Source organism: Gadus morhua, chromosome 23, assembly GCF_902167405.1.
Source record: "Gadus morhua chromosome 23, gadMor3.0, whole genome shotgun sequence".
NCBI classification, from domain to species: Eukaryota; Metazoa; Chordata; class Actinopteri; order Gadiformes; family Gadidae; genus Gadus; species Gadus morhua.
In genome coordinates this window covers 25,142,677-25,214,765 of record NC_044070.1, presented here as the reverse complement: position 1 = coordinate 25,214,765, position 72,089 = coordinate 25,142,677, and positions in this window count along the sequence as shown.

The window sequence follows — 72,089 nt, the reverse complement described above, 5'->3', positions numbered from 1 at the left end:
TCTTAATACCAAACCGAACAAACGAAGGAAAAATCGATCCTGTCTTAAAACCAAAACAAACAACGCATCGACCTGGAAAATCCAAACTGGAAAAACGAAAGCTCTTTCTAAGAACGGGTCAAAGCATATGAGGACATTAAGACCATGAATAACAAGCGCCGGCCAGTGCCTTGCCTTGGATCTCTATCCTAACTGCGAAGTCGTCGGACGACGTGGGGAGATCCATGAGATATTTCAATTTTCCTAACCCTGCCAGAGCCCTCGGACCATCTGGTCTTTTTTGAACCCAAGTTGTCTTTGACCCCACACCAACCTTAAAAAAAGGAACAAACAAATACCAACCTGGAAAACTTGAACGATGAGAATTCTATCCTATCTTAAAAACCAACCGTGGAGCACTAACGAGAAATTTATCTGAAAACTTCCTAACCTCCACCTCATCTCGCTCTCTCTAATCCTATACCCTTTAACGTCCTATCACCCCTCTGCCCTCTGGGTTTGAGGGGTGAATAGGATATCAGAGAAGCCCAGACAGGCAGGGGAGGATGTAGCGACAGACATCGCACGCCTCCTTACCTCTGACTCCCCACCCTTCCCCTTACCCCATTCTTCTATATCTCTCTCTAACCCTATACCCTTCAACGTCCTATCACCCCTCTGCCCTCTGGGTTTGAGGTGTGAATAGGATATCAGAGAAGCCCAGACAGGCAGGGGAGGATGTAGCGACAGACATCGCACGCCTCCTTACCTCTGACTCCCCACCCCCCCTCTCCTCTAACTCTCTCTAGACTAAGCCCCGTGGAGCACTAACGAGAAATCTCTCCTATCTTAAACCAACCGAACAACATTAATGGAAAATCTTTCCCATCTTAACACCAAACCGAAACGATAAGAAATCTACTCTCTCTTAAAAAACCAACCGAGAAGTACCAAGGATAAATCTATCCTATCTTAAAACCAACCGTGGAACACTAACGGGAAATTTACCTGAAAAACGTCCTAAACCTCCAACCTCATCTCGCTCTCTCTAATCCTATACCCTTTAACGTCCTATCACCCCTCTGCCCTCTGGGTTTGAGGTGTGAATAGGATAGCAGAGAAGCCCAGACAGGCAGGGGAGGATGTAGCGACAGACATCGCACGCCTCCTTACCTCTGACTCCCCACCCTCCCCTTACCCCATTCTTCTATCTCTCTCTAACTCTATACCCTTCAACGTCCTATCACCCCTCTGCCCTCTGGGTTTGAGGTGTGAATAGGATATCAGAAGAAGCCCAGACAGGCAGGGGAGGATGTAGCGACAGACATCGCACGCCTCCTTACCTCTGTACTCCCCACTCTCCCTTACCCCACTCTTCTCACTCTCTCTAAACCTAAACCTTTCAACATTCAAAATTTAAAAAGTTCGATTTTAATCCCAAAACCTAATCTTTAGCTTTATTCCCTAAACCCATCCTAAAAACACTTTGTATTTATTTAGAATAATATTATTACGGATTTTAAACACATAAAATGCCCCCACATAGTCACTAGGAAGCAGGATCTAACATACAAATTGAATAAACCCTCACATAGCACTAGGAAGCGGGATTCAAACACCATTAAACGGGCAAGGAGGGAGGAACAATTACGTCACGTTAGCCACGCCCACTTGACCCTATAAAAGTCGACAGAGAGATTGGAGGGCAGAACACATAGCCAGGCACGCAGGAGAGGTTGCATCTCGAAGTAGCTCTACTATATTTCTCTCACACACGGTTAGATACTATTCCCTCCCTTAGATTTTCATAGTTATCATTCCAAAATGACCAACGAAGGCGACGGACAACTCTGAGGTAAGTATTATTTTATTTTTTTTATTACTTTATTAAAACTAAACTATATTTAATTACTTGATGCTAGGCTATGTATGAGGTACAGGTTATTTTGTAATTGTTTTAACATTTCCTGGGTTATGCAATGTATGGAACCAATTCTCTTTAGACTTCATCCCTACCACTTATCTAAATCTAAATCCTAACCTTAACTTTTAGCCTTATTCCCTAACCTTAACCCGAGTAGCTATCCCTACCACTTATCTAAATCCTTCCTGAACTTTAGCCTTATTCCCTAACCTTAACCCGAGTGGCTATCCCACCACTTATCTAAATCCTAACCTTTAACCTTTTAGCCTTATTCCCCTAACCTTAACTGAGTGGCTATTCCTACCACTTATCGAAATCCTAACCTTAACCTTTAGCCTTATTCCCTAACCTTAACCCGAGTGGCTATCCCATCTTAACACCAACCGAACAAACAAAGAAAAATCTATCCTCTCCTAAGACCAACGAGTAACACTAAAAGGAAAAATCGTTCCCTATTTAACACCAACCAACCAAACCTTATAAAAAGGAAAAAGTTCTTGATGGAGTTGTAGGACATTCCCGGGAGTTGATCGACCTCGGGAGGGCCTCCCTCTGCGTGAGAGTGTCTTGTGATAACGGCCGAAACGCTCGATGATCCTGGGGACCACAACTGATGACATGTCCTGCAATTCTTGAAGAGATTTTTCAAAATAATATAACCAAAACTTTAAAATATAAAAAAAAACAAAAAATAAAATCTATCCTTTCTTAAAACCAACCGAATAACACTAAAAAGGAAAAATCTTTCCTGTTTTAACACCAACCGAACAAACAAGAGAAATCTATCCTATCTTAAAACCAACCGAGTAGCACTAACGGAAATTCTATCCCATCTTAATACCAACCGAACAAACGAAGGAAAAATCGATCCTGTCTTAAAAACCAAAACAACAACGCATCGACCTGGAAAAATCCAAACTGGGAAAAACGAAAGCTCTTTCTAAGGAACGGGTCAAAGCATTATGAGGACATTAAGACATGAATAACAAGCGCCGGCCAGTGCCTTGCCTTGGATCTCTATCCTAACTGCGAAGTCGTCGGACGACGTGGGAGATCCATGAGATATTTCAATTTCCCTAACCCTAACCCTAACCCTAACCCTAACCCTAACCCTAACCCTAATTAAGGTTCAAACCCTAACCTTGGTCCGAATTTGGATGTTGATTTTGGAAGTTGGAAGTTGAAGGGACTGATTTTGGAAGGTATTTTTTATTAATTCCCAGGAAGGTCAAGGTTCAAAAGGTTAGGGTTCAAGGTTAGGGTTCATGAACCCGTACCCTAGAAAAATATTTTCAAAACGTTATCTTTTTTTCCTTCTAAGTTATGAATCTTTGAAAAAAAGTTGCAATTCCATCAATGACCATGCATAATTCAGGGGCGTTAGTCCAAAACTCGATTTGGAAGGGCTGAATCTGGAAGTTGGAAGTGGGAAGTTGGAAGCAATTTTTACAAAGAATTATTTGTCCACCAGGGGGCAGAAGGATCATAGGCTGAATTTGGAAGTTGGGGTCTGAATTTGGAAGTCATTTTTACAAAGAATTGTATGTCCACCAGGGGGCAAAAGGATCATAGGCTGAATTTGGAAGTTGGGGGTTGGAATTTGGAAGTCATTTTTACAAGGAACAAATGTAGAGTTGGACCTTACAACTGTCCAATTTGGACTTTTTGTCAGAGTGTCACCATTGAACAAATGTAGAGTTGGACCTTACACCTGCCCAATTTGGACTTTTTGTCAGTGTCACCATTGAACAAATGTAGAGTTGGACCTTACACTGCCCAATTTGGACCTTCAATTTGAACCTTCCATTTGGACCTTCAATTGGACCTTCAATTTGGAACCCCTCAATTTGGACTTTCAATTTGGACCTTAAACTGCCCCAATTTGGACTTTTTGCAGAGTGTCACCATTGAACAAAATGTAGAGTTGGACTTCACACTGCCCAATTTGGACTTTTTGTCAGAGTGTCACCATTGAACAAATGAGGATCACGAAATTTTGTCAGTGTCCACCCAGATCAGCCAGACCTCTACGAGCCTCTACCAATCGCCCCTTCTATTTCTAATAACCTAAACACACGTCAATTAATTTGGATCGGTTTTAAGTTATTTTCTCGGCATAGGAAGGGGCTAGAAACATAATTCCTGCAGATTCAGGATCGGACCGAGCCCTGCTACTCACATATAATCGTTGGGCGAGATTGCGCCAACAAGTTGGGGAAAGAAATTCCAAATAGTGCACCACAGACCACACCAAAAGACTCAAAATGGCCCTAAAACGAGCTCCTAGGACACTTTCTGTGGGAACTTTTTTTGACTCCACACTTGGTCAAATTTTCCAAAAAAGTGCACCACAGACCACCACCGACGACTCAAAATGGCCTAAAACGTGCTCCTAGACACTTTCTGTGGGAACTTTTTTTGACTCCACACTTGGTCAAATCTTCTAAAAAAAAGTGCACCACAGACCACCACAAAAGACTCGAAATGGCATAAAAACGTGCTCCTAGACACTTTCTGTGGGAACTTCTTTTCAGAATTTCAAATTTCAAATTATAAAAAAAAATAAAAATCAAATTTCAAATAATCAAAAGAAAAAAAAAATAATTAATATATTTTTAAATATTAATTTACATTTTTAAGATTTCAAATTCTCAAAAAAAAAAAAAGAAGATTTTTTTCAAATTTCAATTTATCAAAGAAAAAAAATGTGATGATTTTCAAATTTCTAATTATCAAAAAAAATAAAAGAATGAAATAAAATTGGAATGGAATTTTCAAATTCCCAAATTAAAAAAATGGTGAATGGGATCGGGCCCGGATATTTTTTGACTCCACACTTGGTCAAATTTTCCAAAAAAGTGCACCACAGACCAAAAAATAAATAAATAATTAAATGTGAATGATTTGTCAAATTTCAAATTATCAAAAAGAAAAAAAATAAATAAATAATTAATGAATTTTCAATTTTCTAATATCAAAAAAAAAAAATGAATTTTCTCATTCTAATTATCAAAAAAAAAAAAATGAATTTCACATTTCTAATTATAAAAAAAAAAATTCAATTTAATAAAACACCAAACGAGTCAAAATGGCATAAAACGTGCTCCCTAGACACTTTCGTGTGGGAACTTTTTTGACTCCACACTTGGTCAAATCTTCTAAAAAAAAATTCACAAAAAAGTTTACATGCCCAATTTTGACCTTCAATTTGGACCCTAAATTTGCACCCTCAATTTGGACCTTCAATTTGACCCTCAATTTGGACCTTCAATTTGGACCCTAAATTGGACCCTCAATTTGGACCCTCAATTTGGACCTTTTGGGTCCTAAATTTGGACCCTAAATTTGGACCCTCAATTGGACCCTCAATTTGGACCTTTTGGGTCCTAAATTTGGACCTTTTGGGTCCTAAATTTGGACCCTAAATTTGGACCCTCAATTTGGACCCTCAATTTGGACCTTTTGGTCCTAAATTTGGACCTTTTGGGTCCTAAATTTGGACCCTAAATTTGGACCCTCAATTTGGACCCTCATTTGGACCTTTTGGGTCCTAAATTTGGACCCTAAATTTGGACCCTAAATTTGGACCCTCAATTTGGACCCTCAATTTGGACCTTTTGGGTCCTAAATTTGGACCTTATGGGTCCCTAAATTTGGGACCCTAAATTTGGACCCTCAATTTGGACCCTCAATTTGGACCTTTTGGGTCCTAAATTTGGACCTTTTGGGTCCTAAATTTGGACCCTAAATTGGACCCTCAATTTGGACACCTCAATTTGGACCTTTTGGGTCCTAAATTTGGACCCTAAATTTGGACCCTAAATTTGGACCCTAAATTTGGACCTTTTGGGTCCTAAATTTGGACCTTTTGGGTCCTAAATTTGGGACCCTAAATTGGACCCTCAATTTTGGACCCTCAATTTGGCCTTTTGGGTCCTAAATTTGGACCTTTTGGGTCCTAAATTTGGACCCTCAATTTGGACCCCTCAATTTGGACCTTTTGGGTCCTAAATTTTGGACCTTTTGGGTCTAAATTTGGACCCTAAATTTGGACCCTCAATTGGACCCTCAATTTGGACCTTTTGGGTCCTAAATTTGGACCCCCCTCCAATTTGGACTTTCAATTTGGACCTTAAACTGCCCATTTGACTTTTTGTCAGAGTGTCCCATTGAACAAATGTAGAGTTGGACCTTACACTGCCCAATTGGACTTTTTTGTCAGTGTCACCATTTAACAAATGGGAGTTGGACCTTACACTGCCCAATTTGGACTTTTTGTCAGAGTGTCACCATTGAACAAATGTAGAGTTGGACCTTACACTGCCCAATTTGGACTTTTTGTCAGAGTGTCACCATTGAACAAATGTAGAGTTGGACCTTACACTGCCCAATTTGGACTTTTTGTCAGAGTGTCACCATTGAACAAATGAGGATCACGAAATTTTGTCAGTGTCACCCAGATCCAGCCAGACCTCTACGAGCCTCTACCAATCTCCCTTCTATTTCTAATAACCTAAACACACGTCAATTAATTTGGATCGGTTTTAAGTTATTTTCTCGGCATAGGAAGGGGCTAGAAACATAATTCCTGCAGATTCAGGATCGGACCGAGCCCTGCTACTCACATATAATCGTTGGGCGAGATTGCGCCAACAAGTGGTGGAAAGAAATTCCAAAAAAGTGCACCACAGACCACCACCGAACGACTCAAAATGGCCTAAAACGTGCTCCTAGACACTTTCTGTGGGAACTTTTTTTGACTCCACACTTGGTCAAATCTTCTAAAAAAAAGTGCACCACAGACCACCACCAAAAGACTCGAAATGGCATAAAACGTGCTCCTAGACACTTTCTGTGGGAACTTCTTTTCAGAATTTTTCAAATTTCAAATTATAAAAAAAAATAAAAATTCAAATTTCAAATAATCAAAAAGAAAAAAAAAATAATTAATATAATTTTTAAATATTAATTTACAATTTTAAGATTTCAAATTATCAAAAAAAAAAAAAGAAGATTTTTCAAATTTCAATTTATCAAAAGAAAAAAAAATGTGATGAATTTTCAAATTTCTAATTATCAAAAAAAATAAAAGAATGAAAAAAAATGGAATGAATTTTCAAATTCCAAATTAAAAAAATGGTGAATGGGATCGGGCCGGATATTTTTTTTTGACTCCACACTTGGTCAAATTTTCCAAAAAAGTGCACCACAGACCAAAAAATAAATAAATAATTAAATGTGAATGATTTGTCAAATTTCAAATTATCAAAAGAAAAAAAATAAATAAATAATTAATGAATTTTCAATTTTCTAAATATCAAAAAAAAAAAATGAATTTTCTCATTTCAAATTATCAAAAAAAAAAATGAATTTTCACATTTCTAATTATAAAAAAAAAAATCAAATTAATAAAATCACCAAACGAGTCAAAATGGCATAAAACGTGCTCCTAGACACTTTCTGTGGGAACTTTTTTGACTCCACACTTGGTCAAATCTTCTAAAAAAAAATTCCAAAAAAGTTTACACTGCCCAATTTTGACCTTCAATTTGGACCCTAAATTTGCACCCTCAATTTGGACCTTCAATTTGGACCCTCAATTTGGACCTTCAATTTGGACCCTAAATTTGGACCCTCAATTTGGACCCTCAATTTGGACCTTTTGGGTCCAAAATTTGACCCTCAATTTGGACCCTCAATTTGGACCCTCAATTTGGACCTTTTGGGTCCTAAATTTGGACCTTTTGGGGTCCTAAATTTGGACCCTAAATTTGGACCCTCAATTTGGACCCTCAATTTGGACCTTTTGGGTCCTAAATTTGGACCTTTTGGGTCCTAAATTTGGACCCTAAATTTGGACCCTCAATTGGACCCTCAATTTGGACCTTTTGGGTCCTAAATTTGGACCCTCAATTTGGACCCTAAATTTGGACCCTCAATTTGGACCCTCAATTTGGACCTTTTGGGTCCTAATTTGGACCCTCAATTTGGACTTTCAATTTGGACCTTAAACTGCCCAATTTGGACTTTTTGTCAGAGTGTCACCATTGAACAAATGTGGAGTTGGACCTTACACTGCCCAATTTGGACTTTTTGTCAGAGTGTCACCATTGAACAAATGTAGAGTTGGACCTTACACTGCCCAATTTGGACTTTTTGTCAGAGTGTCACCATTGAACAAATGAGGATCACGAAATTTTGTCAGTGTCACCCAGATCCAGCCAGACCTCTACGAGCCTCTACCAATCTCCCTTCTATTTCTAATAACCTAAACACACGTCAATTAATTTGGATCGGTTTTAAGTTATTTTCCTCGGCATAGGAAGGGGCTAGAAACATAATTCCTGCAGATTCAGGATCGGACCGAGCCCTGCTACTCACATATAATCGTTGGGCGAGATTGCGCCAACAAGTGGTGGAAAGAAATTCCAAAAAAGTGCACCACAGACCACCACCGAACGACTCAAAATGGCCTAAAACGTGCTCCTAGACACTTTCTGTGGGAACTTTTTTGACTCCACACTGGATCAAAAAAAGTGCACCACAGACCACCACCAAAAGACTCGAAATGGCATAAACGTGCTCCTAGACACTTTCTGTGGGAACTTCTTTTCAGATTTTCAAATTTCAAATTATAAAAAAAAAATAAAAATTCAAATTCAAATAATCAAAAAGAAAAAAAAATAATTAATATAATTTTTAAATATTAATTTACAATTTTAAGATTTCAAATTATCAAAAAAAAAAAAGAAGATTTTTCAAATTTCAATTTATCAAAAGAAAAAAAAATGTGATGAATTTTCAAATTTCTAATTATCAAAAAAAATAAAAGAATGAAAAAAAAATGGAATGAATTTTCAAATTCCAAATTAAAAAAATGGTGAATGGGATCGGCCGGATATTTTTTTTGACTCCACACTTGGTCAAGTTTTCCAAAAAAGTGCACCACAGACCAAAAAATAAATAAATAATTAAATGTGAATGATTTGTCAAATTTCAAATTATCAAAAAGAAAAAAAATAAATAAATAATTAATGAATTTTCAAAAAAAAAAAAAAAATGAATTTTCAAATTTCTAATTATAAAAAAAAAAATCAAATTAATAAAATCACCAAACGAGTCAAAATGGCATAAAACGTGCTCCTAGACACTTTCTGTGGGAACTTTTTTGACTCCACACTTGGTCAAATCTTCTAAAAAAAAATTCCAAAAAAGTTTACACTGCCCAATTTTGACCTTCAATTTGGACCCTAAATTTGCACCCTCAATTTGGACCTTCAATTTGGACCCTCAATTTGGACCTTCAATTTGGACCCTAATTTGGACCCTCAATTTGGACCTTTTGGGTCCTAAATTTGGACCCTAAATTTGGGACCCTCAATTTGGACCCTCAATTTGGACCTTTTGGGTCCTAAATTTGGACCTTTTGGGTCCTAAATTTTGGACCCTAAATTTGGACCCTCAATTTGGACCCTCAATTTGGACCTTTTGGGTCCTAAATTTGGACCTTTTGGGTCCTAATTTGGACCCTAAATTGGACCCTCAATTTGGACCCTCAATTTGGACCTTTTGGGTCCTAAATTTGGACCCTCAATTTGGACTTTCAATTTGGACCTTAAACTGCCCAATTTGGACTTTTTGTCAGAGTGTCACCATGAACAAATGTAGAGTTGGACCTTACACTGCCCAATTTGGACTTTTTGTCAGTGTCACCATTTAACAAATGTGGAGTTGGACCTTACACTGCCCAATTTGGACTTTTTGTCAGAGTGTCACCATTGAACAAATGTAGAGTTGGACCTTACACTGCCCAATTGGACTTTTTGTCAGAGTGTCACCATTGAACAAATGTAGAGTTGGACCTTACACTGCCCAATTTGGACTTTTTGTCAGAGTGTCACCATTGAACAAATGAGGATCACGAAATTTGTCAGTGTCACCCAGATCCAGCCAGACCTCTACGAGCCTCTACCAATCTCCCTTCTATTTCTAATAACCTAAACACACGTCAATTAATTTGGATCGGTTTTAAGTTATTTTCTCGGCATAGGAAGGGGCTAGAAACATAATTCCTGCAGATTCAGGATCGGACCGAGCCCTGCTACTCACATATAATCGTTGGGCGAGATTGCGCCAACAAGTGGTGGAAAGAAATTCCAAAAAAGTGCACCACAGACCACCACCGAACGACTCAAAATGGCCTAAACGTGCTCCTAGACACTTTCTGTGGGAACTTTTTTTGACTCCACACTTGGTCAAATCTTCTAAAAAAAAGTGCACCACAGACCACCACCAAAGACTCGAAATGGCATAAAACGTGCTCCTAGACACTTTCTGTGGGAACTTCTTTTCAGAATTTTCAAATTTCAAATTATAAAAAAAAAATAAAAATTCAAATTTCAAATAATCAAAAAGAAAAAAAAAAATAATTAATATAATTTTTAAATATTAATTTACAATTTTAAGATTTCAAATTATCAAAAAAAAAAAAGAAGATTTTTCAAATTTCAATTTATCAAAAGAAAAAAAAATGTGATGAATTTTCAAATTTCTAATTATCAAAAAAAATAAAAGAATGAAAAAAAATGGAATGCATTTTCAAATTCCAAATTAAAAAAATGGTGAATGGGATCGGGCCGGATATTTTTTTGACTCCACACTTGGTCAAATTTTCCAAAAAAGTGCACCACAGACCAAAAAATAAATAAATAATTAAATGTGAATGATTTGTCAAATTTCAAATTATCAAAAAGAAAAAAAATAAATAAATAATTAATGAATTTTCAATTTTCTAAATATCAAAAAAAAAAAATGAATTTTCTCATTTCAAATTATCAAAAAAAAAAAAAATGAATTTTCACATTTCTAATTATAAAAAAAAAAATCAAATTAATAAAATCACCAAACGAGTCAAAATGGCATAAAACGTGCTCCTAGACACTTTCTGTGGGAACTTTTTTGACTCCACACTTGGTCAAATCTTCTAAAAAAAAATTCCAAAAAAGTTTACACTGCCCAATTTTGACCTTCAATTTGGACCCTAAATTTGCACCCTCAATTTGGACCTTCAATTTGGACCCTCAATTTGGACCTTCAATTTGGACCCTAAATTTGGACCCTCAATTTGGACCCTCAATTTGGACCTTTTGGGTCCAAAATTTGGACCCTCAATTTGGACCCTCAATTTGGACCCTCAATTTGGACCTTTTGGGTCCTAAATTTGGACCTTTTGGGTCCTAAATTTGGACCCTAAATTTGGACCCTCAATTTGGACCCTCAATTTGGACCTTTTGGGTCCTAAATTTGGACCTTTTGGGTCCTAAATTTGGACCCTAAATTTGGACCCTCAATTTGGACCCTCAATTTGGACCTTTTGGGTCCTAAATGTGGACCCTCAATTTGGACCCTAAATTTGGACCCTCAATTTGGACCCTCAATTTGGACCTTTTGGGTCCTAAATTTGGACCCTCAATTTGGACTTTCAATTTGGACCTTAAACTGCCCAATTTGGACTTTTTGTCAGAGTGTCACCATTGAACAAATGTAGAGTTGGACCTTACACTGCCCAATTTGGACTTTTTGTCAGAGTGTCACCATTGAACAAATGTGGAGTTGGACCTTACACTGCCCAATTTGGACTTTTTGTCAGAGTGTCACCATTGAACAAATGTAGAGTTGGACCTTACACTGCCCAATTTGGACTTTTTGTCAGAGTGTCACCATTGAACAAATGAGGATCACGAAATTTTGTCAGTGTCACCCAGATCCAGCCAGACCTCTACGAGCCTCTACCAATCTCCCTTCTATTTCTAATAACCTAAACACCACGTCAATTAATTTGGATCGGTTTTAAGTTATTTTCTCGGCATAGGAAGGGGCTAGAAACATAATTCCTGCAGATTCAGGATCGGACCGAGCCCTGCTACTCACATATAATCGTTGGGCGAGATTGCGCCAACAAGTGGTGGAAAGAAATTCCAAAAAAGTGCACCACAGACCACCACCGAACGACTCAAATGGCCTAAAACGTGCTCCTAGACACTTTCTGTGGGAACTTTTTTTGACTCCACACTTGGTCAAAAAAGTGCACCACAGACCACCACCAAAAGACTCGAAATGGCATAAAACGTGCTCCTAGACACTTTCTGTGGGAACTTCTTTTCAGAATTTTCAAATTTCAAATTATAAAAAAAAATAAAAATTCAAAATTTCAAATAATCAAAAAGAAAAAAAAAATAATTAATATAATTTTTAAATATTAATTTACAATTTTAAGATTTCAAATTATCAAAAAAAAAAAGAAGATTTTTCAAATTTCAATTTATCAAAAGAAAAAAAAATGTGATGAATTTTCAAATTTCTAATTATCAAAAAAAATAAAGAATGAAAAAAAATGGAATGAATTTTCAAATTCCAAATTAAAAAAATGGTGAATGGGATCGGGCCGGATATTTTTTTTGACTCCACACTTGGTCAAGTTTTCCAAAAAAGTGCACCACAGACCAAAAAATAAATAATAATTAAATGTGAATGATTGTCAAATTTCAAATTATCAAAAAGAAAAAAAAAAAAAAAAATAATTAATGAATTTTCAAAAAAAAAAAAAATGAATTTTCAAATTTCTAATTATAAAAAAAAAATCAAATTAATAAAATCACCAAACGAGTCAAAAATGGCATAAAACGTGCTCCTAGACACTTTCTGTGGGAACTTTTTTGACTCCACACTTGGGTCAAATCTTCTAAAAAAAAATTCCAAAAAAGTTTACACTGCCCAATTTTGACCTTCAAATTTGGACCCTAAATTTGCACCCTCAATTTGGACCTTCAATTTGGACCCTCAATTTGGACCTTCAATTTGGACCCTAAATTTGGACCCTCAATTTGGACCTTTTGGGTCCTAAATTTGGACCCTAAATTTGGACCCTCATTTGGACCCTCAATTTGGACCTTTTGGGTCCTAAATTTGGGACCTTTTGGGTCCTAAATTTGGACCCTAAATTTGGACCCTCAATTTGGACCCTCAATTTGGACCTTTTGGGTCCTAAATTTGGACCTTTTGGGTCCTAAATTTGGACCCTAAATTTGGACCCTCAATTTGGACCCTCAATTTGGACCTTTTGGGTCCTAAATTTGGACCCTCAATTTGGACTTTCAATTTGGACCTTAAACTGCCCCAATTTGGACTTTTTGTCAGAGTGTCACCATTGAACAAATGTAGAGTTGGACCTTACACTGCCCAATTTGGACTTTTTGTCAGTGTCACCATTTAACAAATGTGGAGTTGGACCTTACACTGCCCAATTTGGACTTTTTGTCAGAGTGTCACCATTGAACAAATGTAGAGTTGGACCTTACACTGCCCAATTTGGACTTTTTTGTCAGAGTGTCACCATTGAACAAATGTAGAGTTGGACCTTACACTGCCCAATTTGGACTTTTTGTCAGAGTGTCACCATTGAACAAATGAGGATCACGAAATTTTGTCAGTGTCACCCAGATCCAGCCAGACCTCTACGAGCCTCTACCAATCTCCCTTCTATTTCTAATAACCTAAACACACGTCAATTAATTTGGATCGGTTTTAAGTTATTTTCTCGGCATAGGAAGGGGCTAGAAACATAATTCCTGCAGATTCAGGATCGGACCGAGCCCTGCTACTCACATATAATCGTTGGGCGAGATTGCGCCAACAAGTGGTGGAAAGAAATTCCAAAAAAGTGCACCACAGACCACCACCGAACGACTCAAAATGGCCTAAAACGTGCTCCTAGACACTTTCTGTGGGAACTTGTTTTGACTCCACACTTGGTCAAATCTTCTAAAAAAAAGTGCACCACAGACCACCACCAAAAGACTCGAAATGGCATAAAACGTGCTCCTAGACACTTTCTGTGGGAACTTCTTTTCAGAATTTTCAAATTTCAAATTATAAAAAAAAATAAAAATTCAAATTTCAAATAATCAAAAGAAAAAAAAAATAATTAATATAATTTTTAAATATTAATTTACAATTTTAAGATTTCAAATTATCAAAAAAAAAAAAAGAAGATTTTTCAAATTTCAATTTATCAAAAGAAAAAAAAATGTGATGAATTTTCAAATTTCTAATTATCAAAAAAAATAAAAGAATGAAAAAAAATGGAATGAATTTTCAAATTCCAAATTAAAAAAATGGTGAATGGGATCGGGCCGGATATTTTTTTTGACTCCACACTTGGTCAAATTTTCCAAAAAAGTGCACCACAGACCAAAAAATAAATAAATAATTAAATGTGAATAATTTGTCAAATTTCAAATTATCAAAAAGAAAAAAAAAAAAATAATAATTAATGAATTTTCAATTTTCAAAACATCAAAAAAAAAAAAATGAATTTTCTCATTTCAAATTATCAAAAAAAAAAAAAATGAATTTTCAAATTTCTAATTATAAAAAAAAAAATCTAATTAATAAAATCACCAAACGAGTCAAAATGGCATAAAACGTGCTCCTAGACACTTTCTGTGGGAACTTTTTTGACTCCACACTTGGTCAAATCTTCTAAAAAAAAATTCCAAAAAAGTTTACACTGCCCAATTTTGACCTTCAATTTGGACCCTAAATTTGCACCCTCAATTTGGACCTTCAATTTGGACCCTCAATTTGGACCTTCAATTTGGACCCTAAATTTGGACCCTCAATTTGGACCCTCAATTTGGACCTTTTGGGTCCTAAATTTGGACCCTAAATTTGGACCCTCAATTTGGACCCTCAATTTGGACCTTTTGGGTCCTAAATTTGGACCTTTTGGGTCCTAAATTTGGACCCTAAATTTGGACCCTCAATTTGGACCCTCAATTTGGACCTTTTGGGTCCTAAATTTGGACCTTTTGGGTCCTAAATTTGGACCCTAAATTTGGACCCTCAATTTGGACCCTCAATTTGGACCTTTTGGGTCCTAAATTTGGACCCTAAATTTGGACCCTAAATTTGGACCCTCAATTTGGACCCTCAATTTGGACCTTTTGGGTCCTAAATTTGGACCTTTTGGGTCCTAAATTTGGACCCTAAATTTGGACCCTCAATTTGGACCCTCAATTTGGACCTTTTGGGTCCTAAATTTGGACCCTAAATTTGGACCCTCAATTTGGACCCTCAATTTGGACCTTCAATTTGGACCCTAAATTTGCACCCTCAATTTGGACCCTCAATTTGGACCTTTTGGGTCCTAAAGTTGGACCCTCAATTTGGACTTTCAATTTGGACCTTAAACTGCCCAATTGGACTTTTTGTCAGAGTGTCACCATTGAACAAATGTAGAGTTGGACCTTACACTGCCCAATTTGGACTTTTTGTCAGAGTGTCACCATTGAACAAATGTGGAGTTGGACCTTACACTGCCCAATTTGGACTTTTTTGTCAGAGTGTCACCATTGAACAAATGTAGAGTTGGACCTTACACTGCCCAATTTGGACTTTTTGTCAGAGTGTCACCATTGAACAAATGAGGATCACGAAATTTTGTCAGTGTCACCCAGATCCAGCCAGACCTCTACGAGCCTCTACCAATCTCCCTTCTATTTCTAATAACCTAAACACACGTCAATTAATTTGGATCGGTTTTAAGTTATTTTCTCGGCATAGGAAGGGGCTAGAAACATAATTCCTGCAGATTCAGGATCGGACCGAGCCCTGCTACTCACATATAATCGTTGGGCGAGATTGCGCCAACAAGTGGTGGAAAGAAATTCCAAAAAAGTGCACCACAGACCACCACCGAACGACTCAAAATGGCCTAAAACGTGCTCCTAGACACTTTCTGTGGGAACTTTTTTTGACTCCACACTTGGTCAAAAAAAGTGCACCACAGACCACCACCAAAAGACTCGAAATGGCATAAAACGTGCTCCTAGACACTTTCTGTGGGAACTTCTTTTCAGAATTTTCAAATTTCAAATTATAAAAAAAAATAAAAATTCAAATTTCAAATAATCAAAAAGAAAAAAAAAATAATTAATATAATTTTTTAAATATTAATTTACAATTTTAAGATTTCAAATTATCAAAAAAAAAAAAAGAAGATTTTTCAAATTTCAATTAAAAAAAGAAAAAAAAATGTGATGAATTTTCAAATTTCTAATTATCAAAAAAAATAAAAGAATGAAAAAAAATGGAATGAATTTTCAAATTCCAAATTAAAAAAATGGTGAATGGGATCGGGCCGGATATTTTTTTTGACTCCACACTTGGTCAAGTTTTCCAAAAAAGTGCACCACAGACCAAAAAATAAATAAATAATTAAATGTGAATGATTTGTCAAATTTCAAATTATCAAAAAGAAAAAAAAAAAAATAATAATTAATGAATTTTCAAAAAAAAAAAAAATGAATTTTCAAATTTCTAATTATAAAAAAAAAATCAAATTAATAAAATCACCAAACGAGTCAAAATGGCATAAAACGTGCTCCTAGACACTTTCTGTGGGAACTTTTTTGACTCCACACTTGGTCAAATCTTCTAAAAAAAAATTCCAAAAAAGTTTACACTGCCCAATTTTGACCTTCAATTTGGACCCTAATTTGCACCCTCAATTTGGACCTTCAATTTGGACCCTCAATTTGGACCTTCAATTTGGACCCTAAATTTGGACCCTCAATTTGGACCTTTTGGGTCCTAAATTTGGACCCTAAATTGGACCCTCAATTTGGACCCTCAATTTGGACCTTTTGGGTCCTAAATTTGGACCTTTTGGGTCCTAAATTTGGACCCTAAATTTGGACCCTCAATTTGGACCCTCAATTTGGACCTTTTGGGTCCTAAATTGGACCTTTTGGGTCCTAAATTTGGACCCTAAATTTGGACCCTCAATTTGGACCCTCAATTTGGACCTTTGGGTCCTAAATTTGGACCCTCAATTTGGACTTTCAATTTGGACCTTAAACTGCCCAATTTGGACTTTTTGTCAGAGTGTCACCATTGAACAAATGTAGAGTTGGACCTTACACTGCCCAATTTGGACTTTTTGTCAGTGTCACCATTTAACAAATGTGGAGTTGGACCTTACACTGCCCAATTTGGACTTTTTGTCAGAGTGTCACCATTGAACAAATGTAGAGTTGGACCTTACACTGCCCAATTTGGACTTTTTGTCAGAGTGTCACCATTGAACAAATGTAGAGTTGGACCTTACACTGCCCAATTTGGACTTTTTGTCAGAGTGTCACCATTGAACAAATGAGGATCACGAAATTTTGTCAGTGTCACCCAGATCCAGCCAGACCTCTACGAGCCTCTACCAATCTCCCTTCTATTTCTAATAACCTAAACACACGTCAATTAATTTGGATCGGTTTTAAGTTATTTTCTCGGCATAGGAAGGGGCTAGAAACATAATTCCTGCAGATTCAGGATCGGACCGAGCCTGCTACTCACATATAATCGTTGGGCGAGATTGCGCCAACAAGTGGTGGAAAGAAATTCCAAAAAAGTGCACCACAGACCACCACCGAACGACTCAAAATGGCCTAAAACGTGCTCCTAGACACTTTCTGTGGGAACTTTTTTTGACTCCACACTTGGTCAAATCTTCTAAAAAAAAGTGCACCACAGACCACCACCAAAAGACTCGAAATGGCATAAAACGTGCTCCTAGACACTTTCTGTGGGAACTTCTTTTCAGAATTTTCAAATTTCAAATTATAAAAAAAATAAAAATTCAAATTTCAAATAATCAAAAAGAAAAAAAAAATAATTAATATAATTTTTAAATATTAATTTACAATTTTAAGATTTCAAATTATCAAAAAAAAAAAAAGAAGATTTTTCAAATTTCAATTTATCAAAAGAAAAAAAAATGTGATGAATTTTCAAATTTCTAATTATCAAAAAAATAAAAGAATGAAAAAAATGGAATGAATTTTCAAATTCCAAATTAAAAAAATGGTGAATGGGATCGGGCCGGATATTTTTTTTGACTCCACACTTGGTCAAATTTTCCAAAAAAGTGCACCACAGACCAAAAAATAAATAAATAATTAAATGTGAATGATTTGTCAAATTTCAAATTATCAAAAAGAAAAAAAAAAAATAATAATTAATGAATTTTCAATTTTCAAAACATCAAAAAAAAAAAATGAATTTTCTCATTTCAAATTATCAAAAAAAAAAAAAATGAATTTTCAAATTTCTAATTATAAAAAAAAAAAAATCTAATTAATAAAATCACCAAACGAGTCAAAATGGCATAAAACGTGCTCCTAGACACTTTCTGTGGGAACTTTTTTGACTCCACACTTGGTCAAATCTTCTAAAAAAAAATTCCAAAAAAGTTTACACTGCCCAATTTTGACCTTCAATTTGGACCCTAAATTTGCACCCTCAATTTGGACCTTCAATTTGGACCCTCAATTTGGACCTTCAATTTGGACCCTAAATTTGGACCCTCAATTTGGACCCTCAATTTGGACCTTTTGGGTCCTAAATTTGGACCCTAAATTTGGACCCTCAATTTGGACCCTCAATTTGGACCTTTTGGGTCCTAAATTTGGACCTTTTGTGTCCTAAATTTGGACCCTAAATTTGGACCCTCAATTTGGACCCTCAATTTGGACCTTTTGGGTCCTAATTTGGACCTTTTGGGTCCTAAATTTGGACCCTAAATTTGGACCCTCAATTTGGACCCTCAATTTGGACCTTTTGGGTCCTAAATTTGGACCCTAAATTTGGACCCTAAATTTGGACCCTCAATTTGGACCCTCAATTTGGACCTTTTGGGTCCTAAATTTGGACCTTTTGGGTCCTAAATTTGGACCCTAAATTTGGACCCTCAATTTGGACCCTCAATTTGGACCTTTTGGGTCCTAAATTTGGACCTTTTGGGTCCTAAATTTGGACCCTAAATTTGGACCCTCAATTTGGACCCTCAATTTGGACCTTTTGGGTCCTCAATTTGGACCCTAAATTTGGACCCTCAATTTGGACCCTCAATTTGGACCTTTTGGGTCCTAAAGTTGGACCCTCAATTTGGACTTTCAATTTGGACCTTAAACTGCCCAATTTGGACTTTTTGTCAGAGTGTCACCATTGAACAAATGTAGAGTTGGACCTTACACTGCCCAATTTGGACTTTTTGTCAGAGTGTCACCATTGAACAAATGTGGAGTTGGACCTTACACTGCCCAATTTGGACTTTTTGTCAGAGTGTCACCATTGAACAAATGTAGAGTTGGACCTTACACTGCCCAATTTGGACTTTTTGTCAGAGTGTCACCATTGAACAAATGTAGAGTTGGACCTTACACTGCCCAATTTGGACTTTTTGTCAGAGTGTCACCATTGAACAAATGAGGATCACGAAATTTTGTCAGTGTCACCCAGATCCAGCCAGACCTCTACGAGCCTCTACCAATCTCCCTTCTATTTCTAATAACCTAAACACACGTCAATTAATTTGGATCGGTTTTAAGTTATTTTCTCGGCATAGGAAGGGGCTAGAAACATAATTCCTGCAGATTCAGGATCGGACCGAGCCCTGCTACTCACATATAATCGTTGGGCGAGATTGCGCCAACAAGTGGGGGAAAGAAATTCCAAAATAGTGCACCACAGACCACCACCAAAAGACTCAAAATGGCCTAAAACGAGCTCCTAGACACTTTCTGTGGGAACTTTTTTTGACTCCACACTTGGTCAAATTTTCCAAAAAAGTGCACCACAGACCACCACCGAACGACTCAAAATGGCCTAAACGTGCTCCTAGACACTTTCTGTGGGAACTTTTTTTGACTCCACACTTGGTCAAATCTTCTAAAAAAAAAGTGCACCACAGACCACCACCAAAAGACTCGAAATGGCATAAAACGTGCTCCTAGACACTTTCTGTGGGAACTTCTTTTCAGAATTTTCAAATTTCAAATTATAAAAAAAAATAAAAATTCAAATTTCAAATAATCAAAAAGAAAAAAAAATAATTAATATAATTTTTAAATATTAATTTACAATTTTAAGATTTCAAATTATCAAAAAAAAAAAAATGAATTTTCACATTTCTAATTATAAAAAAAAAAATCAAATTAATAAAATCACCAAACGAGTCAAATGGCATAAAACGTGCTCCTAGACACTTTCTGTGGGAACTTTTTTGACTCCACACTTGGTCAAATCTTCTAAAAAAAATTCCAAAAAAGTTTACACTGCCCAATTTTGACCTTCAATTTGGACCCTAAATTTGCACCCTCAATTTGGACCTTCAATTTGGACCCTCAATTTGGACCTTCAAATTTGGACCCTAAATTTGGACCCTCAATTTGGACCCTCAATTTGGACCTTTTGGGTCCAAAATTTGGACCCTCAATTTGGACCCTCAATTTGGACCCTCAATTTGGACCTTTGGGTCCTAAATTTGGACCTTTTGGGTCCTAAATTTGGACCCTAAATTTGGACCCTCAATTTGGACCCTCAATTTGGACCTTTTGGGTCCTAAATTTGGACCCTCAATTTGGACCCTAAATTTGGACCCTCAATTTGGACCCTCAATTTGGACCTTTTGGGTCCTAAATTTGGACCCTCAATTTGGACTTTCAATTTGGACCTTAAACTGCCCAATTTGGACTTTTTGTCAGAGTGTCACCATTGAACAAATGTAGAGTTGGACCTTACACTGCCCAATTTGGACTTTTTGTCAGAGTGTCACCATTGAACAAATGTAGAGTTGGACCTTACACTGCCCAATTTGGACTTTTTGTCAGAGTGTCACCATTGAACAAATGTAGAGTTGGACCTTACACTGCCCAATTTGGACTTTTTGTCAGAGTGTCACCATTGAACAAATGTGGAGTTGGACCTTACACTGCCCAATTTGGACTTTTTGTCAGAGTGTCACCATTGAACAAATGTAGAGTTGGACCTTACACTGCCCAATTTGGACTTTTTGTCAGAGTGTCACCATTGAACAAATGTAGAGTTGGAAGTTGGAAGTTGGAATTTGTCAGTGTCACCATTGAACATATGTAGATTTGGAAGTTGGAAGTGTGACCATTGAACATGTCACACTTATATTTTACATTTATACCTGCCGATATCCATTTGTGTGTGCATTGAAATGTATTTGTGAGAAGAGAGTAATTAATATAAAAATTACAAAATACATTTGTTAATCCTTCTCTTTGCATTCATTATTGATGAGACTGTTCTGACCCCATAAAAATTGACAAACAACGACCAGTTTCCAAATGTTTTTTTTATTGAAACGTTTCTAACACGGAACATGAATAAATATATATAACTAAAACACAACATGAATAAATATATATAACTAAAACACAGAACATGAATAAATATTAAGAACTTGAACATAACATGAATAAATATATAGAACTGAAACACAACACGAATAATAAATATATAGAACTGAACTGAACCACTCAACGGTTAGTTTTTTCAGGATAATGACTGCCCTCCTCCTGCTCTTTCGGGGAGAAATCCCCACTCTCTCCTTCACCTTTCTGGCCAAAAATTGGGCCACAGAGGGCCTTAGCCTCGTCCTCATGGAGCCAGCACGACTGGAGGAGGAGCCAGCAGGAGCGGGGGAGGAGGAGCCAGCAGCAGCAGGAGCGGGGGAGGAGGAGCCAGCAGCAGCAGGAGCGGGTGAGGAGGAGGAATCAGATGAAGGCTCCTGCTGTGCCAAGCAGACGAAGAGGTCCCTCATCTGCTTGGCCCGTGGTAATGTGTTTTGGAGCGCATAAAAGCGCTCCTGCGTGTGGACGTCGTGGCACATGAATTCACTCAGACTCCTGCGGACCTCTGAGTGGTTGGTCTCGAAGTTCTACAAACAAAGAAAAAGAGGGGCAATTACAAACAAGAATGTCTTTGCATCGAATGTGCGTAACGGAAGCAAAATGCACTAAATTGACCAATTCCTTATCACGTGTTTTTGATACTCACGTATGTGGCCACGGCTGAACGGATGTCCGTCAAGCTTGGGGACCCGGGGAGGCCCATCTCCCCCCAAGCTTGGAGGAGGGACGACAACACCTATGAGGCCGACTGTGCGAAAAAACAAACATAATTAACAACTCTCAGAGTGACGCAAGATATACTCATCCTGCTTCTGGAAACATTGGACCCGAAGCTTGTGTTTTAATTATGTGTTTTAATTATGTTTGTATTATAATTGATAATGCCTCATTTGCATTCCTTCTTAAATGTTTTATATATATGCGTGTGTGTATGTGTGTGTGTCTGTGTGTGTGTGGGTGTGTGTGTGTGTGTGCGCGTATGTGGACAAATACGTGTGCGTGTGTGCGTGTGTGCTACATGTTCGGTGTGTGTGGGTGTAGAAGTTGGAATCTGTCAGTGTCACCCAGATCCAGCCAGACCTTACACTGCCCAATTTGGAATTTTTGTCAGAGTGTCACCATTGAACATATGTAGATTTGGAAGTTGGAAGTGTGACCATTGAACATGCGTGGATTTGGAAGTTGGAAGTTGGAATCTGTCAGTGGCACCATTGAACATATGTAGATTTGGAAGTTGGAAGTTGGAAGTGTGACCATTGAATATGTGTGGATTTGGAAGTTGGAAGTTGGAATCTGTCAGTGTCACCATTGAATATATGTAGATTTGGAAGTTGGAAGTTGGAAGTGTGACCATTGAACATGCGTGGATTTGGAAGTTGGAAGTTGGAATCTGTCAGTGGCACCATTGAACATATGTAGATTTGGAAGTTGGAAGTTGGAAGTGTGACCATTGAATATGTGTGGATTTGGAAGTTGGAAGTTGGAATCTGTCAGTGTCACCATTGAATATATGTAGATTTGGAAGTTGGAAGTGTGACCATTGAACATGTGTGGATTTGGAAGTTGGAACCGTCCCAATTCCGACTTCCAAATCTACACATGTTGAATGGTGACACTAAGTATTTAACAAACAAATAAACTAAACTATAAACAAATTATAAATAAACTAATAGTATTTATAATTTGTCAAAATCAAAACATGGTGACAAACACACCAACATCTACAGGGTTTTAAGTATATTCTATGTATAATATGTGTTGAGATTTATTTGACCATTACTTTTCCTAACTAAAAATGTCACTTAATCAGTAAACAAGACGATAAGACGGGCAACAATCAAACATTTATTTATTAATACCGTGACAATGGAACATTTAAACATATCAATAATAGAACATAAAAACAATGGAACCAATCAACATAACAACAATTTAACGCAAGTTAGCTAATATCTTTCAGAACAACCACCATCTTCCTTTGTCTTTGAAAATTTGTGGCGGGCGGCTTTGGGCCTGTAATAACCCCGCTTTTTTCCACCACCGCCCCAGAAAACGATAGCTTCCTCTTCATCCCTCGACGTTTCAGTGGGCGCCCCACTTCAGGTTCCTCTGAGTCGGATTCCTCCAGCTCCATGGAGGCCATGTCCTCATCACTGGGAGGGTCTCGCTGTGAAGCGGGTGACGTGGGTGTGGGCGGGGTCCCAGTGTTGAGGTCCTCATCACAGGGAGGGTCTCGCTGTGCAGCAGGTGGCAAATCAACAGACATAGGCTTATGTTAAAGAGGTGTTTACACTTATTTCATTTACGAAAATTATTGTGAATCAGTATCCCTACATATAGTATCTCATATCGTATATATATCAATCAATATGGTTGTATGGAAGAGGGCATTCAACAAATTGAGTAAACTCACATCTGGAGGAAGTTGGTGGAGGTCCGCCAGGTGTTTGTCCAGGCGGGACAAGACCACCTTGTCGCAAACTCGGCAGTTTAATCGACCTGTAACACTAAAATGAACATGAACAGCTTCCATCAAGAACTTGGCTGGGGATAGTGTTATGAATAATTACATCTGAAACTAGAGAATGCATTTCTTGCAGACAATGCAGTGAGTGCTGTAGTGGAAAGTAAGGTTAGATAAAGAAAAAGAAAGATAGAAAGAAAGAAAAACAATTAGTTGAGCACTGCTTGCAACACCCAGGTATGACTTTGACTCACCGCCCACTGGACCAGCGGGCGGAGGAGCGGAGGAGCAGGGTTTTTTGTAGGTGTTGACTCAAGTGGGAAATGAAGTTCCCGCAAATTGGGCACTCTCTGCAGTCACTTTTTTTTTCCCGATGACTGAGGAGATGGACAGATGATGGACAACAATAAATAGAAGCAAACATATTACAAATGCTTCTCAATATGTGGTGAAGATGGTATTCCTATTGGAAGCCAAGAAGAGCACTTACCATCATGAAGGTCCGCTTGGGTTAATAACATTGTTGTGCAGCTCCCACTTTTATAGCAGCGAGGGTCTGCCCAAATCAACACCAACTTCCAACTTCCAAATCTACATATGTTCAATAGTGGACTCTGAAAAAAAATATCCAACTTCCAACTTCCAAATCGACATATGTTCAATGGTGAGAAAAAATACAACTTGCAACTTCCAAATCTATGTATGTTCAATGGTGGACTCTGACAAAAAAAATCCAACTTCCAACTTCCAAATCGACATATGTTCAATGGCGACAGTGATAAAAATCCAACTTCCAAATCTACATATGTTCAAAGGTGACACTGACAACAAAATCCAACTTCCAACTTCCAACTTCCAAATCGACATACGTTCAATGGTGAGAAAAAACTACAACTTGCAACTTCCAAATCCACATATGTTGAATGGTGAGACTCAGTCTTTAGTAAACGAATAAACTAAACGTATTTATAATTTGTGAAAATCAATACATTGTGACAAACACACCAACATCTACAGGGTTTCATGTGCATTCTATGTATAATATGTGTTGAGATTAATGAGAACATAATTGTTACTGATTAAAAATGTCACAAATGTCTCTTAGTCTCATCGTCTTTTTTCCTTTGATGGGTGATAAATGAAAAGCAAATCAACGGACATAGGCTTATTTGATAGAGGTGTTTACACTTATTTCATTTAAGAACGTTATTTTGAATCAGTAGCCCTACATATAGTATCTCCTATCGTGTGTGTGTTTATGCATATATATATATATATATCATTCAATATGGTTGTATGGAAAAGGGCGTTCAACTATAAACGCCACTTCCAGATTTGGTAGCCCTCTCCTTTTGGAAGTGGGGATAAACCAAGACTGAGTCCCAAAAAGGAGCCATTTCCTCTGCAGACGCGTTCACTCACCCTAACCCCTCCCCCGAAAGGTCTCCTTTGAACCTTGTAACTTTGTGAAAGAAAGGCCTACAGGAATGAGGCCAAGTGTTTTGGAAAGGTCTGAATGAGCTCTTTCCAGCACATGTCATCATCAATAGAAAGCACTATTTATTGATATAGAAATCAAATTTGGAACACTTTGTGAAATGAAATGTTAAATTGGACTCTGCAGGATTTGTTCGCCATCCCTTAAATAGCCCAGTGTCTTATTTTGGGGAATTTCTGTTGTTTTATTGTGGAATGGTAGTCACTTCCAGATTCGGTACCCCTCCATTTTGGAAGCGGGGATAAACCATGACTGAGTCCTGAAAAGGAGCCTTTTCCCTCTTTCCCCTCCCCCGAAAGGTCAACTTTCAACCCTTATAACTTTGTGAAATAAAGGCCTACAGGAATGAGGCCAAGTGTTTTGGAAAGGTCTGAATGTGCTCTTTCCAGCACATGTCATCGTCGATAGAAAGCACTATTTCTTGATATAGAAATCAAATTTGGAATACTTTGTGAAACAAAATGTTAAATTTGACTCTGTAGGCGTGTTCGCCATCCATTAAATAGCCCAGTGTCTTATTTTGGGGCATTTCTGTTGTTTTATTGTGGAATGGTAGTCACTTCCAGATTCGGTACCCCTCCACTTTGGAAGCGGGGATAAACCATGACTGAGTTCTGAAAAGGAGCCTTTTCCCTCTTTCCCCTCCCCCGAAAGGTCAACTTTGAACCCTTATAACTTTGTGAAATAAAGGCCTACAGGAATGAGGCCAAATGTTTTGGAAAGGTCTGAATGAGCTCTTTCCAGCACATGTCATCATCAATAGAAAGCACTATTTCTTGATATAGAAATCAAATTTGGAACACTTTGTGAAACGAAATGTTAAATTTGACTATTCAGGCGTGTTCCCCATCCCTTAAATAGCCCAGTGTCTTATTTTGGGGCATTTCTGTTGTTTCATTGTGGAATGGTAGTCACTTCCAGATTCGGTACCTCTCCATCCCTTTGAGAAGCGTTCAATGGTGCCACTCTGCCATCTTAAGACGCTGAAGCTCCAAACGTATAGCCCAAAGAGAAGCTTGTTGGTGCTACAACATACCTCAAGCTCGGACTGAAAAACCTTTTCCTTGGCTTTTTACAGAGGGTGAAAGGTGCTTCCAAAAGGCAATATAAGTGAATGGGGGAAACAATAACCCACTAATTTTGTGACCTTTCGAGATAGCGGATGGTTTCAAAACGCATTCACGCGTCCCCATTGTTCCCATGAACAACATATCTGAGAGTCTGCCTGTTTGACCCAACAGAAGAAAAAAAAATCCCTGTTTGGTTTGACTTCCAGAATGGGTACTGTACTCTTTTGGAAGCGAGGATAAACCATGACTGAGTTCTGAAAAGGAGCCTTTTTTTCCTTTTTCCCCTCCCCCGAAAGGTCAACTTTGAACCCTTATAACTTTGTGAAATAAAGGCCTACAGGAATGAGGCCAAATGTTTTGGAAAGGTCTGAATGAACTCTTTCCAGCACATGTCATCATCAATAGAAAGCACTATTTCTTGATATAGAAATCAAATTTGGAACACTTTGTGAAACGAAATGTTAAATTTGACTATTCAGGCGTGTTCCCCAGCCCTTAAATAGCCCAGTGTCTTATTTTGGGGCATTTCTGTTGTTTCATTGTGGAATGGTAGTCACTTCCAGATTCGGTACAACTCCATTTTGGAAGCGGGGATAAACCATGACTGAGTTCTGAAAAGGAGCCATTTCCTCTGCACACGCGTTCACCATCCCTAAAATAGCCTAGAGTATTGTTTTGGGGCATTTCTGTCTTTTCATTGTGGAACGGTAGACACTTCCAGATTGGGTACTGTACTCTTTTTGGAAGACCTTCCTTGACCTATTGACCTTTGGGAAGCGTTCAACGGTGTCGCTCTGCCATCTTAAGAGGCTGAAGCTCCAAACTTTTAGCTCAAAGAGAAGGTTGTTGGTGCTACAACATACCTCAAGCTCGGACAGAAAAACCTTTTCCTTGGCTTTTTACAGAGGGTGAAAGGTGCTTCCATAAGGCAATAAAAGCGGTTGGGGAAAACCCTAACCTCTTTGCGAAGCGTTCAATGGAGCCGCTCTGCCATCTTAAGAGGCTGAAGCTCCAAACTTATAGCCCAAAGAGAAGCTTGTTGGTGCTACAACATAGCTCAAGCTCGGGCAGAAAAACCTTTTCCTTGGCTTTTTACAGAGGGTGAAAGGTGCTTCCATAAGGCAATATAAGTAAATGGGGGAGGTTGGGGAAACCCTAACCTACAAAGTTTGTGACCTTTCGAGATAGCGGATGGATTCAAAACGCATTCACGCGTCCCCATTGTTCCCATGAACGACATATCCGACAGACGGCCCATTTGACACAACAGAAAAAAAAATCCTTGCTAAGGTCTCTTTTTCGACTCAGATCTACTCAGAAGTGTAACCCCCAAGGGCTTCTCAATCAGCATTGGGCGAAAAAACAAATATGAGACAGGAAGGTGTCACCGCCCCGAGATTCGACGGGCTATTCACAGGGTCTGACTGGGACCTCCACTCCGAATCTCAGCCCCCTAGGACCTCGGGGTCGCCAATGGTCACCCTAACCCCTCCCCCGAAAGGTCAACTTTGAACCCTTATAACTTTGTGAAATAAAGGCCTACAGGAATGAGGCCAAGTGTTTTGGAAAGGTCCGAATGAGCTCTTTCCAGCACATGTCTTCATTAATAGAAAGCACTATTTCTTGATATAGAAATCAAATTTGGAACACTTTATGAAACAAAATGTTAAATTTGACAATTGAGGCCTGTTCGCCATCCCTTAAATAGCCCAGTGTCTTATTTTGGGGCATTTCTGTCGTTTCATTGTGTAATGGTAGTCACATCCAGATTGGGTACTGGTCTCTTTTTGGAAGCCCATCGGCCTTTTGGAAGCCTTAAGCTTTGCCACGCGGCCATCTTTATAGACTGAAGCACCAAACCTATACCCAAAATAGATGGCTGTTGACGCAACAACATATATCAAGCTCAGAAAGAAACAGCTTTTCGTTGGTCTTTTAGAGAGGCTGAAATGTGCTTCCAAAAGCAGACAGTTTGGTTTGACTTCCAGATTGGGTATTGGTCTCTTTTTGGAAGCCCATAGGCCTTTTGGAAGCCTTAAGCTTTGCCACGCGGCCATCTTAATAGACTGAAGCACCAAACCTATACCCAAAATAGATGGCTGTTGATGCAACAACATATATCAAGCTCAGAAAGAAACAGCTTTTCGTTGGTCTTTTAGAGAGGCTGAAAGGTGCTTCCAAAAGCAGACTGTTTGGTTTGACTTCCAGATTGGGTACTGGTCTCTTTTTGGAAGGCCTTCCTTGACCTATTGCCCTTTGGGAAGCGTTCAATGGTGTCGCCCTGCCATCTTAAGAGGCTGAAGCTCCAAACGTATAGCCCAAAGAGAAGCTTGTTGGTGCTACAACATACCTCAAGCTCGGACTGAAAAACCTTTTCCTTGGCTTTTTACAGAGGGTGAAAGGTGCTTCCAAAAGGCAATATAAGTGAATGGGGGAAACAATAACCCACTAATTTTGTGACCTTTCGAGATAGCGGATGGTTTCAAAACGCATTCACGCGTCCCCATTGTTCCCATGAACAACATATCTGAGAGTCTGCCTGTTTGACCCAACAGAAGAAAAAAAATCCCTGTTTGGTTTGACTTCCAGAATGGGTACTGTACTCTTTTTGGAAGCGAGGATAAACCATGACTGAGTTCTGAAAAGGAGCCTTTTTTTCCTTTTTCCCCTCCCCCGAAAGGTCAACTTTGAACCCTTATAACTTTGTGAAATAAAGGCCTACAGGAATGAGGCCAAATGTTTTGGAAAGTTCTGAATGAACTCTTTCCAGCACATGTCATCCTCAATAGAAAGCACTATTTCTTGATATAGAAATCAAATTTGGAACACTTTGTGAAACGAAATGTTAAATTTGACTATTCAGGCGTGTTCCCCAGCCCTGAAATAGCCCAGTGTCTTATTTTGGGGCATTTCTGTTGTTTCATTGTGGAATGGTAGTCACTTCCAGATTCGGTACAACTCCATTTTGGAAGCGGGGATAAACCATGACTGAGTTCTGAAAAGGAGCCATTTCCTCTGCACACGCGTTCACCATCCCTAAAATAGCCTAGATTATTGTTTTGGGGCATTTCAGTCTTTTCATTGTGGAACGGTAGACACTTCCAGATTGGGTACTGTACTCTTTTTGGAAGGCCTTCCTTGACCTATTGACCTTTGGGAAGCGTTCAACGGTGTCGCTCTGCCATCTTAAGAGGCTGAAGCTCCAAACTTTTAGCTCAAAGAGAAGGTTGTTGGTGCTACAACATACCTCAAGCTCGGACAGAAAAACCTTTTCCTTGGCTTTTTACAGAGGGTGAAAGGTGCTTCCAGAAGCACTCAAACCTTAACCCAATATAAGTGAATGGGGAAAACCCTAACCCCTTTGGGAATTGTCAATGGTGCCGCTCTGCCATCTTAATAGGCTGAAGCTCCAAACTTATAGCCCAAAGAGAAGGTCGTTGGTGCTACAACATACCTCAAGCTCGGACCGAAAAACCTTTTCCTTGGCTTTTTACAGAGGGTGAAAGGTGCTTCCATAAGGCAATATAAGCGGTTGGGGAAAACCCTAACCTCTTTGCGAAGCGTTCAATGGAGCCGCTCTGCCATCTTAAGAGGCTGAAGCTCCAAACTTATAGCCCAAAGAGAAGCTTGTTGGTGCTACAACATACCTCAAGCTCGGGCAGAAAAACCTTTTCCTTGGCTTTTTACAGAGGGTGAAAGGTGCTTCCATAAGGCAATATAAGTGAATGGGGGAGGTTGGGGAAACCCTAACCTACAAAGTTTGTGACCTTTCGAGATAGCGGATGGTTTCAAAACGCATTCACGCGTCCCCATTGTTCCCATGAACGACATATCCGACAGACGGCCCATTTGACACAACAGAAAAAAAATTCCTTGCTAAGGTCACTTTTTCGACTCAGATCTACTCAGAAGTGTAACCCCCAAGGGCTTCTCAATCAGCATTGGGCGAAAAAACAAATATGAGACAGGAAGGTGTCACCGCCCCGAGACTCGACGGGCTATTCACAGGGTCTGACTGGGACCTCCACTCCGAATCTCAGCCCTCTAGGACCTCGGGGTCGCCAATGGTCACCCTAACTCCTCCCCCGAAAGGTCAACTTTGAACCCTTATAACTTTGTGAAATAAAGGCCTACAGGAATGAGGCCAAGTGTTTTGGAAAGGTCCGAATGAGCTCTTTCCAGCACATGTCTTCATTAATAGAAAGCACTATTTCTTGATATAGAAATAAAATTTGGAACACTTTATGAAACGAAAAGTTAAATTTGACAATTGAGGCCTGTTCGCCATCCATTAAATAGCCCAGTGTCTTATTTTGGGGCATTTCTGTCGTTTCATTGTGGAATGGTAGTCACTTCCAGATTGGGTACTGGTCTCTTTTTGGAAGCCCATAGGCCTTTTGGAAGCCTTAAGCTTTCCCACGCGGCCATCTTAATAGACTGAAGCACCAAACCTATACCCAAAATAGATGGCGGTTGATGCAACAACATATATCAAGCTCAGAAAGAAACAGCTTTTCGTTGGTCTTTTAGAGAGGCTGAAAGGTGCTTCCAAAAGCAAACTGTTTGGTTTGACTTCCAGATTGGGTACTGGTCTCTTTTTGGAAGCCCATAGGCCTTTTGGAAGCCTTAAGCTTTGCCACGCGGCCAACTTAATAGACTGAAGCACCAAACCTGTACCCAAAATAGATGGCTGTTGATGCAACAACATATATCAAGCTCAGAAAGAAACAGCTTTTCGTTGGTCTTTTAGAGAGGCTGAAAGGTGCTTCCAAAAGCAGACTGTTTGGTTTGACTTCCAGATTGGGTACTGGTCTCTTTTTGGAAGGCCTTCCTTGACCTATTGACCTTTGGGAAGCGTTCAATGGTGTCGCCCTTCCATCTTAAGAGGCTGAAGCTCCAAACTTATAGCCCAAAGAGAAGGTCGTTGGTGCTACAACATACCTCAAGCTCGGACCGAAAAACCTATTCCTTGGCTTTTTACAGAGGGTGAAAGGTGCTTCCATAAGACAATATAAGTGGTTGGGGAAAACCCTAACCTCTTTGCGAAGCGTTCAATGGAGCCGCTCTGCCATCTTAAGAGGCTGAAGCTCCAAACTTATAGCCCAAAGAGAAGCTTGTTGGTGCTACAACATACCTCAAGCTCGGGCAGAAAAACCTTTTCCTTGGCTTTTTACAGAGGGTGAAAGGTGCTTCCATAAGGCAATATAAGTGAATGGGGGAGGTTGGGGAAACCCTAACCTGCAAAGTTTGTGACCTTTCGAGATAGCGGATGGTTTCAAAACGCATTCACGCGTCCCCATTGTTCCCATGAACGACATATCCGACAGACGGCCCATTTGACACAACAGAAAAAAAATTCCTTGCTAAGGTCTCTTTTTCGACTCAGATCTACTCAGAAGTGTAACCCCCAAGGGCTTCTCAATCAGCATTGGGCGAAAAAACAAATATGAGACAGGAAGGTGTCACCGCCCCGAGACTCAACGGGCTATTCACAGGGTCTGACTGGGACCTCCACTCCGAATCTCAGCCCTCTAGGACCTCGGGGTCGCCAATGGTCACCCTAACCCCTCCCCCGAGAGGTCAACTTTGAACCCTTATAACTCTGTGAAATAAAGGCCTACAGGAATGAGGCCAAGTGTTTTGGAAAGGTCTTAATGAGCTCTGTCCAGCACATGTCTTCATTAATAGAAAGCACTATTTCTTGATATAGAAATCAAATTTGGAACACTTTATGAAACAAAATGTTAAATTTGACAATTGAGGCCTGTTCGCCATCCCTTATATAGCCCAGTGTCTTCTTTTGGGGCATTTCTGTCGTTTCATTTTGTAATGGTAGTCACTTCCAGATTGGGTACTGGTCTCTTTTTGGAAGCCCATAGGCCTTTTGGAAGCCTTAAGCTTTGCCACGCGGCCATCTTAATAGACTGAAGCACCAAACCTATACCCAAAATAGATGGCTGTTGATGCAACAACATATATCAAGCTCAGAAAGAAACAGCTTTTCGTTGGTCTTTTAGAGAGGTTGAAAGGTACTTCCAAAAGCAGATTGTTTGGTTTGACTTCCAGATTGGGTACTGGTCTCTTTTTGGAAGCCCATAGGCCTTTTGGAAGCCTTAAGCTTTGCCACGCGGCCATCTTAATAGACTGAAGCACCAAACCTATACCCAAAATAGATGGCTGTTGATGCAACAACATATATCAAGCTCAGAAAGAAACAGCTTTTCGTTGGTCTTTTAGAGAGGTTGAAAGGTGCTTCCAAAAGCAGACTGTTTGGTTTGACTTCCAGATTGGGTACTGGTCTCTTTTTGGAAGCCCATAGGCCTTTTGGAAGCCTTAAGCTTTGCCACGCGGCCATCTTAATAGACTGAAGCACCAAACCTATACCCAAAATAGATGGCTGTTGATGCAACACCATATCTCAAGCTCAGAAAGAAACAGCTTTTCGTTGGTCTTTTAGAGAGGCTGAAAGGTGCTTCCAAAAGCAGACTGTTTGGTTTGACTTCCAGATTGGGTACTGGTCTCTTTTTGGAAGGCCTTCCTTGACCTATTGACCTTTGGGAAGCGTTCAATGGTGTCGCTCTGCCATCTTAAGAGGCTGAAGCTCCAAACTTATAGCCCAAAGAGAAGGTCGTTGGTGCTACAACATACCTCAAGCTCGGACCGAAAAACCTTTTCCTTGGCTTTTTACAGAGGGTGAAAGGTGCTTCCATAAGGCAATATAAGTGGTTGGGGAAAACCCTAACCTCTTTGCGAAGCGTTCAATGGAGCCGCTCTGCCATCTTAAGAGGCTGAAGCTCCAAACTTATAGCCCAAAGAGAAGCTTGTTGGTGCTACAACAAACCTCAAGCTCGGGCAGAAAAACCTTTTCCTTGGCTTTTTACAGAGGGTGAAAGGTGCTTCCATAAGGCAATATAAGTGAATGGGGGAGGTTGGGGAAACCCTAACCTACAAAGTTTGTGACCTTTCGAGATAGCGGATGGTTTCAAAACGCATTCACGCGTCCCCATTGTTCCCATGAACGACATATCCGACAGACGGCCCATTTGACACAACAGAAAAAAAATTCCTTGCTAAGGTCACTTTTTCGACTCAGATCTACTCAGAAGTGTAACCCCCAAGTGCTTCTCAATCAGCATTGGGCGAAAAAACAAATATGAGACAGGAAGGTGTCACCGCCCCGAGACTCGACGGGCTATTCACAGGGTCTGACTGGGACCTCCACTCCGAATCTCAGCCCTCTAGGACCTCGGGGTCGCCAATGGTCACCCTAACCCCTCCCCCGAAAGGTCAACTTTGAACCCTTATAACTTTGTGAAATAAAGGCCTACAGGAATGAGGCCAAGTGTTTTGGAAAGGTCTTAATGAGCTCTTTCCAGCACATGTCTTCATTAATAGAAAGCACTATTTCTTGATATAGAAATCAAATTTGGAACACTTTATGAAACAAAATTTTAAATTTGACAATTGAGGCCTGTTCACCATCCCTTAAATAGCCCAGTGTCTTATTTTGGGGCATTTCTGTCGTTTCATTGTGTAATGGTAGTCACTTCCAGATTGGGTACTGGTCTCTTTTTGGAAGCCCATAGGCCTTTTGGAAGCCTTAAGCTTTGCCACGCGGCCATCTTAATAGACTGAAGCACCAAACCTATACCCAAAATAGATGGCTGTTGATGCAACAACATATATCAAGCTCAGAAAGAAACAGCTTTTCGTTGGTCTTTTAGAGAGGCTGAAAGGTGCTTCCAAAAGCAGACTGTTTGGTTTGACTTCCAGATTGGGTATTTGTCTCTTTTTGGAAGCCCATAGGCCTTTTGGAAGCCTTAAGCTTTGCCGCGCGGCCATCTTAATAGACTGAAGCACCAAACCTATACCCAAAATAGATGGCTGTTGATGCAACAACATATATCAAGCTCAGAAAGAAACAGCTTTTCGTTGGTCGTTTAGAGAGGCTGAAAGGTGCTTCCAAAAGCAGACTGTTTGGTTTGACTTCCAGATTGGGTACTGGTCTCGTTTTGGAAGGCCTTCCTTGACCTATTGACCTTTGGGAAGCGTTCAACGGTGTCGCTCTGCCATCTTAAGAGGCTGAAGCTCCAAACTTATAGCCCAAAGAGAAGGTCGTTGGTGCTACAACATACCTCAAGCTCGGACCGAAAAACCCTTTCCTTGGCTTTTGACAGAGGGTGAAAGGTGCTTCCATAAGGCAATATAAATGGTTGGGGAAAACCCTAACCTCTTTGCGAAGTGTTCAATGGAGCCGCTCTGCCATCTTAAGGGGCTGAAGCTCCAAACTTATAGCCCAAAGAGAAGCTTGTTGGTGCTACAACATAGCTCAAGCTCGGGCAGAAAAACCTTTTCCTTGGCTTTTTACAGAGGTTGACAGGTGCTTCCATAAGGCAATATAAGTGAATGGGGGAGGTTGGGGAAACCCTAACCTACAAAGTTTGTGACCTTTCGAGATAGCGGATGGTTTCAAAACGCATTCACGCGTCCCCATTGTTCCCATGAACGACATATCCGACAGACGGCCCATTTGACACAACAGAAAAAAAATTCCTTGCTAAGGTCACTTTTTCGACTCAGATCTACTCAGAAGTGTAACCCCCAAGTGCTTCTCAATCAGCATTGGGCGAAAAAACAAATATAAGACAGGAAGGTGTCACCGCCCCGAGACTCGACGGGCTATTCACAGGGTCTGACTGGGACCTCCACTCAAAATCTCAGCCCTCTAGGACCTCGGGGTCGCCAATGGTCACCCTAACCCCTCCCCCGAAAGGTCAACTTTGAGCCCTTATAACTTTGTGAAATAAAGGCCTACAGGAATGAGGCCAAGTGTTTTGGAAAGGTCTTAATGAGCTCTTTCCAGCACATGTCTTCATTAATAGAAAGCACTATTTCTTGATATAGAAATCAAATTTGGAACACTTTATGAAACAAAATTTTAAATTTGACAATTGAGGCCTGTTCGCCATCCCTTAAATAGCCCAGTGTCTTATTTTGGGGCATTTCTGTCGTTTCATTGTGTAATGGTAGTCACTTCCAGATTGGGTACTGGTCTCTTTTTGGAAGCCCATAGGCCTTTTGGAAGCCTTAAGCTTTGCCACGCGGCCATCTTAATAGACTGAAGCACCAAACCTATACCCAAAATAGATGGCTGTTGATGCAACACCATATCTCAAGCTCAGAAAGAAACAGCTTTTCGTTGGTCTTTTAGAGAGTCTGAAAGGTGCTTCCAAAAGCAGACTGTTTGGTTTGACTTCCAGATTGGGTACTGGTCTCTTTTTGGAAGCCCATAGGCCTTTTGGAAGCCTTAAGCTTTGCCACGCGGCCATCTTAATAGACTGAAGCACCAAACCTATACCCAAAATAGATGGCTGTTGATGCAACACCATATCTCAAGCTCAGAAAGAAACAGCTTTTCGTTGGTCTTTTACAGAGGCTGAAAGGTGCTTCCAAAAGCAGACTGTTTGGTTTGACTTCCAGATTGGGTACTGGTCTCTTTTTGGAAGCCCATAGGCCTTTTGGAAGCCTTAAGCTTTGCCACACGGCCATCTTAATAGACTGAAGCACCAAACCTATACCCAAAATAGATGGCTGTTGATGCAACAACATATATCAATCTCAGAAAGAAACAGCTTTTCGTTGGTCTTTTAGAGAGGCTGAAAGGTGCTTCCAAAAGCAGACTGTTTGGTTTGACTTCCAGATTGGGTACTGGTCTCTTTTTGGATGCCAATAGGCCTTTTGGAAGCCTTAAGCTTTGCCACGCGGCCATCTTGATAGACAGAAACACCAAACCTATACCCAAAATAGATGGCTGTTGATGCAACAACATATATCAAGCTCAGAAAGAAACAGCTTTTCGTTGGTCTTTTAGAGAGGCTGAAAGGTGCTTCCAAAAGCAGACTGTTTGGTTTGACTTCCAGATTGGGTACTGGTCTCTTTTTGGAAGGCCTTCCTTGACCTATTGACCTTTGGGAAGCGTTCAATGGTGTCGCTCTGCCATCTTAAGAGGCTGAAGCTCCAAACTTATAGCCCAAAGAGAAGGTCGTTGGTGCTACAACATACCTCAAGCTCGGACCGAAAAACCTTTTCCTTGGCTTTTTACAGAGGGTGAAAGGTGCTTCCATAAGGCAATATAAGTGGTTGGGGAAAACCCTAACCTCTTTGCGAAGCGTTCAATGGAGCCGCTCTGCCATCTTAAGAGGCTGAAGCTCCAAACTTATAGCCCAAAGAGAAGCTTGTTGGTGCTACAACATACCTCAAGCTCGGGCAGAAAAACCTTTTCCTTGGCTTTTTACAGAGGGTGAAAGGTGCTTCCATAAGGCAATATAAGTGAATGGGGGAGGTTGGGGAAACCCTAACCTACAAAGTTTGTGACCTTTCAAGATAGCGGATGGTTTCAAAACGCATTCACGCGTCCCCATTGTTCCCATGAACGACATATCCGACAGACGGCCCATTTGACACAACAGAAAAAAAATTCCTTGCTAAGGTCACTTTTTCGACTCAGATCTACTCAGAAGTGTAACCCCCAAGTGCTTCTCAATCAGCATTGGGCGAAAAAAACAAATATGAGACAGGAAGGTGTCACCGCCCCGAGACTCGACGGGCTATTCACAGGGTCTGACTGGGACCTCCACTCCGAATCTCAGCCCTCTAGGACCTCGGGGTCGCCAATGGTCACCCTAACTCCTCCCCCGAAAGGTCAACTTTGAACCCTTATAACTTTGTGAAATAAAGGCCTACAGGAATGAGGCCAAGTGTTTTGGAAAGGTCCGAATGAGCTCTTTCCAGCACATGTCTTCATTAATAGAAAGCACTATTTCTTGATATAGAAATCAAATTTGGAACACTTTATGAAACGAAAAGTTAAATTTGACAATTGAGGCCTGTTCGCCATCCCTTAAATAGCCCAGTGTCTTCTTTTGGGGCATTTCTGTCGTTTCATTTTGTAATGGTAGTCACTTCCAGATTGGGCACTGGTCTCTTTTTGGAAGCCCATAGGCCTTTTGGAAGCCTTAAGCTTTGCCACGCGGCCATCTTAATAGACTGAAGCACCAAACCTATACCCAAAATAGATGGCTGTTGATGCAACAACATATATCAAGCTCAGAAAGAAACAGCTTTTCGTTGGTCTTTTAGAGAGGCTGAAAGGTGCTTCCAAAAGCAGACTGTTTGGTTTGACTTCCAGATTGGGTACTGGTCTCTTTTTGGAAGGCCTTCCTTGACCTATTGACCTTTGGGAAGCGTTCAATGGTGTCGCCCTGCCATCTTAAGAGGCTGAAGCTCCAAACTTATAGCCCAAAGAGAAGGATGTTGGTGCTACAACATACCTCAAGCTCGGACCGAAAAACCTTTTCCTTGGCTTTTTACAGAGGGTGAAAGGTGCTTCCATAAGGCAATATAAGTGGTTGGGGAAAACCCTAACCTCTTTGCGAAGCGTTCAATGGAGCCGCTCTGCCATCTTGAGAGGCTGAAGCTCCAAACTTATAGCCCAAAGAGAAGCTTGTTGGTGCTACAACATACCTCAAGCTCGGGCAGAAAAACCTTTTCCTTGGCTTTTTACAGAGGGTGAAAGGTGCTTCCATAAGGCAATATAAGTGAATGGGGGAGGTTGGGGAAACCCTAACCTACAAAGTTTGTGACCTTTCGAGATAGCGGATGGTTTCAAAACGCATTCACGCGTCCCCATTGTTCCCATGAACGACATATCCGACAGACGGCCCATTTGACACAACAGAAAAAAAATTCCTTGCTAAGGTCACTTTTTCGACTCAGATCTACTCAGAAGTGTAAACCCCAAGGGCTTCTCAATCAGTATTGGGCGAAAAAACAAATATGAGACAGGAAGGTGTCACCGCCCCGAGACTCGACGGGCTATTCACAGGGTCTGACTGGGACCTCCACTCCGAATCTCAGCCCTCTAGGACCTCGGGGTCGCCAATGGTCACCCTAACTCCTCCCCCGAAAGGTCAACTTTGAACCCTTATAACTTTGTGAAATAAAGGCCTACAGGAATGAGGCCAAGTGTTTTGGAAAGGTCCGAATGAGCTCTTTCCAGCACATGTCTTCATTAATAGAAAGCACTATTTCTTGATATAGAAATCAAATTTGGAACACTTTATGAAACGAAAAGTTAAATTTGACAATTGAGGCCTGTTCGCCATCCATTAAATAGCCCAGTGTCTTATTTTGGGGCATTTCTGTCGTTTCATTGTGGAATGGTAGTCACTTCCAGATTGGGTACTGGTCTCTTTTTGGAAGCCCATAGGCCTTTTGGAAGCCTTAAGCTTTGCCACGCGGCCAACTTAATAGACTGAAGCACCAAACCTATACCCAAAATAGATGGCTGTTGATGCAACAACATATCTCAAGCTCAGAAAGAAACAGCTTTTCGTTGGTCTTTTAGAGAGGCTGAAAGGTGCTTCCAAAAGCAGACTGTTTGGTTTGACTTCCAGATTGGGTACTGGTCTCTTTTTGGAAGGCCTTCCTTGACCTATTGACCTTTGGGAAGCGTTCAATGGTGTCGCTCTGCCATCTTAAGAGGCTGAAGCTCCAAACTTATAGCCCAAAGAGAAGGTCGTTGGTGCTACAACATACCTCAAGCTCGGACCGAAAAACCTTTTCCTTGGCTTTTTACAGAGGGTGAAAGGTGCTTCCATAAGGCAATATAAGTGAATGGGGGAGGTTGGGGAAACCCTAACCTACAAAGTTTGTGACCTTTCGAGATAGCGGATGGATTCAAAACGCATTCACGCGTCCCCATTGTTCCCATGAACGACATATCCGACAGACGGCCCATTTGACACAACAGAAAAAAAAATCCTTGCTAAGGTCTCTTTTTCGACTCAGATCTACTCAGAAGTGTAACCCCCAAGGGCTTCTCAATCAGCATTGGGCGAAAAAACAAATATGAGACAGGAAGGTGTCACCGCCCCGAGACTCGACGGGCTATTCACAGGGTCTGACTGGGACCTCCACTCCGAATCTCAGCCCCCTAGGACCTCGGGGTCGCCAATGGTCACCCTAACCCCTCCCCGAAAGGTCAACTTTGAACCCTTATAGCTTTGTGAAATAAAGGCCTACAGGAATGAGGCCAAGTGTTTTGGAAAGGTCTTAATGAGCTCTTTCCAGCATATGTCTTCATTAACAGAAAGCACTATTTCTTGATATAGAAATCAAATTTGGAAAACTTTACGAAACGAAATGTTGAATTTGACAATTGAGGCCTGTTCGCCATCCCTTAAATAGCCCAGTGTCTTATTTTGGGGCATTTCTGTCGTTTCATTGTGGAATGGTATTCACTTCCAGATTGGGTACTGGTCTCTTTTTGGAAGCCCATAGGCCTTTTGGAAGCCTTAAGCTTTGCCACGCAGCCATCTTAATAGACTGAAGCACCAAACCTATACCCAAAATAGATGGCTGTTGATGCAACAACATATATCAAGCTCAGAAAGAAACATCTTTTCGTTGGTCTTTTAGAGAGGCTGAAAGGTGCTTCCAAAAGCAGACTGTTTGGTTTGACTTCCAGATTGGGTACTGGTCTCTTTTTGGAAGCCCATAGGCCTTTTGGAAGCCTTAAGCTTTGCCACGCGGCCATCTTAATAGACTGAAGCACCAAACCTATACCCAAATTAGATGGCTGTTGATGCAACAACATATATCAAGCTCAGAAAGAAACAGCTTTTCGTTGGTCTTTTAGAGAGGCTGAAAGGTGCTTCCAAAAGCAGACTGTTTGGTTTGACTTCCAGATTGGGTACTGATCTCGTTTTGGAAGGCCTTCCTTGACCTATTGACCTTTGGGAAGCGTTCAACGGTGTCGCTCTGCCATCTTAAGAGGCTGAAGCTCCAAACGTATAGCCCAAAGAGAAGGTCGTTGGTGCTACAACATACCTCAAGCTCGGACCGAAAAACCTTTTCCTTGGCTTTTTACAGAGGGTGAAAGGTGCTTCCATAAGGCAATATAAGTGGTTGGGGAAAACCCTAACCTCTTTGCGAAGCGTTCAATGGAGCCGCTCTGCCATCTTAAGAGGCTGAAGCTCCAAACTTATAGCCCAAAGAGAAGCTTGTTGGTGCTACAACATACCTCAAGCTCGGGCAGAAAAACCTTTTCCTTGGCTTTTTACAGAGGGTGAAAGGTGCTTCCATAAGGCAATATAAGTGAATGGGGGAGGTTGGGGAAACCCTAACCTACAAAGTTTGTGACCTTTCGAGATAGCGGATGGTTTCAAAACGCATTCACGCGTCCCCATTGTTCCCATGAACGACATATCCGACAGACGGCCCATTTGACACAACAGAAAAAAAATTCCTTGCTAAGGTCTCTTTTTCGACTCAGATCTACTCAGAAGTGTAACCCCCAAGGGCTTCTCGATCAGCATTGGGCGAAAAAACAAATATGAGACAGGAAGGTGTCACCGCCCCGAGACTCGACGGGCTATTCACAGGGTCTGACTGGGACCTCCACTCCAAATCTCAGCCCTCTAGGACCTCGGGGTCGCCAATGGTCACCCTAACCCCTCCCCCGAAAGGTCAACTTTGAACCCTTATAACTTTGTGAAATAAAGGCCTACAGGAATGAGGCCAAGTGTTTTGGAAAGGTCTGAATGAGCTCTTTCCAGCACATGTCTTCATTAATAGAAAGCACTATTTCTTGATATAGAAATCAAATTTGGAACACTACACGAAACAAAATGTTAAATTTGACAATTGAGGCCTGTTCGCCATCCCTTAAATAGCCCAGTGTCTTATTTTGGGGCATTTCTGTCATTTAATTGTGGAATGGTAGTCACTTCCAGATTGGGTACTGGTCTCTTTTTGGAAGCCCATAGGCCTTTTGGAAGCCTTAAGCTTTGCCACGCGGCCATCTTAATAGACTGAAGCACCAAACCTATACCCAAAATAGATGGCTGTTGATGCAACACCATATCTCAAGCTCAGAAAGAAACAGCTTTTCGTTGGTCTTTTAGAGAGGCTGAAAGGTGCTTCCAAAAGCAGACTGTTTGGTTTGACTTCCAGATTGGGTACTGGTCCCTTTTTGGAAGCCCATAGGCCTTTTGGAAGCCTTAAGCTTTGCCACGCAGCCATCTTAATAGACTGAAGCACCAAACCTATACCCAAAATAGATGGCTGTTGTTGCAACACCATATCTCAAGCACAGAAAGAAACGGCTTTTCGTTAGTCTTTTAGAGAGGCTGAAAGGTGCTTCCAAAAGCAGACTGTTTGGTTTGACTTCCAGATTGGGTACTGGTCTCGTTTTGGAAGGCCTTCCTTGACCTATTGACCTTTGGGAAGCGTTCAACGGTGTCGCTCTGCCATCTTAAGAGGCTGAAGCTCCAAACTTATAGCCCAAAGAGAAGGTTGTTGGTGCTACAACATATCTCGAACTCGGACCGAAAAACCTTTTCCTTGGCTTTTTACAGAGGGTGAAAGGTGCTTCCATAAGGCAATATAAGTGAATGGGGAAAACACTAACCTACTAATTCTGTGACCTTTCGAGATAGCGGATGGTTTCAAAACGCATTCACGCGTCCCCATTGTTCACATGAACAACATATCTGAGAGTCTGCCTGTTTGGCCCAACAGAAAAAAAAATCCTTGTTAATGTCACTTTTCTATTGGAACTAATGTAACCCACATGTTATTTTCCCCAAGCATTTTTCAAACCTTGGTAGCTGCATCAAGGACAAGACCTTCATGGTATTCGCTCTACCCGGTGAACCACCGGGGCTAACCTGCTTGACACAACATGTTTGAGCAATTTTACTTCATTAATAATCTTTTCTTTTTTTAAAGATTCAAAGGACGCAGCCTGGATTCGAACCCTGGTCGCTGTGGTGAGGCCTAGGCTTTATTGGTACACACTCTACCCAGTGTACCACCGGGACAACGGAGTATCACTTGTTTTACTTAATTTAAAATGCATGAGGAATCGTCTTGAAATGTGGTAGTGAGTAGTGATTGTATGCAGGTGTGCAAACAAACATTTTGACCCAGTGAATGCTGAGAGAGCAGAGTTTTTTACTGCTCAATACACACTTTGATACTCTTGAGCATTGAATTCTTATTTTTGACATTTCTATCAATTTTCATCTATTTTTGCATGGATGTTAGAGCTTGGAGCCAACACAGACTACCCGATGGACTATCAGACAACTTCACCAAACCAAGTAAGTGCAATAACCGCCTCTACATTTATTGTCAATGTGGAAATCCATCTTCCTAAGCTACATATGTTCAATGGGCTTTATTCTGTTTTGGGCATTTCCTCCCAGTGCATATATGTTTAAATGAGTTACTGAAAGCATTGTTCTGAAATTGGATCAATCAATGCTACGTAGCCTAAACCTATATTGTGAGCAATGGAGAAGAAAATGTATAAATATATTTATGTGACACAGTCAGGATTCGAACCCCTGTTGCTATGGTGAGGCCTGGCCTTCAGTGATACGCTCTATCCAGTGCACCACCGGGACAACCGAAGATTGACTTATTTTACGTCAGGTGTATTAAATGCATGAGGAATCGTCTTGAAATGTGGTAGTGATGAAAAGCCTTATAATCAGTCAGTAATTGTATGCAGGTGTGCAAACAAACAATTTGACCCAGTGAATGCTGAGAGAGCAGTCTTTTACTTTTTATTTATTTAACCTTAATAAACATTAAGAACAGTTTCTTATTTACAATATTGATCTGGTCCAAGAGGCCCCACCAGGAATAAAAGGAACAAATAACAAAAACACGAACATGCATGACTAATTTAGACAAATATAAAACGGATACACAAATACTGTGTACAGAAAGAAAATAGAAAAGACCAATGCACTATAAATAATAATAATAATTAAGATGGGTCAATACTACCAGGGATGGTCAGGAGTGCAACGGGTGCCACAATTGACACACAGGTAAATAGCTGCACATTATAATAAAACTGTGAATGGGATCTGGCCGGATATCCATGAGGAGAGTCCAGGCATCCAGTCCAGCACCCCCGCAACACGCTGGAACAGACAGAATAGTGAATTAGAACAGAAAAGTACATAGTGGGAATGTATACTGTAATAACAAAGCTATTCATCTATTTTTTCATTCATGTTAGAGCTTGGAGCCAACACAGACTACCCGATAGACTAACAGACAACTTCACCAAACAAAGTAAGTGCAACAACCGCCTCTACATTTATTGTCAATGGGGAAGATTCCAAATCTACACATGTTCAATGGTGACACTGACAAATTCCAACTTCCAAATCCACACTTGTTCAATGGTCACACTTCCAAATTCCAACTTCCAAATCTACATATGTTCAAAGGTGACACTGACAAATTCCAACTTCCAACTTCCAAATCCACACATGTTCAATGGTCACACTTCCAAATTCCAACTTCCAAATCTACACATGTTCAATGGTGACACTGACAAATTCCAACTTCCAACTTCCAAATCTACATATGTTCAATGGTGACACTCTGACAAAAATTCTGACAAAACTTGCAACTTCAGGACATTTACCTACTTCCAGCTTCCAAATTGACATATATTCAATGGTGACACTCTGACAAAAATTCAGACAAAACTTAGACTATACATTGATTTTTAACCAACTTCCAACTTCAGGACATTTACCTACTTCCAACTTCCAAATTGTAGACATCAGCCAATTGCTGTTGGTGGACTTAGATTATACATTGATTTTTAACCTACTTCCAACTTCCAACTTCAGGACATTTACCTACTTCCAGCTTCCAAATCTACATATGTTCAATGGTGACACTCTGACAAAAATTCTGACAAAACTTCCAACTTCAGGACATTTACCTACTTCCAGCTTCCAAATTGACATATATTCAATAGTGACACTCTGACAAAAATTCTGACAAAACTTAGACTATACATTGATTTTTAACCAACTTCCAACTTCAGGACATTTACCTACTTCCAACTTCCAAATTGTAGACATCAGCCAATTGCTGTTGGTGGACTTAGATTATACATTGATTTTTAACCTACTTCCAACTTCCAACTTCAGGACATTTACCTACTTCCAGCTTCCAAATCTACATATGTTCAATGGTGACACTCTGACAAAAATTCTGACAAAACTTCCAACTTCAGGACATTTACCTACTTCCAGCTTCCAAATTGACATATATTCAATAGTGACACTCTGACAAAAATTCTGACAAAACTTAGACTATACATTGATTTTTAACCAACTTCCAACTTCAGGACATTTACCTACTTCCAACTTCCAAATTGTAGACATCAGCCAATTGCTGTTGGTGGACTTAGATTATACATTGATTTTTAACCTACTTCCAACTTCCAACTTCAGGAAATGTACCTACTTCCAACTTCCAAATCGTAGACATGAACCGATTGCTGTCGGTGGACTTAGTGTTTGAATACATTTTCAACTTCCAAATTACTGATGTTTAGTTTTACCATGGAGCACTACTGCCCCTAGAGGTTTTTCGAATTACACTTCCAAATCCAGACGTACATTTTTTGGACTCAGTGCTGCCGCCCTTTAGTACGGGAGTACAAATTTCCAACATCCAAATTCAGCATCCAAATTCGAGCATCCAACTTCAACATCCAAATCCAGGGTCCAACTTCAGACTTCGAAGGTCCGACTTTAAACTACTTCAATGGTGACACTCTGTCAAAAAGTCCAAATTGGAGGGGGGTCAGTCGAGCTGAATCTTGACTTTCCAAATCGGGTATTAAACTCCATGTTAAATTGGCCTCAAACCTTAACCCTAACCCTAACCCTAACCCTAACCCTAACCCTAACCCTAACCCTAACCCTAACCCTAACCCTAACCCTAACCCTAACCCTAACCCTAACCCTAACCCTAACCCTAACCCTAACCCTAACCCTAACCCTAACCCTAACCCTAACCCTAACCCTAACCCTAACCCTAACCCTAACCCTAACCCTAACCCTATAAGGGGTAACACTGTTGTTTTTTATTGGTCGTCGTGAAAAAAAGCATAAGGGGTAACACTGTTGTTTTTTATGGGGCGTCATGAAAAAAAACATAAGGGGTAACACTGTTGTTTTTTATTGGTCGTCATGAAAAGAAACATAGGGGGTAACACTTTTTTTTTATTGCTCTTCATGAAAAGAAACATAAGGGGTAACACTTGTCTTTTAAAAAAAAAACATAAGGAGTAACACTGTTGTCTTTGTCAAATAAAATATAAGGGGTAACACTGTTGTTTTTTATTGGTCGTCATAAAAAAAAACATAAGGGGTATCACTGTTGTTTTTTATTGGTCATCATGACAAAAAACATAAGGGGTAGCACTGTTGTTTTTTATTGGACTTCATAAAAAAAAACATAAGGGGTAGCACTGTTGTTTTTGTCAAATAAAACATAAGGGGTAACACTGTTGTTTTTGTCAAATAAAATATAAGGGGTAACACTGTGGTTTTTTATTGGTCGCGATGAAAAGAAACATAAGGGGTAACACTGTTGTCTTTTTAAAAAAAAACATAAGGGGTAACACTGTTGTTTTGGTGAAATAAAATATAGGGAGTATCACTGTTGTTTTTTATTGGTCGTCATGAAAAAAAACATAAGGGGTAACACTGTTGTTTTTTATTGGTCGTCGTGAAAAAAAGCACAAGGGGTAGCACTGTTGTTTTTTATGGGACGTCTTGAAAAAAAACATAAGTGAATAACACTGTTGTCTTTTTCAAAAAAAACATAAGGGGTAACACTGTTGTTTTGGTGAAATAAAATATAGGGGGTAACACTGTTGTTTTTTATTGGTCGTCATAAAAAAAAACATAAGGGGTAAAACTGTTCTTTTTTATTGGTCGTCATGAAAAAAAACATAAGGGGTAACACTTGTCTTTTTCAAAAAAAACATAAGGGGTAACACTGTTGTTTTGGTGAAATAAAATATAGGGGGTAACACTGTTGTTTTTTATTGGTCGTCATGAAAAAAAACATAAGGGGTAACACTGTTGTTTTTTATTGGTCGTCGTGAAAAAAAGCATAAGGGGTAACACTGTTGTTTTTTATGGGGCGTCATGAAAAAAACATAAGGGGTAACACTGTTGTTTTTTATTGGTCGTCATGAAAAGAAACTTAAGGGGTAACACTGTTGTTTTTTATTGGTCGTCATGAAAAGAAACATAAGGGGTAACACTGTTGTCTTTTTCAAAAAAAAACATAAGGAGTAACACTGTTGTCTTTGTCAAATAAAATATAAGGGGTAACACTGTTGTTTTTTATTGGTCGTCATGAAAAGAAACATAAGGGGTAACACTGTTGTTTTTTATTGGTCGTCATGAAAAAAAACATAAGGGGTAACATGAAAAGAAACATAAGGGGTAACACTGTTGTTTTTTATTGGTCGTCGTGAAAAAAAGCATAAGGGGTAACACTGTTGTTTTTTATGGGGCGTCATGAAAAAAAACATAAGGGGTAACACTGTTGTTTTTTATTGGTCGTCATGAAAAGAAACATAAGGGGTAACACTTTTTTTTTATTGCTCTTCATGAAAAGAAACATAAGGGGTAACACTTGTCTTTTAAAAAAAAAACATAAGGAGTAACACTGTTGTCTTTGTCAAATAAAATATAAGGGGTAACACTGTTGTTTTTTATTGGTCGTCATGAAAAGAAACATAAGGGGTAACACTTGTTTTTTATTGGTCGTCATAAAAAAAAAAACAAGGGGTAACACTGTTGTTTTTTATTGGTCGTCATGAAAAAAAACATAAGGTGTAACGCTGTTGTTTTTGTCAAATGAAACGTAAGGGGTAACACTGTTGTTTTTGTCAAATAAAATATAAGGGGTAACACTGTTGTTTTTTATTGGTCGTCATGAAAAAAAACATAAGGGGTAACGCTGTTGTTTTTTATTGGGCGTCATGAAAAAAAACAAAAGGGGTAACACTGTTGTCTATTTCAAAAAAAACATAAGGGGTAACACTGTTGTCTTTGTCAAAGAAAATATAAGGGGTAACAATGTTGTTTTTTATTGGTCGTCATGAAAAGAAACATAAGGGGTAACACTGTTGTTTTTTATTGGTCGTCATGAAAAAAAACATAAGGGGTAACACTGTTGTTTTTTTCAAATAAAACATAAGGGGTAACACTGTTGTTTTTGTCAAATAAAATATAAGGGGTAACACTGTTGTTTTTTATTGGTCGTCATGAAAAAAAACATAAGGGGTAACATTGTTGTTTTTTATTGGTCGTCGTGAAAAAAAGCATAAGGGGTAGCACTGTTGTTTTTTATGGGACGTCTCGAAAAAAAAAATAAGTGAATAACACTGTTGTCTTTTTCAAAAAAAACATAAGGGGTAACACTGTTGTTTTGGTGAAATAAAATATAGGGGGTAACACTGTTGTTTTTTATTGGTCGTCATGAAAAAAAACATAAGGGGTAACACTGTTGTTTTTTATTGGTCGTCGTGAAAAAAACATAAGGGGTAACACTGTTGTTTTTTATGGGGCGTCATGAAAAAAAACATAAGGGGTAACACTGTTGTTTTTTATTGGTCGTCATGAAAAGAAACATAAGGGGTAACACTGTTGTTTTTTATTGGTCGTCTTGAAAAAAAAAAAAAGGGGTAACGCTGTTTTTTTTTTATTGGGCGTCATGAAAAAAAACATAAGGGGTAACACTGTTGTCTTTTTCAAAAAAAATATAAGGGGTAACACTGTTGTTTTTTATTGGTCGTCATGAAAAGAAACATAAGGGGTAACACTGTTGTTTTTTATTGGTCGTCATGAAAAAAAACAAAAGGGGTAACACTGTTGTTTTTTATTGGTCGTCATAAAAAAAACATAAGGGGTAACACTGTTGTTTTTTATTGGTCGTCATGAAAAAAAACATAAGGGGTAACACTGTTGTCTTTGTCAAATAAAATATAAGAGGTAACACTGTTGTTTTTTATTGGTCGTCATGAAAAGAAACATACGGGGTAACACTGTTGTTTTTTATTGGTCATCATGAAAAAAACCACAAGGGGTAACACTTGTCTTTTTAAAAAAAAACATAAGGGGTAACACTGTTGTTTTTGTGAATTAAAACATAGGGGGTAACACTGTTGTTTTTTATTGGTCGTCATGAAAAAAAACATAAGGGGTAACATTGTTGTTTTTTAGTGGTCGTCGTGAAAAAAAACATAAGGGGTAACACAGTTGTTTTTGTCAAATAAAACATAAGGGGTAACACTGTTGTTTTTGTCAAATAAAACATAAGGGGTAACACTGTTGTTTTTTATTGGTCGTCCTGAAAAAAAGCATAAGGGGTAACACTGTTGTTTTTTATGGGGCGTCATGAAAAAAACATAAGGGGTAACACTGTTGTTTTTTATTGGTCGTCATGAAAAGAAACTTAAGGGGTAACACTGTTGTTTTTTATTGGTCGTCATGAAAAGAAACATAAGGGGTAACACTGTTGTCTTTTTCAAAAAAAAACATAAGGAGTAACACTGTTGTCTTTGTCAAATAAAATATAAGGGGTAACACTGTTGTTTTTTATTGGTCGTCATGAAAAGAAACATAAGGGGTAACACTGTTGTTTTTTATTGGTCGTCGTGAAAAAAAGCATAAGGGGTAACACTGTTGTTTTTTATGGGGCGTCATGAAAAAAAACATAAGGGGTAACACTGTTGTTTTTTATTGGTCGTCATGAAAAGAAACATAAGGGGTAACACTTTTTTTTTATTGCTCTTCATGAAAAGAAACATAAGGGGTAACACTTGTCTTTTAAAAAAAAAACATAAGGAGTAACACTGTTGTCTTTGTCAAATAAAATATAAGGGGTAACACTGTTGTTTTTTATTGGTCGTCATGAAAAGAAACATAAGGGGTAACACTTGTTTTTTATTGGTCGTCATAAAAAAAAACACAAGGGGTAACACTGTTGTTTTTTATTGGTCGTCATGAAAAAAAACATAAGGTGTAACGCTGTTGTTTTTGTCAAATGAAACGTAAGGGGTAACACTGTTGTTTTTGTCAAATAAAATATAAGGGGTAACACTGTTGTTTTTTATTGGTCGTCATGAAAAAAAACATAAGGGGTAACGCTGTTGTTTTTTATTGGGCGTCATGAAAAAAAACAAAAGGGGTAACACTGTTGTCTATTTCAAAAAAAACATAAGGGGTAACACTGTTGTCTTTGTCAAAGAAAATATAAGGGGTAACAATGTTGTTTTTTATTGGTCGTCATGAAAAGAAACATAAGGGGTAACACTGTTGTTTTTTATTGGTCGTCATGAAAAAAAACATAAGGGGTAACACTGTTGTTTTTTATTGGTCGTCATAAAAAAAACATAAGGGGTAACACTGTTCTTTTTTATTGGTCGTCATGAAAAAAAACATAAGGGGTAACACTGTTTTCTTTGTCAAATAAAATATAAGGGGTAACACTGTTGTTTTTTATTAGTCGTCATGAAAAGAAACATAAGGGGTAACACTGTCGTTTTTTATTGGTCATCATGAAAAAAAACATAAGGGGTAACACTTGTCTTTTTCAAAAAAAACATAAGGGGTAACACTGTTGTTTTGGTGAAATAAAATATAGGGGGTAACACTGTTGTTTTTTATTGGTCGTCATGAAAAAAAACATAAGGGGTAACACTGTTGTTTTTTATTGGTCGTCATGAAAAAAAGCATAAGGGGTAACACTGTTGTTTTTTATTGGTCGTCATGAAAAGAAACTTAAGGGGTAACATTGTTGTTTTTTATTGGTCGTCATGAAAAGAAACATAAGGGGTAACACTGTTGTCTTTTTCAAAAAAAAACATAAGGAGTAACACTGTTGTCTTTGTCAAATAAAATATAAGGGGTAACAATGTTGTTTTTTATTGGTCGTCATGAAAAGAAACATAAGGGGTAACACTGTTGTTTTTTATTGGTCGTCATGAAAAAAAACATAAGGGGTAACATGAAAAGAAACATAAGGGGTAACACTGTTGTTTTTTATTGGTCGTCATGAAAAAAAACATAAGGGGTAACACTGTTGTTATCTATTGGTCGTCAAAAACAAAACAAAAGGGGTAACACTGTTGTTTTTTATTGGTCGTCATGAAAAAAAACATAAGGGGTAACAATGTTGTCTTTTTCAAAAAAAACATAAGGGGTAACACTGTTGTTTTTGTCAAATAAAATATAAGGGGTAACACTGTTGTTTTTTATTGGTCGTGATGAAAAGAAACATAAGGGGTAACACTGTTGTTTTTTATTGGTCGTCATGAAAAAAAACATAAGGGGTAACAATGTTGTTTTTTATTGGTCGTCATGAAAAAAAACATAAGGGGTAACACTGTTGTTTTTTTCAAATAAAACATAAGGGGTAACACTGTTGTTTTTGTCAAATAAAATATAAGGGGTAACACTGTTGTTTTTTATTGGTCGTCATGAAAAAAAACATAAGGGGTAACATTGTTGTTTTTTATTGGTCGTCGTGAAAAAAAGCATAAGGGGTAGCACTGTTGTTTTTTATTGGTCGTCGTGAAAAAAAGCATAAGGCACTGTTGTTTTTTATTGGACTTCATAAAAAAAAACATAAGGGGTAACACTGTTGTCTTTTTAAAAAAAAACATAAGGGGTAACACTGTTGTTTTGGTGAAATAAAATATAGGGAGTATCACTGTTGTTTTTTATTGGTCGTCATGAAAAAAAACATAAGGGGTAACACTGTTGTTTTTGTCAAATAAAACATAAGGGGTAACACTGTTGTTTTTGTCAAATAAAATATAAGGGGTAACACTGTGGTTTTTTATTGGTCGCGATGAAAAGAAACATAAGGGGTAACACTGTTGTCTTTTTAAAAAAAAACATAAGGGGTAACACTGTTGTTTTGGTGAAATAAAATATAGGGAGTATCACTGTTGTTTTTTATTGGTCGTCATGAAAAAAAACATAAGGGGTAACACTGTTGTTTTTTATTGGTCGTCGTGAAAAAAAGCATAAGGGGTAGCACTGTTGTTTTTTATGGGACGTCTTGAAAAAAAACATAAGTGAATAACACTGTTGTCTTTTTCAAAAAAAACATAAGGGGTAACACTGTTGTTTTGGTGAAATAAAATATAGGGGGTAACACTGTTGTTTTTTATTGGTCGTCATAAAAAAAAACATAAGGGGTAAAACTGTTCTTTTTTATTGGTCGTCATGAAAAAAAACATAAGGGGTAACACTTGTCTTTTTCAAAAAAAACATAAGGGGTAACACTGTTGTTTTGGTGAAATAAAATATAGGGGGTAACACTGTTGTTTTTTATTGGTCGTCATGAAAAAAAACATAAGGGGTAACACTGTTGTTTTTTATTGGTCGTCATGAAAAAAAGCATAAGGGGTAACACTGTTGTTTTTTATTGGTCGTCATGAAAAGAAACTTAAGGGGTAACATTGTTGTTTTTTATTGGTCGTCATGAAAAGAAACATAAGGGGTAACACTGTTGTCTTTTTCAAAAAAAAACATAAGGAGTAACACTGTTGTCTTTGTCAAATAAAATATAAGGGGTAACAATGTTGTTTTTTATTGGTCGTCATGAAAAGAAACATAAGGGGTAACACTGTTGTTTTTTATTGGTCGTCATGAAAAAAAACATAAGGGGTAACATGAAAAGAAACATAAGGGGTAACACTGTTGTTTTTTATTGGTCGTCATGAAAAAAAACATAAGGGGTAACACTGTTGTTATCTATTGGTCGTCAAAAACAAAACAAAAGGGGTAACACTGTTGTTTTTTATTGGTCGTCATGAAAAAAAACATAAGGGGTAACAATGTTGTCTTTTTCAAAAAAAACATAAGGGGTAACACTGTTGTTTTTGTCAAATAAAATATAAGGGGTAACACTGTTGTTTTTTATTGGTCGTGATGAAAAGAAACATAAGGGGTAACACTGTTGTTTTTTATTGGTCGTCATGAAAAAAAACATAAGGGGTAACAATGTTGTTTTTTATTGGTCGTCATGAAAAAAAACATAAGGGGTAACACTGTTGTTTTTTTCAAATAAAACATAAGGGGTAACACTGTTGTTTTTGTCAAATAAAATATAAGGGGTAACACTGTTGTTTTTTATTGGTCGTCATGAAAAAAAACATAAGGGGTAACATTGTTGTTTTTTATTGGTCGTCGTGAAAAAAAGCATAAGGGGTAGCACTGTTGTTTTTTATTGGTCGTCGTGAAAAAAAGCATAAGGCACTGTTGTTTTTTATTGGACTTCATAAAAAAAAACATAAGGGGTAACACTGTTGTCTTTTTAAAAAAAAACATAAGGGGTAACACTGTTGTTTTGGTGAAATAAAATATAGGGAGTATCACTGTTGTTTTTTATTGGTCGTCATGAAAAAAAACATAAGGGGTAACACTGTTGTTTTTGTCAAATAAAACATAAGGGGTAACACTGTTGTTTTTGTCAAATAAAATATAAGGGGTAACACTGTGGTTTTTTATTGGTCGCGATGAAAAGAAACATAAGGGGTAACACTGTTGTCTTTTTAAAAAAAAACATAAGGGGTAACACTGTTGTTTTGGTGAAATAAAATATAGGGAGTATCACTGTTGTTTTTTATTGGTCGTCATGAAAAAAAACATAAGGGGTAACACTGTTGTTTTTTATTGGTCGTCGTGAAAAAAAGCATAAGGGGTAGCACTGTTGTTTTTTATGGGACGTCTTGAAAAAAAACATAAGTGAATAACACTGTTGTCTTTTTCAAAAAAAACATAAGGGGTAACACTGTTGTTTTGGTGAAATAAAATATAGGGGGTAACACTGTTGTTTTTTATTGGTCGTCATAAAAAAAAACATAAGGGGTAAAACTGTTCTTTTTTATTGGTCGTCATGAAAAAAAACATAAGGGGTAACACTTGTCTTTTTCAAAAAAAACATAAGGGGTAACACTGTTGTTTTGGTGAAATAAAATATAGGGGGTAACACTGTTGTTTTTTATTGGTCGTCATGAAAAAAAACATAAGGGGTAACACTGTTGTTTTTTATTGGTCGTCGTGAAAAAAAGCATAAGGGGTAACACTGTTGTTTTTTATGGGGCGTCATGAAAAAAACATAAGGGGTAACACTGTTGTTTTTTATTGGTCGTCATGAAAAGAAACTTAAGGGGTAACACTGTTGTTTTTTATTGGTCGTCATGAAAAGAAACATAAGGGGTAACACTGTTGTCTTTTTCAAAAAAAAACATAAGGAGTAACACTGTTGTCTTTGTCAAATAAAATATAAGGGGTAACACTGTTGTTTTTTATGGGGCGTCATGAAAAGAAACATAAGGGGTAACACTGTTGTTTTTTATTGGTCGTCATGAAAAAAAACATAAGGGGTAACATGAAAAGAAACATAAGGGGTAACACTGTTGTTTTTTATTGGTCGTCGTGAAAAAAAGCATAAGGGGTAACACTGTTGTTTTTTATGGGGCGTCATGAAAAAAAACATAAGGGGTAACACTGTTGTTTTTTATTGGTCGTCATGAAAAGAAACATAAGGGGTAACACTTTTTTTTTATTGCTCTTCATGAAAAGAAACATAAGGGGTAACACTTGTCTTTTAAAAAAAAAACATAAGGAGTAACACTGTTGTCTTTGTCAAATAAAATATAAGGGGTAACACTGTTGTTTTTTATTGGTCGTCATGAAAAGAAACATAAGGGGTAACACTTGTTTTTTATTGGTCGTCATAAAAAAAAACACAAGGGGTAACACTGTTGTTTTTTATTGGTCGTCATGAAAAAAAACATAAGGTGTAACGCTGTTGTTTTTGTCAAATGAAACGTAAGGGGTAACACTGTTGTTTTTGTCAAATAAAATATAAGGGGTAACACTGTTGTTTTTTATTGGTCGTCATGAAAAAAAACATAAGGGGTAACGCTGTTGTTTTTTATTGGGCGTCATGAAAAAAAACAAAAGGGGTAACACTGTTGTCTATTTCAAAAAAAACATAAGGGGTAACACTGTTGTCTTTGTCAAAGAAAATATAAGGGGTAACAATGTTGTTTTTTATTGGTCGTCATGAAAAGAAACATAAGGGGTAACACTGTTGTTTTTTATTGGTCGTCATGAAAAAAAACATAAGGGGTAACACTGTTGTTTTTTTCAAATAAAACATAAGGGGTAACACTGTTGTTTTTGTCAAATAAAATATAAGGGGTAACACTGTTGTTTTTTATTGGTCGTCATGAAAAAAAACATAAGGGGTAACATTGTTGTTTTTTATTGGTCGTCGTGAAAAAAAGCATAAGGGGTAGCACTGTTGTTTTTTATGGGACGTCTCGAAAAAAAAAATAAGTGAATAACACTGTTGTCTTTTTCAAAAAAAACATAAGGGGTAACACTGTTGTTTTGGTGAAATAAAATATAGGGGGTAACACTGTTGTTTTTTATTGGTCGTCATGAAAAAAAACATAAGGGGTAACACTGTTGTTTTTTATTGGTCGTCGTGAAAAAAACATAAGGGGTAACACTGTTGTTTTTTATGGGGCGTCATGAAAAAAAACATAAGGGGTAACACTGTTGTTTTTTATTGGTCGTCATGAAAAGAAACATAAGGGGTAACACTGTTGTTTTTTATTGGTCGTCTTGAAAAAAAAAAAAAGGGGTAACGCTGTTTTTTTTTTATTGGGCGTCATGAAAAAAAACATAAGGGGTAACACTGTTGTCTTTTTCAAAAAAAATATAAGGGGTAACACTGTTGTTTTTTATTGGTCGTCATGAAAAGAAACATAAGGGGTAACACTGTTGTTTTTTATTGGTCGTCATGAAAAAAAACAAAAGGGGTAACACTGTTGTTTTTTATTGGTCGTCATAAAAAAAACATAAGGGGTAACACTGTTGTTTTTTATTGGTCGTCATGAAAAAAAACATAAGGGGTAACACTGTTGTCTTTGTCAAATAAAATATAAGAGGTAACACTGTTGTTTTTTATTGGTCGTCATGAAAAGAAACATACGGGGTAACACTGTTGTTTTTTATTGGTCATCATGAAAAAAACCACAAGGGGTAACACTTGTCTTTTTAAAAAAAAACATAAGGGGTAACACTGTTGTTTTTGTGAATTAAAACATAGGGGGTAACACTGTTGTTTTTTATTGGTCGTCATGAAAAAAAACATAAGGGGTAACATTGTTGTTTTTTAGTGGTCGTCGTGAAAAAAAACATAAGGGGTAACACAGTTGTTTTTGTCAAATAAAACATAAGGGGTAACACTGTTGTTTTTGTCAAATAAAACATAAGGGGTAACACTGTTGTTTTTTATTGGTCGTCGTGAAAAAAAGCATAAGGGGTAACACTGTTGTTTTTTATGGGGCGTCATGAAAAAAACATAAGGGGTAACACTGTTGTTTTTTATTGGTCGTCATGAAAAGAAACTTAAGGGGTAACACTGTTGTTTTTTATTGGTCGTCATGAAAAGAAACATAAGGGGTAACACTGTTGTCTTTTTCAAAAAAAAACATAAGGAGTAACACTGTTGTCTTTGTCAAATAAAATATAAGGGGTAACACTGTTGTTTTTTATTGGTCGTCATGAAAAGAAACATAAGGGGTAACACTGTTGTTTTTTATTGGTCGTCATGAAAAAAAACATAAGGGGTAACATGAAAAGAAACATAAGGGGTAACACTGTTGTTTTTTATTGGTCGTCGTGAAAAAAAGCATAAGGGGTAACACTGTTGTTTTTTATGGGGCGTCATAAAAAAAAACATAAGGGGTAGCACTGTTGTTTTTGTCAAATAAAACATAAGGGGTAACACTGTTGTTTTTGTCAAATAAAATATAAGGGGTAACACTGTGGTTTTTTATTGGTCGCGATGAAAAGAAACATAAGGGGTAACACTGTTGTCTTTTTAAAAAAAAACATAAGGGGTAACACTGTTGTTTTGGTGAAATAAAATATAGGGAGTATCACTGTTGTTTTTTATTGGTCGTCATGAAAAAAAACATAAGGGGTAACACTGTTGTTTTTTATTGGTCGTCGTGAAAAAAAGCATAAGGGGTAGCACTGTTGTTTTTTATGGGACGTCTTGAAAAAAAACATAAGTGAATAACACTGTTGTCTTTTTCAAAAAAAACATAAGGGGTAACACTGTTGTTTTGGTGAAATAAAATATAGGGGGTAACACTGTTGTTTTTTATTGGTCGTCATAAAAAAAAACATAAGGGGTAAAACTGTTCTTTTTTATTGGTCGTCATGAAAAAAAACATAAGGGGTAACACTTGTCTTTTTCAAAAAAAACATAAGGGGTAACACTGTTGTTTTGGTGAAATAAAATATAGGGGGTAACACTGTTGTTTTTTATTGGTCGTCATGAAAAAAAACATAAGGGGTAACACTGTTGTTTTTTATTGGTCGTCGTGAAAAAAAGCATAAGGGGTAACACTGTTGTTTTTTATGGGGCGTCATGAAAAAAACATAAGGGGTAACACTGTTGTTTTTTATTGGTCGTCATGAAAAGAAACTTAAGGGGTAACACTGTTGTTTTTTATTGGTCGTCATGAAAAGAAACATAAGGGGTAACACTGTTGTCTTTTTCAAAAAAAAACATAAGGAGTAACACTGTTGTCTTTGTCAAATAAAATATAAGGGGTAACACTGTTGTTTTTTATTGGTCGTCATGAAAAGAAACATAAGGGGTAACACTGTTGTTTTTTATTGGTCGTCATGAAAAAAAACATAAGGGGTAACATGAAAAGAAACATAAGGGGTAACACTGTTGTTTTTTATTGGTCGTCGTGAAAAAAAGCATAAGGGGTAACACTGTTGTTTTTTATGGGGCGTCATGAAAAAAAACATAAGGGGTAACACTGTTGTTTTTTATTGGTCGTCATGAAAAGAAACATAAGGGGTAACACTTTTTTTTTATTGCTCTTCATGAAAAGAAACATAAGGGGTAACACTTGTCTTTTAAAAAAAAAACATAAGGAGTAACACTGTTGTCTTTGTCAAATAAAATATAAGGGGTAACACTGTTGTTTTTTATTGGTCGTCATGAAAAGAAACATAAGGGGTAACACTTGTTTTTTATTGGTCGTCATAAAAAAAAACACAAGGGGTAACACTGTTGTTTTTTATTGGTCGTCATGAAAAAAAACATAAGGTGTAACGCTGTTGTTTTTGTCAAATGAAACGTAAGGGGTAACACTGTTGTTTTTGTCAAATAAAATATAAGGGGTAACACTGTTGTTTTTTATTGGTCGTCATGAAAAAAAACATAAGGGGTAACGCTGTTGTTTTTTATTGGGCGTCATGAAAAAAAACAAAAGGGGTAACACTGTTGTCTATTTCAAAAAAAACATAAGGGGTAACACTGTTGTCTTTGTCAAAGAAAATATAAGGGGTAACAATGTTGTTTTTTATTGGTCGTCATGAAAAGAAACATAAGGGGTAACACTGTTGTTTTTTATTGGTCGTCATGAAAAAAAACATAAGGGGTAACACTGTTGTTTTTTTCAAATAAAACATAAGGGGTAACACTGTTGTTTTTGTCAAATAAAATATAAGGGGTAACACTGTTGTTTTTTATTGGTCGTCATGAAAAAAAACATAAGGGGTAACATTGTTGTTTTTTATTGGTCGTCGTGAAAAAAAGCATAAGGGGTAGCACTGTTGTTTTTTATGGGACGTCTCGAAAAAAAAAATAAGTGAATAACACTGTTGTCTTTTTCAAAAAAAACATAAGGGGTAACACTGTTGTTTTGGTGAAATAAAATATAGGGGGTAACACTGTTGTTTTTTATTGGTCGTCATGAAAAAAAACATAAGGGGTAACACTGTTGTTTTTTATTGGTCGTCGTGAAAAAAACATAAGGGGTAACACTGTTGTTTTTTATGGGGCGTCATGAAAAAAAACATAAGGGGTAACACTGTTGTTTTTTATTGGTCGTCATGAAAAGAAACATAAGGGGTAACACTGTTGTTTTTTATTGGTCGTCTTGAAAAAAAAAAAAAGGGGTAACGCTGTTTTTTTTTTATTGGGCGTCATGAAAAAAAACATAAGGGGTAACACTGTTGTCTTTTACAAAAAAAATATAAGGGGTAACACTGTTGTTTTTTATTGGTCGTCATGAAAAGAAACATAAGGGGTAACACTGTTGTTTTTTATTGGTCGTCATGAAAAAAAACAAAAGGGGTAACACTGTTGTTTTTTATTGGTCGTCATAAAAAAAACATAAGGGGTAACACTGTTGTTTTTTATTGGTCGTCATGAAAAAAAACATAAGGGGTAACACTGTTGTCTTTGTCAAATAAAATATAAGAGGTAACACTGTTGTTTTTTATTGGTCGTCATGAAAAGAAACATACGGGGTAACACTGTTGTTTTTTATTGGTCATCATGAAAAAAACCACAAGGGGTAACACTTGTCTTTTTAAAAAAAAACATAAGGGGTAACACTGTTGTTTTTGTGAATTAAAACATAGGGGGTAACACTGTTGTTTTTTATTGGTCGTCATGAAAAAAAACATAAGGGGTAACATTGTTGTTTTTTAGTGGTCGTCGTGAAAAAAAACATAAGGGGTAACACAGTTGTTTTTGTCAAATAAAACATAAGGGGTAACACTGTTGTTTTTGTCAAATAAAACATAAGGGGTAACACTGTTGTTTTTTATTGGTCGTCGTGAAAAAAAGCATAAGGGGTAACACTGTTGTTTTTTATGGGGCGTCATGAAAAAAACATAAGGGGTAACACTGTTGTTTTTTATTGGTCGTCATGAAAAGAAACTTAAGGGGTAACACTGTTGTTTTTTATTGGTCGTCATGAAAAGAAACATAAGGGGTAACACTGTTGTCTTTTTCAAAAAAAAACATAAGGAGTAACACTGTTGTCTTTGTCAAATAAAATATAAGGGGTAACACTGTTGTTTTTTATTGGTCGTCATGAAAAGAAACATAAGGGGTAACACTGTTGTTTTTTATTGGTCGTCATGAAAAAAAACATAAGGGGTAACATGAAAAGAAACATAAGGGGTAACACTGTTGTTTTTTATTGGTCGTCGTGAAAAAAAGCATAAGGGGTAACACTGTTGTTTTTTATGGGGCGTCATGAAAAAAAACATAAGGGGTAACACTGTTGTTTTTTATTGGTCGTCATGAAAAGAAACATAAGGGGTAACACTTTTTTTTTATTGCTCTTCATGAAAAGAAACATAAGGGGTAACACTTGTCTTTTAAAAAAAAAACATAAGGAGTAACACTGTTGTCTTTGTCAAATAAAATATAAGTGGTAACACTGTTGTTTTTTATTGGTCGTCATGAAAAGAAACATAAGGGGTAACACTTGTTTTTTATTGGTCGTCATAAAAAAAAACACAAGGGGTAACACTGTTGTTTTTTATTGGTCGTCATGAAAAAAAACATAAGGTGTAACGCTGTTGTTTTTGTCAAATGAAACGTAAGGGGTAACACTGTTGTTTTTGTCAAATAAAATATAAGGGGTAACACTGTTGTTTTTTATTGGTCGTCATGAAAAAAAACATAAGGGGTAACGCTGTTGTTTTTTATTGGGCGTCATGAAAAAAAACAAAAGGGGTAACACTGTTGTCTATTTCAAAAAAAACATAAGGGGTAACACTGTTGTCTTTGTCAAAGAAAATATAAGGGGTAACAATGTTGTTTTTTATTGGTCGTCATGAAAAGAAACATAAGGGGTAACACTGTTGTTTTTTATTGGTCGTCATGAAAAAAAACATAAGGGGTAACACTGTTGTTTTTTATTGGTCGTCATAAAAAAAAACATAAGGGGTAACACTGTTCTTTTTTATTGGTCGTCATGAAAAAAAACATAAGGGGTAACACTGTTTTCTTTGTCAAATAAAATATAAGGGGTAACACTGTTGTTTTTTATTAGTCGTCATGAAAAGAAACATAAGGGGTAACACTGTCGTTTTTTATTGGTCATCATGAAAAAAAACATAAGGGGTAACACTTGTCTTTTTCAAAAAAAACATAAGGGGTAACACTGTTGTTTTGGTGAAATAAAATATAGGGGGTAACACTGTTGTTTTTTATTGGTCGTCATGAAAAAAAACATAAGGGGTAACACTGTTGTTTTTTATTGGTCGTCATGAAAAAAAGCATAAGGGGTAACACTGTTGTTTTTTATTGGTCGTCATGAAAAGAAACTTAAGGGGTAACATTGTTGTTTTTTATTGGTCGTCATGAAAAGAAACATAAGGGGTAACACTGTTGTCTTTTTCAAAAAAAAACATAAGGAGTAACACTGTTGTCTTTGTCAAATAAAATATAAGGGGTAACAATGTTGTTTTTTATTGGTCGTCATGAAAAGAAACATAAGGGGTAACACTGTTGTTTTTTATTGGTCGTCATGAAAAAAAACATAAGGGGTAACATGAAAAGAAACATAAGGGGTAACACTGTTGTTTTTTATTGGTCGTCATGAAAAAAAACATCAGGGGTAACACTGTTGTTATCTATTGGTCGTCAAAAACAAAACAAAAGGGGTAACACTATTGTTTTTTATTGGTCGTCATGAAAAAAAACATAAGGGGTAACAATGTTGTCTTTTTCAAAAAAAACATAAGGGGTAACACTGTTGTTTTTGTCAAATAAAATATAAGGGGTAACACTGTTGTTTTTTATTGGTCGTTATGAAAAGAAACATAAGGGGTAACACTGTTGTTTTTTATTGGTCGTCATGAAAAAAAACATAAGGGGTAACAATGTTGTTTTTTATTGGTCGTCATGAAAAAAAACATAAGGGGTAACACTGTTGTTTTTTTCAAATAAAACATAAGGGGTAACACTGTTGTTTTTGTCAAATAAAATATAAGGGGTAACACTGTTGTTTTTTATTGGTCGTCATGAAAAAAAACATAAGGGGTAACATTGTTGTTTTTTATTGGTCGTCGTGAAAAAAAGCATAAGGGGTAGCACTGTTGTTTTTTATGGGACGTCTCGAAAAAAAAAATAAGTGAATAACACTGTTGTCTTTTTCAAAAAAAACATAAGGGGTAACACTGTTGTTTCGGTGAAATAAAATATAGGGGGTAACACTGTTGTTTTTTATTGGTCGTCATGAAAAAAAACATAAGGGGTAACACTGTTGTTTTTTATTGGTCGTCGTGAAAAAAACATAAGGGGTAACACTGTTGTTTTTTATGGGGCGTCATGAAAAAAAACATAAGGGGTAACACTGTTGTTTTTTATTGGTCGTCATGAAAAGAAACATAAGGGGTAACACTGTTGTTTTTTATTGGTCGTCTTGAAAAAAAAAAAAAGGGGTAACGCTGTTTTTTTTTTATTGGGCGTCATGAAAAAAAACATAAGGGGTAACACTGTTGTCTTTTTCAAAAAAAATATAAGGGGTAACACTGTTGTTTTTTATTGGTCGTCATGAAAAGAAACATAAGGGGTAACACTGTTGTTTTTTATTGGTCGTCATGAAAAAAAACAAAAGGGGTAACACTGTTGTTTTTTATTGGTCGTCATAAAAAAAACATAAGGGGTAACACTGTTGTTTTTTATTGGTCGTCATGAAAAAAAACATAAGGGGTAACACTGTTGTCTTTGTCAAATAAAATATAAGAGGTAACACTGTTGTTTTTTATTGGTCGTCATGAAAAGAAACATACGGGGTAACACTGTTGTTTTTTATTGGTCATCATGAAAAAAACCACAAGGGGTAACACTTGTCTTTTTAAAAAAAAACATAAGGGGTAAAACTGTTGTTTTTGTGAATTAAAACATAGGGGGTAACACTGTTGTTTTTTATTGGTCGTCATGAAAAAAAACATAAGGGGTAACATTGTTGTTTTTTAGTGGTCGTCGTGAAAAAAAACATAAGGGGTAACACAGTTGTTTTTGTCAAATAAAACATAAGGGGTAACACTGTTGTTTTTGTCAAATAAAATATAAGGGGTAACACTGATGTTTTTTATTGGTCGTCATGAAAAGAAACATAAGGGGTAACACTGTTATTTTTTATTGGTCGTCATGAAAAGAAACATAAGGGGTAACACTGTTGTTTTTTATTGGTCATCATGAAAAAAACATAAGGGGTAACACTTGTCTTTTTAAAAAAAAACATAAGGGGTAACACTGTTGTTTTGGTGAAATAAAATATAGGGGGTAACACTGTTGTTTTTTATTGGTCGTCATGAAATAAAACATAAGGGGTAACATTGTTGTTTTTTATTGGTCGTCGTGAAAAAAAACCTGAGGGGTAACACTGTTGTTTTTGTCAAATAAAACATAAGGGGTAACACTGTTGTTTTTGTCAAATAAAATATATGGGGTAACACTGATGTTTTTTATTGGTCGTCATGAAAAGAAACATAAGGGGTAACACTGTTGTTTTTTATTGGTCGTCATGAAAAGAAACATAAGGGGTAACACTGTTGTTTTTTATTGGTCGTCATGAAAAAAAACATAAGGGGTAACACTGTTGTCTTTTTCAAAAAAAACATAAGGGGTAACACTGTTCTTTTTTATTTGTCGTCATGAAAAGAAACATAAGGGGTAACACTGTTGTTTTTTTCAAAAAAAACATAAGGGGTAACACTGTTGTTTTTGTCAAATAAAATATAAGGGGTAACACTGTTATTTTTTATTGGTCGTCATGAAAAGAAACATAAGGGGTCATACTGTTGTTTTTGTCAAATAAAATATCAGGGGAAACACTGTTGTTTTTTATTGGTCGTGATGAAAAGAAGCATACGGGGTAACACTGTTGTTTTTCATTGGTCGTCATGAAATAAAACATAAGGGGTAACACTGTTGTTTTTTATTGGTCGTCATGAAAGAAAACATAAGGGGTAACAATGTTGTTTTTTATTTGTCGTCGTGAAAAAAAGCATAAGGGGTAACACTGGTGTCTTTTTTATTGGGCGTCATGAAAAAAAACATAAGGGGTAACACTGTTGTTTTTGTCAAATAAAATATAAGGGGTAACACTGTTGTTTTTTATTGGTCGTCATGAAAAGAAACATAAGGGGTAATACTGTTGTCTTTGTCAAATAGAATATAAGGGGTAACACTGTTGTTTTTTATTGGTCGTCATGAAAAGAAACATAAGGGGTTACACTGTTGTTTTTTATTGGTCGTCATGAAAAAAAACATAAGGGGTAACACTGTTGTCTTTTTCAAAAAAAACATAAGGGGTAACACTGTTGTTTTTTATTTGTCGTCATGAAAAGAAACATAAGGGGTAACACTGTTGTTTTTTTCAAAAAAAACATAAGGGGTAACACTGTTGTTTTTGTCAAATAAAATATAAGGGGTAACACTGTTGTTTTTTATTGGTCGTCATGAAAAGAAACATAAGGGGTAATACTGTTGTTTTTGTCAAATAAAATATAAGGGGTAACACTGTTGTTTTTTATGGTCGTGATGAAAAGAAGCATACGGGGTAACACTGTTGTTTTTTATTGGTCGTCATGACATAAAACATAAGGGGTAACAATGTTGTTTTTTATTGGTCGTCGTGAAAAAAAGCATAAGGGGTAACACTGTTGTTTTTAATTGGTCGTCATGAAAAAAAACATAAGGGGTAACACTGTTGTTTTTGTCAAATAAAATATAAGGGGTAACACCTTTGTTTTTTATTGGTCGTCATGAAAAGAAACATAAGGGGTAATACTGTTGTCTTTGTCAAATAAAATATAAGGGGTTACTCTGTTGTTTTTTATTGGTAGTCATGAAAAGAAACATAAGGGGTAACACTGTTGTTTTTTATTGGTCGTCATGAAAAAAAACATAAGGGGTAACACTGTTGTTTTTTCAAAAAAAACATAAGGGGTAACACTGTTGTTTTTTATTTGTCGTCATGAAAAGAAACATAAGGGGTAACACTGTTGTTTTTTTCAAAAAAAACATAAGGGGTAACACTGTTGTTTTTTTTTCAAATAAAATATAAGGGGTAACACTGTTGTTTTTTATTGGTTGTCATGAAAAGAAACATAAGGGGTAACACTGTTGTTTTTTATTGGTCGTCATGAAAAAAAACATAAGGGGTAACACTGTTGTCTTTTTCAAAAAAAACATAAGGGGTAACACTGTTGTTTTTTATTTGTCGTCATGAAAAGAAACATAAGGGGTAACACTGTTGTTTTTTTCAAAAAAAACATAAGGGGTAACACTGTTGTTTTTGTCAAATAAAATATAAGGGGTAACACTGTTGTTTTTTATTGGTCGTCATGAAAAGAAACATAAGGGGTCATACTGTTGTTTTTGTCAAATAAAATATCAGGGGAAACACTGTTGTTTTTTATTGGTCGTGATGAAAAGAAGCATACGGGGTAACACTGTTGTTTTTCATTGGTCGTCATGAAATAACACATAAGGGGTAACACTGTTGTTTTTTATTGGTCGTCATGAAAGAAAACATAAGGGGTAACAATGTTGTTTTTTATTTGTCGTCGTGAAAAAAAGCATAAGGGGTAACACTGGTGTCTTTTTTATTGGGCGTCATGAAAAAAAACATAAGGGGTAACACTGTTGTTTTTGTCAAATAAAATATAAGGGGTAACACTGTTGTTTTTTATTGGTCGTCATGAAAAGAAACATAAGGGGTAATACTGTTGTCTTTGTCAAATAGAATATAAGGGGTAACACTGTTGTTTTTTATTGGTCGTCATGAAAAGAAACATAAGGGGTTACACTGTTGTTTTTTATTGGTCGTCATGAAAAAAAACATAAGGGGTAACACTGTTGTCTTTTTCAAAAAAAACATAAGGGGTAACACTGTTGTTTTTTATTTGTCGTCATGAAAAGAAACATAAGGGGTAACACTGTTGTTTTTTTCAAAAAAAACATAAGGGGTAACACTGTTGTTTTTGTCAAATAAAATATAAGGGGTAACACTGTTGTTTTTTATTGGTCGTCATGAAAAGAAACATAAGGGGTAATACTGTTGTTTTTGTCAAATAAAATATAAGGGGTAACACTGTTGTTTTTTATGGTCGTGATGAAAAGAAGCATACGGGGTAACACTGTTGTTTTTTATTGGTCGTCATGACATAAAACATAAGGGGTAACAATGTTGTTTTTTATTGGTCGTCGTGAAAAAAAGCATAAGGGGTAACACTGTTGTTTTTAATTGGTCGTCATGAAAAAAAACATAAGGGGTAACACTGTTGTTTTTGTCAAATAAAATATAAGGGGTAACACCTTTGTTTTTTATTGGTCGTCATGAAAAGAAACATAAGGGGTAATACTGTTGTCTTTGTCAAATAAAATATAAGGGGTTACTCTGTTGTTTTTTATTGGTCGTCATGAAAAGAAACATAAGGGGTAACACTGTTGTTTTTTATTGGTCGTCATGAAAAAAAACATAAGGGGTAACACTGTTGTTTTTTCAAAAAAAACATAAGGGGTAACACTGTTGTTTTTTATTTGTCGTCATGAAAAGAAACATAAGGGGTAACACTGTTGTTTTTTTCAAAAAAAACATAAGGGGTAACACTGTTGTTTTTTTTTCAAATAAAATATAAGGGGTAACACTGTTGTTTTTTATTGGTTGTCATGAAAAGAAACATAAGGGGTAACACTGTTGTTTTTTATTGGTCGTCATGAAAAAAAACATAAGGGGTAACACTGTTGTCTTTTTCAAAAAAAACATAAGGGGTAACACTGTTGTTTTTTATTTGTCGTCATGAAAAGAAACATAAGGGGTAACACTGTTGTTTTTTTCAAAAAAAACATAAGGGGTAACACTGTTGTTTTTGTCAAATAAAATATAAGGGGTAACACTGTTGTTTTTTATTGGTCGTCATGAAAAGAAACATAAGGGGTCATACTGTTGTTTTTGTCAAATAAAATATCAGGGGAAACACTGTTGTTTTTTATTGGTCGTGATGAAAAGAAGCATACGGGGTAACACTGTTGTTTTTCATTGGTCGTCATGAAATAAAACATAAGGGGTAACACTGTTGTTTTTTATTGGTCGTCGTGAAAAAAAGCATAAGGGGTAACACTGTTGTTTTTAATTGGTCGTCATGAAAAAAAACATAAGGGGTAACACTGTTGTTTTTGTCAAATAAAATATAAGGGGTAACACCTTTGTTTTTTATTGGTCGTCATGAAAAGAAACATAAGGGGTAATACTGTTGTCTTTGTCAAATAAAATATAAGGGGTTACTCTGTTGTTTTTTATTGGTCGTCATGAAAAGAAACATAAGGGGTAACACTGTTGTTTTTTATTGGTCGTCATGAAAAAAAACATAAGGGGTAACACTGTTGTTTTTTCAAAAAAAACATAAGGGGTAACACTGTTGTTTTTTATTTGTCGTCATGAAAAGAAACATAAGGGGTAACACTGTTGTTTTTTTCAAAAAAAACATAAGGGGTAACACTGTTGTTTTTTTTTCAAATAAAATATAAGGGGTAACACTGTTGTTTTTTATTGGTTGTCATGAAAAGAAACATAAGGGGTAACACTGTTGTTTTTTATTGGTCGTCATGAAAAAAAACATAAGGGGTAACACTGTTGTCTTTTTCAAAAAAAACATAAGGGGTAACACTGTTGTTTTTTATTTGTCGTCATGAAAAGAAACATAAGGGGTAACACTGTTGTTTTTTTCAAAAAAAACATAATATAATTTGTGTTTGAAATTGTAAATAATTATACTTGAAGAAAATACTTTTGTTTTGAGAATTTTTTTGGAGCAGAAGGGCAAAAGCTCGCTTGATCTTGATTTTCAGTATGAGTACAGACTCTGTTGTTTTTGTCAAATAAAATATAAGGGGTAACACTGTTGTTTTTTATTGGTCGTCATGAAAAGAAACATAAGGGGTCATACTGTTGTTTTTGTCAAATAAAATATCAGGGGAAACACTGTTGTTTTTTATTGGTCGTGATGAAAAGAAGCATACGGGGTAACACTGTTGTTTTTCATTGGTCGTCATGAAATAAAACATAAGGGGTAACACTGTTGTTTTTTATTGGTCGTCATGAAAGAAAACATAAGGGGTAACAATTTTGTTTTTTATTTGTCGTCGTGAAAAAAAGCATAAGGGGTAACACTGGTGTCTTTTTTATTGGGCGTCATGAAAAAAAACATAAGGGGTAACACTGTTGTTTTTGTCAAATAAAATATAAGGGGTAACACTGTTGTTTTTTATTGGTCGTCATGAAAAGAAACATAAGGGGTAATACTGTTGTCTTTGTCAAATAAAATATAAGGGGTAACACTGTTGTTTTTTATTGGTCGTCATGAAAAGAAACATAAGGGGTTACACTGTTGTTTTTTCTTGGTCGTCATGAAAAAAAACATAAGGGGTAACACTGTTGTCTTTTTCAAAAAAAACATAAGGGGTAACACTGTTGTTTTTTATTTGTCGTCATGAAAAGAAACATAAGGGGTAACACTGTTGTTTTTTTCAAAAAAAACATAAGGGGTAACACTGTTGTTTTTGTCAAATAAAATATAAGGGGTAACACTGTTGTTTTTTATTGGTCGTCATGAAAAGAAACATAAGGGGTAATACTGTTGTTTTTGTCAAATAAAATATAAGGGGTAACACTGTTGTTTTTTATGGTCGTGATGAAAAGAAGCATACGGGGTAACACTGTTGTTTTTTATTGGTCGTCATGACATAAAACATAAGGGGTAACAATGTTGTTTTTTATTGGTCGTCGTGAAAAAAAGCATAAGGGGTAACACTGTTGTTTTTAATTGGTCGTCATGAAAAAAAACATAAGGGGTAACACTGTTGTTTTTGTCAAATAAAATATAAGGGGTAACACTGTTGTTTTTTATTGGTCGTCATGAAAAGAAACATAAGGGGTAATACTGTTGTCTTTGTCAAATAAAATATAAGGGGTTACTCTGTGGTTTTTTATTGGTCGTCATGAAAAGAAACATAAGGGGTAACACTGTTGTTTTTTATTGGTCGTCATGAAAAAAAACATAAGGGGTAACACTGTTGTTTTTTCAAAAAAAACATAAGGGGTAACACTGTTGTTTTTTATTTGTCGTCATGAAAAGAAACATAAGGGGTAACACTGTTGTTTTTTTCAAAAAAAACATAAGGGGTAACACTGTTGTTTTTTTTTCAAATAAAATATAAGGGGTAACACTGTTGTTTTTTATTGGTTGTCATGAAAAGAAACATAAGGGGTAACACTGTTGTTTTTTATTGGTCGTCATGAAAAAAAACATAAGGGGTAACACTGTTGTCTTTTTCAAAAAAAACATAAGGGGTAACACTGTTGTTTTTTATTTGTCGTCATGAAAAGAAACATAAGGGGTAACACTGTTGTTTTTTTCAAAAAAAACATAAGGGGTAACACTGTTGTTTTTGTCAAATAAAATATAAGGGGTAACACTGTTGTTTTTTATTGGTCGTCATGAAAAGAAACATAAGGGGTAATACTGTTGTTTTTGTCAAATAAAACATAAGGGGTAACACTGTTGTCTTTTTCAAAAAAAACATAAGGGGTAACACTGTTGTTTTTTATTTGTCGTCATGAAAAGAAACATAAGGGGTAACACTGTTGTTTTTTTCAAAAAAAACATAAGGGGTAACACTGTTGTTTTTGTCAAATAAAATATAAGGGGTAACACTGTTGTTTTTTATTGGTCGTCATGAAAAGAAACATAAGGGGTAATACTGTTGTTTTTGTCAAATAAAATATAAGGGGTAACACTGTTGTTTTTTATTGGTCGTGATGAAAAGAAGCATACGGGGTAACACTGTTGTTTTTTATTGGTCGTCATGAAATAAAACATAAGGGGTAACAATGTTGTTTTTTATTGGTCGTCGTGAAAAAAAGCATAAGGGGTAACACTGTTGTTTTTAATTGGTCGTCATGAAAAAAAACATATGGGGTAACATTGTTATTTTTTATTGGTCGTCATGAAAAAAAGCATAAGGGGTAACACTGTTGTTTTTAATTGGTCGTCATGAAAAAAAACATATGGGGTAACATTGTTATTTTTTATTGGTCGTCATGAAAAAAAACATAAGGGGTAACACTGTTGTCTTTGTCAAATAAAATATAAGGGGTAACACTGTAGTTTTTTATCAGTCGTCGTGAAAAAACCATAAGGGGTAACACTATCGTTTTTTATTGGTCGTCATGAAAAAAAACATGAGGGGTAACACTTGTTTTTTATTGGTCGTCATGAAGAAAAACATAGGGGGTTACACTGTTGTTTTTATTGGTCGTCATGAAAAAAAACATAAGGGGTAACACTGTTGTTTTTTATTGGGCGTCATGAAAAAAAACACAAGGGGTAACACTGTTGTTTTTATCAAATTAAACATGAGGGGTAGCACTGTCGTTTTTATCAAATGAAACATGAGGGGTAACACTGTCGTTTTTTATCGGTCGTTATGAAAAAAACATAAGGGGTAACTCTGTTGTTTTTCATTGGTCGTCATGAAAGAAAACATAAGGGGTAACACTGTTGTTTAAAGCCACCATGAAGTACAGCTAGGAAGCTTCAATGATGAGGCAGCACAATGTACATTGTGAACGTGCATTTGCCTGTCCATTTAATGAAGTGGTGTCCAAGTTGATTGATAGTGTGAAACTAAATAAACCAATGAGGTAAAAAGCACCAGAGCAGGTTGCTAGTACCATGGACAGTATCAGAACGATAACCTGTTGAACTAAATGGATGTGGTAGGCTACACCACGGGATGCATCTGCAGACCACCACCACATAAGTAAAGGTAAGACACGATATTTATTGCTTAAGATTTGCTGGTGCTGTGGCAAGGTCTTTTGTGTTTTTTGTATTCAAGTGGTCGGCTGTTTTAACTTGCAATTGATAGTCGGTGGAGTGGGGTCATCCCTATGTTCCCTAGGGAGTAGGGTCTGTCTGCGTCCTGCAAGACGGAGGCGTAACTTGTAGTAGGAGGCGTAACTTGTACTACGAGGCGTAACTTGTACTTTTCTAAATCGCGGTCCACGCAAGATCTTCTCTTTTCGCGGTAAAAAAAAAGCCTTGTAAATCACGGTTCACACAAGATCTTCATTGAAGTCGGATCTTCAGGTATTCATGTCGGTAAGTAAAAAAGTGGATCAACACGAATGATTTTTTTTGTTTTTACAAGCTTAATGAACTCTAGAACTAGGGCATACTACTTGTGGTTGTGATACTGTTTTACATTCTTTACGAAATGTTGGGACGCTTAGGCCTATTGTTTTAACGTTGGAAGAAACCCCAGCTTTCGCCACCTCGGTGAAGTTAGTTCGATGCACACGTTTGAGATGCACACTGAACAGTCACAAAATACTCTATACTGTACAGCAGGCCTATTCAACTAGCGGCCCGTGGGCCAAATGTGGCCCCTCTTAATTTTTTTCTGGCCCGCAAGAGCATGCAAAAAATAAATAAAATAAAGGAGAAACATAGTTGCATGCAAATCAGGTTTCTGTTTGTCGCCGGTGATACTAGCCAGTATCAGTACCCCACAATCAGGAACTGGCATCACTTATTCTGACAATGTTTGGCTCGACCGATACGTGTGAGTCTAGCTTTTCTCATATGAATGACATTAGAACAAGTGCACTTTGCTCCATGACCTATGAGAAGCTGCATGAGTGTCTCAGGATGAGCCAAACTAGGCAAACAAGGCAGTGCAATCTTTCTCACAGAATCACTGGCTCAAAATGTCTCATATGTGAAGTAGTTCTGTTTTGTGATGATTCAAACAACATTGTTGAATTCTAAATACGTGTCCAAAATATGTGAGAACAAAATCTTTTATAATGATACGATTAAAAGTGAAGAAGGAAGGAATGCGTCTGACAAGTTTATTCCATGTAGTAGTACTATATTAAGTTAACACTACTTTAAGTACGATTTATTTGTAGCATATCATTCACGTAGTTTTACTCTGTGTGGCCCATGAACCCCCAGTGATTTTCCTTTTCGGCCCACTTGTTAAGGAGGTTGAATAGCCCTGCTGTACAGGCTATTAGATGTTGATTGCTTCTTTCTGCCCCGAGTTTGCACAGTGCAACAGTGATGATGTACCTGTGAAATTCATGTATTGAAGCCTGGCAAATACATATAAAATGAGGGCTTGTAATGTGAACGCTTTATGAAGGCTTTCTCGTAACTATCCTCCTGTTAGTGACATTGTTCTTGTCTTGTTTCTATCAGTAATATTTATTTTAATTCATTGTTTTCTATCTTTTGGACCTTGAAAACATGCAGCATGCGATCAATAACAATATTTATTCAATACAATTATTTGAATTATTAATCTGCTGTCTTTAATTCTTTGAATTATTAATCTGCAGTCTTTTTGTTAAAGGTATAAAGGGATTAAGTAGGCTAAACTTACGCAGGTTCCCCACGTTAAACTGCTATGCTGCTACTGCATTTCATTAGTTTTGTATCTATACTCTGCTAGTGACAATAAAGTTTAATCAAATCAAAAATATATTTATTTTTGTATTGTCATTGTAAACAGCTTCTTTTCTTAAATGAATGTGACTCAGGGATGTCAGTTTCAAGTAAGGCTATGATTAAGCTAATCAAGAGCATATCAAGATTAAGCTAATCAAGAGCATATTTTTAAATGAGCGGGTCGGGTGCATTATTTTTATATAAGGCCTAATATTTGAGGTCCGAGTTGCGGTCATTTAGGTACCCGCGCACCACTGCTACGCACAGATCACTTTCGCGATTTAGAAAAGTACTAGACGCCTCCGACGACAAGTTACGCCGCCGACTACAAGTTACGCCTCCTACTACAAGTTACGCCTCCGTCTTGCAGGACGCAGACAGATACTATTGAACATAGGACCCATTTTTTAAAAAAGGTCCTATGTTCCCCGTTTTTCCCAAAAAGGGTCCTATGTTCCCCGCAATCTATCAATCTTTAAAAAATATTTAAACTTTGACGCGACCTTCGCGTGATGACAGCCAATCGGCGTTCAACAGCGTGGCCACTGAGTGACATTTGTAACGTAACAGCCAAT